Raw genomic sequence first — 60,948 nt, forward strand, 5'->3', positions numbered from 1 at the left:
TAAATGAAGAGGAGCTCTCAATTTATAGGTTTCTAAGCTCGGGAGACAAAAACAGCAGAAAAGTAGTCTCGACCGAACGAGCAAAGGGTCGACCGGATCACTAGCCGTTGGTGCATTTAATGCATGGCAGGTTACCGTTGCCTCGACCGGACAAGGGTGAAGCTCGACCGGGAAGAGAAAGCTACTGGGAGAGAGAGAAAATTTTGTGTCTCCCTCGACCGGACCTCGACCGGACAAGGGCAACCGGTCGATCGGTTCCCCAACCGGTTGAGCCTTTTGGCCCCGAAAAACTATCATTTTTTATTTCTTTCTTTTCCAATACTTAGGCAAAGTCTTTAGGTGAGTTAATATGCCAATTTTGAATCAATTTGCCTAAGGTATATTTGATAAAACTCGGGTTTTAAAGAAAAATAAGTTTTTAGAGAATAAACCGAGTTTTCTAAGATGCATGAAAAGGTATGAACATCCTAAGTGCACTCATGCTATCATCTTACATTCATTTCCTATGATTACAAGTCTTCCAAATGATCTCGATCCCGTATTCGTTTGGTCCTTGATGAATTTTTGAGATTAAGCCTGAGATTCTTAATAGTTTAAAACAATTAGTCACTTAACCATGGTTTGTTATCATCAAAACCTGATTAGGAGAACCCTTGGGCTAACATAGGCTAGATTTCTCCATTTGTTCATAGAAATCAAAAGATGAAAACATTTTTCCACACCATTCAATGTCAACAAATGGGTCCCCATAAATTCAAATTCTACCTCTTTGAAATTGTCTTTGCTTCCACAATCAAGACAAGAAGAAATTTGCATCCATACATTCTTTATTAATATTTGGTAACAACATTGTTTAATTTTTCTAATTGCTCATACTTAAAAATAATAATTAAATATAAGCTTGTTATTTCAAAAATTATATTCATGTGCCAAAAATTTTATGACACATTTTGATGAAATTAATAATGATGAGGAAAACAAAAATACTATCCTACAATACTAGTTATGAATCAATAATGATAGATTTGTCACTTCATGAGTTCTTGAAAAGAATAAAAAATATATTTTTAGCATAATTTTTTGTATTAATATTTATGAGATATGAATTGTTGGAAGATGTGCCCATAAACAAATGAGATGTTTTTATTTTTGCCAATTATTAATACCTTTTGTGAAAAAAAATTCAATATTATTTTTGCATGTTTTAGATGCTTTATAAATATCGAAATTATTTAAATATGACTTTAAATATTGTATATAAGTATTATATACAAGAGGACAATATTTAAAGTAAAATAATCTAAATATGTTCGTAATTAAAAATTAAAGTTGGGATCTTTAATTTAAAATTACTTGCACAATTCATTACATTCCGAATGAAACAATCTTATCCAGATTGTTAATAATGAGATTATTGGAATGAAAACACTTTATATAATTAGATTATATAGGACTGAAACATTATTAATTATTAATTTATTATAAATTCTATTATTATATAGAACATTCAATATTAATCAATTATGGTCATATATGGTTCCATCTCAATTCTGAGTAATTAATAGACTCCTATTTGTTGTATTGTATTTTTTGACATATTGGGTAATGACACAAATATATAGTGCTAATTTATTGTTATATTGAAATTATAATAAAATAAATGACCGAGAATATCAATATACAAGATGAAATCCATTCCTTCGTTAAGAAGTCAGATGGACATTTCCCATAAGTATTGATTCGGGACTTGAATAATAAGAGTGCTCAATTTATGATTAGATCATAAATATATTATTCATTAGAGAATCAATGACACTTAAAGGAGAAAGATATAATTAAAGAGGTTAATGGAAAAACCTAACTTTAATTGTGAACTGTTTATAAAAAATTGATTTGTATGTAGTGATTATCAATGGACAATTCAAATAATTTGAATATAATTATTTTTATAATTTTAAGAGTGCAATTCCAAATTTTTAGTTGAGAAATTTATGAGTTAATAATTTTGATTTTTTAATTAAGTTGTTAATTAATTGTCAAAATTATTGGAGCTTAAGATTATAATATCCATAGTTCCTCTCACCGACTCCATTAAATTATGTGAATAATATTTTATGTTGGATTAAATTTTATTAATTCCATTAAGTTATGTGAACAACATTTTATGTTGGGTTAAATTTTATTAATTTGGAATTAAGAATTCTAAATTAATTTCACACAATCTTTTATTTATTTATTGATAATAATACGGTGATGAAGACCACACACTTTACACGTGTTCCCTATATATAATAAGAAAAATAAAAATAACAACAATTAATAATTGAAATCATGGAAGAGATTTTCTCTGCTCTTTTCAAATTCAAATTAAAAAAATGTTTGTCAATTAATTTTTCTTTAGAGAGAGAAAATAAGATATTGAATTTTTTTTTTTTGTCTTTGAGAGAGTTTTTGATCTTCCTCACTTTGTCTCATGTGTTGAAAAAACAAAGTGATTTGAAATTAAATGGTGTGATTCAAAATCCCAAATAAAGACGTACACTTGTTTGTGTTTATTATAATTTGGAGAACGATTGAGAAAGATTTGTGGTACTTTAAATTAAGAACTTATAGTTCTAAGGTGTTTTCGGTGGAGTTCAAAATTGTTGTCTTATTTGCACAATGGTATAATCTAAATCTCACACTTTAATTATTTCATTAATTTAATATGAGTATTGACTGTTGAGAACTTTTTTTTTTTTTTTGAGAAAATTTTCAAAATATATGATTTGATCCATACCAGACTTCCGATTTTTTATTTTATTTTTTAAATCTGGTTACAGAACCAACATGAGTTTCTCTTAGAGAACAATTATTTCCTATTACATTTGAAATATGTAAAATATGTCGACCATAATCTCTTGAAAAATATTTAAGAGACTTCAAAAAGTATATGTGATAATCTCACCGTAATTAAAAGTGAACTTTAGATCAAGACCAAGTTTATCAATTTAACACATGGTTTATGATGAAGGTATGAATTTTTTTTTCCACTTTTTATGCTTTCTAAACAATCTTATCATTCCTTTAACCAATGTATAGTTGCTCTTCAAGAATATAAGCAATTACCCACTATCAAAAAGAGGAGAGAAAATGATCTTAGAGCACGTATAAGTTTTTATTTGAACAACATAGACTTGGTTGAAATGATTAAGAAGGTATAAATTTTTAATTTGAGGAAAAAAGGCTTTACCATTCCCATATAAGGGAAACATGCGTGGATTCTACTCAAATCAAAACAGAGCATGTTTAGCCTAAAAATCATGACAAATATTCGGTCATCAATTCCACACTTGTAGCTGATTCTATTTTTGTATTATATAGCTGTCTGCTGTAAACTTTAGCATAATTCTAGCATTACCATATATGTATTTCCTAAATTAGGTTCTCTTCATTCTTGTATATAACAATACAGATTTCTATCAATAAGAGTGTGGGAATATATTCATTGAAACCTCTGCAGTACTTATTCTCTATATGGTATCAGAGCAGCCGATCTCCACCGAGCCACCGATCCAAGTACCTATAATGTCTTCCTCCTCCGATCAAACTCCCAATTTTATCCTTCACACCCAACCCCCTTCCGCATCCGAAAAAGCTCTCGTCGCTCTCAACATCACTGCCCAAATCAATGAAAATTAACTCCCTCCACCTTTCCTCAATGGCGTGCTCAATTTGAAGCACTTCTTATTGGTTATGACCTCCTCGACTATGTTGAAGGCACCTTTCGGTGTCCCTCTTCAGATGGCACCCCGGTTGAAGCACTACGCAAGACCCACTGGGTCCGACAGGACAAGCTTATCCTGAGTGCGATTTTAGCCTCTACCTCTCCTTCCATCACACCCCTCATTGCTACAGCTAAATCCTCTCATGAAGCTTGGAAAAAGCCTACTCACCTTTATGCTAGCCGATCTCGAACTCGTGCAATGCAGTTAAAGGAAGAACTTACCTTAATCCAGCGTGGAAACAGGACCATCACCGAATATCTCCATGCTGTGAAGGCTTTAGCCGATGAACTAGCCATCATCGATCATCCAATTTCGGATGATGATCTAACCCTTTATGTGTTGAATGGTTTAGGTCCAGATTTTCGGGAGATTGCAGCGCCGATTCGTGCCCGAGAGTCATCTCTCACCTTTGAGGAGTTGCACGACCTGCTGGTTGGCCACGAGGCCTATCTGAGGCGCCTGGAAACTGCAACGCAAAACTTAGTTGCGTTTGCCAATTTTACGAAGACGAAGCCGTCTGCAAATGGGGGAAGTCATCAACGTTTCTTTAAACAACATGATCATTCCCGTGGGCATCAAGCCTCCAGTCCAGGCCGGTACTCGAATGGAGCCCAACGTGATGGACGACGCCCCAATTCAAGTACTGGTAAGCCCAACCACTCTACTCGGCGCTATCAGCCCAAGTGCCAACTGTGTGACCAGTTGGGCCACATTGCCAAGGCCTGTCCTCAGTTTCATTCACAGAATGTCTCTATAAATTGTGCCACCACTTCTACGGGCAAAGATAAAAATTGGCTGCTTGATTCAGCCGCTTCTCATAATATTACGGGTGATCTTTCAAATTTATCTATTCATTCCGAATATGATGGAACTAACGAAGTAATTCTCGGTGATGGTTCAGGTTTGGCCGTCTCACACATTGGTTCTTTGGCTTTACACACTCCGCACCGCACATTTACCTTACGTGATACTCTTTATGTTCCCAATCTTTGCAAAAATTTAATTTCTGTGCATCATCTCACCAAACAAAATGATGTCTTTATTGAATTTCATCCCTTTCATTTTTTTGTGAAGGACAAGATCACGGGGGCGATCCTACTAAAAGGAGCATGTAACAATGGCATCTACACCTTCCCGGAATCATTGGCGGTATCCAAAAAGGTTGCTAATGTGCATGAAAGGACCTCCATTGATGGATGGCACAAACGTCTTGGGCATCCTTCTCTTAAAATTGTCCATCATCTTGTTAAGAATTTTTCTCTTCCTATTTCCTCGCATAAAAGTTTGTCTTCATTATGTCATTCATGCTCTATTAATAAAGCACATCAACAACCTTTTCGTATCACCAGTCTCCAAAGTCATGAGGCCCTTGAACTTATTTACACGGATGTGTGGGGACCCGCTAGTTATACTGGGATTGATGGATCACGATATTACCTTATTTTTGTTGATCATTATACAAAATATATATGGTTTTATCCCATGACCACTAAATCTGGTGTTTCTACAATTTTTCCGCACTTCAAAAAATTTGTTGAAACCCGCTTTCAAAAATCCATCAAAACATTATACTCCGATAATGGAGGTGAGTTTATTGCTTTAAAATCCTATCTCTTACTTCATGGCATAACTCACCTCACCACTGCCCCTCACACTCCACAACAAAATGGTGTTTCTGAACGTCGTCACCGTCATCTCGTTGAAACGGGTCTCACGCTCCTGTCTGATGCAAATCTTGATTTTTCATATTGGCCCCACGCTTTTCAAACAGCCTCTTATCTCATAAACCGTCAACCCACGCCTCTCCTAAAAAACAAATCACCTTTTGAAGCCCTTTTTGGTCACTCACCAAATTATTTAAAATTTAAAAAATTTGGGTGTATTTGTTATCCTCTCACAAGGGCCTATAACTCAAACAAAATGCAACCCAAATCCAAAGCCTGTATTTTTCTCGGCTATTCACAAACTCAAAATGGCTACAAGTGTTTTGAGCCCCAAACAAAAAAATTCTTCATATCGCGCCACGTGTTGTTTGATGAAACCCAAAATCACATCAGCCCATCCTCACCCATGCCTTCCGAGCTCACTCTGCCCTTCGAGACCTTCATCAACTGCTTCCTCTTCACTTCGGTGCCCAGCCGACTGCAGTGCCATCCTCAACGGTTTCCGATGCACCGACACCCTCGCTGCCTTCGGAAGGTTCACCTGCCATTGCTGCGTCCTCCCCAGGTAATTTCGCACCCTCTGTTCCTTTATTTTCGGATTCATTGCAAGCTGTAGATCCCAACCCCGCCCATCCGAATCCTCATCCAGGTGACAATCGGACTGGGTCTTTCTTAGATTTACCGCTGTCTCTTTCACATGATACAACTTCCCGTACAGCTAATCCTCTTCCCAATCCGAATCTCACAAACCCAACCCAACAAATCCTCAACCTCAACGCACTCACACCATGACCACAAGATCAATGAACCAAATCTTTAAACCTAAACAAATCCACACCGTGTCCAAACATCCTCTCCCTCTTACCATTGAACCAACAAGTGTGAGTCAAGCCATCTCTCAACCTCACTGGCGTGAGGCCATGTCCACAGAGATTACTGCTTTGATGAAACATGGGACTTGGGATCTCGTTTTACCCACTGCTGGTTGTAAACCCGTAGGGTGTAAGTGGATATTTCGGGTAAAACGGAAAGCTGATGGTTCTGTTGATAAATTCAAAGCCAGACTCGTGGCTAAGGGCTACAATCAACGTCCTGGTGTTGATTACACCGAGACCTTTAGCCCTGTAGTTAAACCAGCTACTATTAGAGCTGTACTGTCTATTGCAGTGATGAATGGATGGAATTTGAGGCAGATGGACGTTAATAATGCTTTCCTAAATGGTGACTTAACTGAAACTGTTTTTATGGCACAACCTCCAGGATTCAAAGATCTGTCCAAACCCCACCATGTGTGCAGACTCAAAAAGGCTATCTATGGGCTTAAACAAGCCCCACGGGCTTGGTACACTGCCCTCAAAACGGCCATTCTTCAATTGGGTTTTCGAAACTCCAAGGCAGACTCTTCTCTCTTCATCTACAGCCACGGCTCCACTCTTTGCTATCTCTTGGTGTATGTTGATGATCTCATCATCACAGGAAATAATCCATCTCTTGTGACTTCCATCATTAAACAGTTGGGTGATAAATTTTCTCTCAAGGATATGGGTTCCCTTCATTTTTTCTTGGGGATTGAAGTTATTCCTACCAGAGCAGGGTTATTTCTCTCACAACATAAATACATCCGTGAGCTGTTAGACACTACAAGTATGAGTGGTGCGAAAGATGTCTCAACCCCTCTCTCCACTACTCAACCTCTTCAACTGATTGATGGCACGGCTGCTGTGGACAGCTCTGTTTTTCGTCGAATCATTGGCAGTCTTCAATATCTGTCCTTGACACGTCCAGATATCTCCTTTGCAGTCAACAAACTATCTCAATTTATGCATAAGCCAACTGCAAATCACTGGACAGCAACCAAACGGCTCCTCCGCTACTTAAAACAAACCATTTTTTATGGTATTCAGATCCAAAAAGCTGGACCTTCTGTCCTAAGGACATACACTGATGCCGATTGGGCTGGCAATATGGATGACCGCACGTCAACTTCTGCTTACATCAGTTTCTTGGGTCCTAATCCAATTTCTTGGAGCTCCAAGAAACAACGTGCAGTTGCAAGATCCTCAACCGGGGCTGAATACCGGGCACTAGCTAATGCGGCTTCCGAGACAATGTGGTTGTCTACACTTTTCCAAGAACTTGAACTTCCATTCAAAGACTCTCCTCATCTGTTATGTGACAATATTGGAGCCACACACTTAAGTTTCAACCCAGTCAATCATTCGCGCATGAAACACATTCAAATCGATCTTCACTTTGTGCGTGACTTAGTCCAAAAAGGAAGCCTTCAAGTCAGACATGTACACACTCAAGACCAGTTAGCTGATCTCCTCACCAAGCCACTGTCCAAACAGCGTACAGAATTGCTGCGTTCCAAGATTGGTCTTGCCGATGGAAGCCCAATCTTGCGGGGGCGTATAAGGGAAACATGCGTGGATTCTACTCAAATCAAAACAGAGCATGTTTAGCCTAAAAATCATGACAAATATTCGGTCATCAATTCCATACTTGTAGCTGATTCTATTTTTGTATTATATAGCTGTCTGCTGTAAACTTTAGCATAATTCTAGCATTACCATATATGTATTTCCTAAATTAGGTTCTCTTCATTCTTGTATATAACAATACAGATTTCTATCAATAAGAGTGTGGGAATATATTCATTGAAACCTCTGCAGTACTTATTCTCTATATCCCATGTGTTACAATTCTAATATATATATATATATATATATATATATATATATATAAAATAATAATTTAATATTTTTACCAAGTCTTTGTAAGGTCTTCACCGTATTTTTTTTAAAGCTAGGAAAGAAAAAAAAATTAAAATTAAAAATAGATTTAAAGTTAATAACTTATTTTTACACATTCTTTTAAACTAATTCCATTTATTTTTATATTTTTATATAAAAATTCAATAATTTTAAAATACATAATTTTCTAATTATATATATATATATATTCATAATAAAAGAAAGCACGAGAAAGTCATTTTCCCTATTTTTTACTTTCTTTAATACTCTTCGAACTAAACATAATCTTAATCTATGTCATTGATGTGTGCAATTAAATTTATAATATTGAATCAAGATACAAAGAATTACAAACAACAAGACTTAAGCACAAAGAAATGGGACTGAGTGGCCACGTGGTCACATTTGATTGGTTGTCACCTTTTAATATAATATCTAAAAATAGAAAAATTATTCCCATGCACAATCATTTTTAAAATAATAATATTAAAAACCTTTATAATAAAATAATTCATTAATTTGGTTGCTCGGAATTGTACTGAGGAATTCAAGTAGTCATTTGACATGGGCCCGAGTTCAAAAGTAAGCACAACTCTTATTGGTCCTGGGCCGAGTTCAGCCTGACCCAGGTTCAGCCCAACCCCAATTTGAGCCTAAAAGAATATATATATATATAACATGGGCCTAGTGTTCTTTGCAAGGCCCAGATCTAACCCTAATTACTATTTTAGCTGAAAACCCAATTTTCCTTCTTTTTTGTTTTTTTTTTTTTTTTTCGTGTATATTATAAGATAAACCTCCAAGCCCAGCCCAAAAGCTTGGCGATGCCATCAAATTGCAGTCTTCCGGGCCCAGTTGGTTAGTCCAAATGATCGGGCCTAGTTGTTGGACGTGGTCCACAGCGACCAATGGAGAGTGGGGAAGGGAAAATCCCATACCCATAAGTTATACTTACATTATTTTTAAAGATATTGATTATTTGACTATAAAAATATACCAAAATTACCCTTTTTTTTTTTTTCTAACAATTCAAATTTGTTTTTATAATTTTTTTTCTCAGTTTTTCTTATACTTAATTAATTAATTATTGTTATCATTCACTTTAGTTGTTGTAATTTTAATATTATAATGGAAATATCAATATTATTTGTATTGTTTTTAATAGCAAGTAATTATTTGCAATAATACATCAAATAAAAATTTTGGTTTTGAAACCTTATAAATACCCTTTTAGGGTTAGGGTTTTTAACCCTTTTGGTGTGAGAGTTGTCTTTCACCTCTAGAAAGTGAGAGAGCATAAATGACTATTTGGTTCCTGTTTTTGAAAACTATTTTTTGTTCTTGTGAACAAAAAAAAAAAAAAACACATTTGGGAAGTTAGTACACTCATTGTTCTCCCTGTTTTCAAAGGGCTTTTTAGAGAATTCTCCTTTTATTTTTTTTATCCTATTTAAAGAACAAAGAAAACCATTTTGCTCTATGTGTTTTCAAACCTTGTTCAAATGTTTTCCTTATTCTCACATCTCCAACAGACCAAGGTGAGAGATTTCCCTTTTTTTTTCTTCCTTTTTCTGGTTTTCTTTTGAAAAAAAAAACCTTAGATTTGGTTTTCTTCAACTACCGATTGAAATTCATGTTACTATGGCGAGTTTGTAGAGATGTGTAGTGGAGAAAAGGGGGTTTAGGGGAGAGAAGGAGAATAAATGAAAGAGAAGAAAAGACAAAACGTAGGAAGAAGAAGCCATTAATTGTGATGACAAAGATTATGAAGAAAACAATGCTATATATATATATATATATATATATATATACATGTATGTATGTATATATGACTTTATATAGAAAGAGAAAGTATTGAGCTTGAGGCAGGAGTTTGTTTCCTAAGAATAAATCGAGAGGAGTTATGTGGAAAACACTGAATTAAAAAAAAAAAACAACTTCCAAACATATTTTTTGTTTTACTTGTTTTAATTTTTTTATTAACTCAACCAAACATTTTTTTTCTTCAAAATTTAGTTCACAAACACAATTTTATTTCTCAAAACACCAAAAATTGTTCTTAAAAATTATTTTCCATAACATTTTTAAAAAACAGCAACCAAACATGCCCTAATATTTCCCTCCCTTCCAAAGTCCACACTTTGAAGTGTCAAGATCGTGGTTAAAGTTATCAGGTGAAAGATTTTGAGTACGTGAAACCACCAGACTATTTAGGCATGTGCTTCACTATGCACAATTGATTTGGAAACATTCACATCACATGTAAAGTTTTCTAATGCTTTTTCTTTGGATCTTAGAATATTAAAAATGTAATTTTTGTTTCTATGGCATAGGATTTAAAAACCCAAGGCACCTATATGATTTAGGGCTTTGGAATGAAGCGATCCAGAGTTCCTAGCATCTTTTCCATTAGTCATGCTCATGCAGAGAAAATAAGAACTACAACATTTCAAACACTAAAGAAGCCTTTGAGATCTTAAGAAGGTGAGACATGAAATTGAATCCTACAAAGTGTGCATATAAGGTAAAATCAAGAAAGTTCTGAGGCATCCTTGTGACCTAATAAGGAATTGAAACTAATCCTTAAAAAATCAAAGCCATGTCGAGTCTAGACTTGCTTTGATCTTGGTTAAACCAACAGAAGAAGAAAAACTATATTTTTTTTCTATTGATCTCAAAGGTAGTTGTTAGTATGGTCCTAGTTCAAGAAGAAGAAGTAAGGGATTGGCATGTGAGTTACTATGTCAACCATTAATTTCTTGATATTGAAAGCCACCATAGCATCTTGAGAAAGTAACCTTAACCCTACATGTAATTGCCAAAAAAGTAAAACCATATTTTCAAACTCACATTGTTAATGTCCTCAAATGAGTACTTAATGATTAAATGGGTGATTTATCTTTGGAAACTCAACATATAGCATAAGCCTAGAGGACCCATTAAGGCACATACACTAATAGATTTCATGGTTGAACAAATGCTAACAGATAATTCTCTTTAATGAACAATTGTGAAACATGATGCCTTAATGTAGATGTGATATGATCCACTCCACGAAATTGAGAAACTTGTGGATCAAGAATGACTCAAAGATTGTCTAGAAACATATTTGTATGAAACCGCGACTTGTTGCTTATATGGAAGCAAGAACCTTGGTATAATGAAGATGCCACAATCAATCATGAAAGGATTGATTGATAAGTCGAAGGAGAACGCTATAAAAATCTTTCCTATAAGTTCAAAGAGTTTTAAAAGAACCAAAAAGAATTTTCTCTCAAAAAATTATGAATGAAATCTGTATTATTTTTCAATAAGTTGATGACTATTTAAATACAAATAAGTCCACGAATTTGGCAATTAGAAAATCCCCAAATATTTTGTCTAGGATTCGCATATAGTTAGAAAAGGGAAACTAAAATATCCTAAGTTGGATTCTGAAAATTAAATCCATTATTTCCTAAAATCATGTCTACTCCAAAGTAAAAAAGGAAACAAAGGAATTTCTAATTATTACTTCCCCATAAAATTCGAAAATTAAAATATAATAATGAATAAGAAATGTAATTTAGTAATCTTAAAATATTTCTTTAGATTTAGCCAGCCAGTAAAAAATTGGGTAATCACCAATTTAGGAAACTCCATTCAATCCACACAATTTGTGACATGTTCTTTTTGATGGATTCTTATAGATTATTCCAAAGCTTGAATCATGAAGATCCAACTTTATGGAACATGTAAAACATCTTCCTTAGGCCTTTACGAATTCACCTCAGCCCAAATATTGTGAATTAGTCCATTGAGAGTTTCCTTGAACTTTGTTGCTCGAGCCCTTATAACCGGACCAACTGGAACTTGAATAGAATATGCATTCCATTTGTTAGTCATGCCCTCATCAAGATGGATCATATTGTAAAATTGGATCTTAGGTAGGCAAACATGATGTGTTCTTAGGCGTATTGACCCATTCGACAGACCTAAGAGGTTTTTTTTTTTTTGGCAAGGCCAACCAAGGGCTCTTCATCTGTCGATGGTCCCTAGGTAGTTGCGTTGAGTTAGGTTACCAGTATGTCGTTCTGCTTCCTTGGCTGGTCAACAGTTCTCCTTAGCTCATTCAACTATCTCTGATACTCTGCTAGTTAAGGCTCGAGTACTTGTTATTGGTCCTCAATCGATGGGTGGCATACCTATCGTCGGTGTGGCTAGTGGCCCATGTAATCACCATGGTTGGCTTTTTGTAATCTTCCCACAAACGATGCCAATTGTTGATGCACAACCTTGTTGGTGCACAACCTTTCCATATATGAGGATCCGATGACTATTCAGGACACTAGACTACCTCCAAGTGTGACCTTCTCTTCATACATGTCTCTTTCCCTTCTTTAGACAAAATATGCCTTTTCACTTATTTCGTGCCTCTTTCCTTTCTTTAGACAAAATATGCTTTTTCACTTATTCTTCTTTTTCTTTTACAAGGCTTCCAAGCTATCACATAACTAGTAGAGTACATTAGCTTTCTTCTAAGGGAGTGGTGCATTAGGGGTTAGACGTCAAAGGTTGCGTGGCATCTACGGTTGGGTGGACAAACCTTGTGTTAGGCGGCGCGTGGCTGACCTCTCTAGCACTTGCTGCTAACAAGACTGGTTAGAGCTTCACTTCATGACCTGCTCCTTGTATCACTTTCTTTTGCAGCCCTTTGCTCCCCATACCAGTCTTATTGTTGCCCTTCGTTCCTCATACTAGTCTTGTCGTCACCCCTCGTTTCTTGTATCAATCTTGTTGCAACCCTTGGCATCTATGCCACAAAAGCTAGAGTGTAGGCCTAGACATTACTCCCAAGAGCACAAATGTTCAACTTTCTTGGGTTGACTAGTACAGGTGATCTAAGCTCTGATTTTTCGGGTGTTTAACTCGGGCGGGCGACCCATGGGTGGCATCTCCCAGGTGAACTCTATTAACGCCCAAGAAGATTTGATTGGGATGAGTTGTATCATTATATTTTGACAAGAGGCTTATCAATTTGTTTTTGGGAATCATTGCGTCAAAGGGATTCATCTGAACCACACGATTCCGATTATTCTTTCAATGAAGGCTTTTGGTTCTATAGAGGGTACCAACCACTTGAACGGGTAAGCAAACCCGTGGGTTGGACACTTCTCAAGCTTGGTACCAACAATAGGCATAGTGCTCAAAGAACCAGGATACGGTCCAATTAGGATGCGAGTTATGGTTTCATGAATTTGTGTTGAGTTCTTAGATCAAAGAAGGTTTCAAGTGCAACATCCCACATTTCTTTAGCGGTTGGTGATCGATTTATAGTTCCATTAAATTTACCAACCAAGACATTACCATTGAGTTTTTCGTCTCCCATGTATGACATGTAGTATCATATTTTTATTTAGGTGGTTTTGTTTGAACCAGTAATATATATGACCTTTCCTCTTATGTGATCTTCACTAATTGAGACCATTGTAGGAAATTCTACTCATTTAGTTCTTGAGTTGTAATATGGAGTGAAGGAATGTGATGGATTGGCTATTGCTTTATTACATGTCTTGGTTGCTCATGATTATTTTGGGACGCCTTTTCACTACCCCTAAAATGATGAAGCAAAAATCTTTCAAGGAGTGGTTTAGAAAAGTAAAGAAGCATGCGACAAACAAGTTAAGAGTAGGGTTTTAGATCAGAGAGTGATTTTGATATCATGTAAACAAATATGAGAAAATTGTAACTATGTTAACCAAATTGTGGAATTACAAGGGTACATAAATAGGCTTCATGCCTAAAAAATAAAGATTTGTACAAAGATGTCTTTATACATTTAGAGACTAATTAAAAAAATTCTATCTACATTGATGTTTTCTACTAGAAAAGCTTAAATAGTTGATTTTTTTTAACAACTTATAAGAATGATTATTTTATTATGTCATTTCTTAAATAAATTATCTAAATATAAAAAAGGAATATGAATGATTATTTTTTTGTAATTCTATATATTTTTTTTTTATAAATTGATAAAGAGAAATAATTTCAATTATTTATATATTTCCTTTAGTCAATTTATATTGTTATTAATGATAAATTTAATGAAATTATATTTTAAATAATTAAAGATGAATTTTAAATTTATTTTAGCAATCAATTTCATTTTTTGTTTCCTACTAATTATTTAACACTTTATTTGACATTTTAACAAATTTTTTTTAATCAAATAAATATGTAGTTTTAAGTCGATGTCTAATTTTATGCATGTTACAATTTAACAACTAAACAAATAAAAAAACATTGGAACTAAGGAGGTTGTGGTAAAATTTAATATTTATTATTTAATGACTTAAGCTAACTTTAAGTTAAATTATACTTAAGTTGTTGACTTAAAATTTATTACTTAATTTTTACTTTAAGTATTAAGATTGTTTGATAAAATTAACTTAAAATTTATTATAAATTATTAAATTGACATATTTATTCTCATAAATTATAGTTATGACAAAAGAGTCGAGTAACAATGAAGATCATAAACCAACAAAAGAGATTGTAGAATAGCAAAAAAGATCGTACAGATAATTAGAATAAATAAGAATAAAAAAGTAAAATAAATATATAAATTTAATAATAAGTTAATTATTTTTATTTATTACTTAAAATTATTTTTAACTTTAAGTCATATCCTTAAGTTGTTTTACTGAATATACTTAATTTATTTAATGGTTTAAATTAAGTTATTAAGTCACTATAAGTTATTAAGTTGATTGATCGAACACCCATCGGATTTGGATAATAAGTTAAAAAAAGATTCAAGTACAATTTTTAATCATTTTTTATTATGTAAAATTATTCTTAAATTTATATTACCAAGTTTTTTTTTTTTTTTTTGAAAAAATATTTTATCAAAAGAGAATTCATGGTTCTTTTAGTTTTTCTTCAAAACAAATAATCTCTATTTATTTTTTCCAAGCAAGGGACTCTCACTATGATTCCAAGCCCCTTTTGAATATAACTATTTTATTTGTATTTTTATACTAAAAAATTATAAAAAAAACAAATATTTCCTCTAACTTTCTTACGTCATTATATTTGTTTTGAAAAAAAAGTTTTAGAATGTCCGATGTAGTACTTATATATATATATATATATATATATATATATATATATATATATTTTAATATAAGATAATAGAAAAATAGCCAATTTAAAAAGCATATAAAACCCGATAGGACGTATGTGATCATCTAATTTATTGACAATATAAATTTATGATAATTATATATTTAAATAATTTAATTATGGACCAATCATAAAAAAAATACAAATATATGTAAAAATAGTATTTAATAGCCACATAGACATTCAATAATTTTTAATTTATAAATTTTATTAAAACTAAAATTCAAATGTGCTTGAATTTAGTTTTTAATAAAGCGTGGAAGTTGGGAAATATAATTAAAGAAAATTTAAAATATTAAAAACTACTTAAAATAAGATATATTATTATTATTATTAATTTTCCCGGCCCAACTGCTACGGACCGGTTCACTTTCCGGTTCGGTTCTTTTGTCTGCTGCCTTTTTGGCAACCTCGTCTGGATTTTTGTTCACTGCTGTTCGCTGATCCAATCGCTCTCTCTCTCTCTCTCAACCAAAACCCTAAATCCACGGCTTCTCCCCGGAATTCATTGCTACTAAAATCTCAAATTCAAATTTTGAAGCGTTCGATTCGACGAAGAATGAATTCCTCCGTGCGCTGAGAATGACTTTCAATCCCGAGGTTTGATCCTTCCCCACCAAACCCTAATTCACAAGGTTCTCTGCGGAACTCATTCTTATCAAAAGATAATAACGCGACACAGAAAATCGGTTTCGGAGTTCCAAGGGGGAGGAATTCTGGTGTTTTTCGTGAGAATGACTTTTGATTAGAAGCAGGTCTTTTCGTTTGAAAGAATAATGAGTTCTAGCGTGAACTGAGAATGAGAATTGAATTGGAGAAGGTTTGATCGCCAATCATGTGGTTTTCGTTCTGGAGATCGAGAGATCGGTTCTCCTTGGACGAACTCAGGTGCTCCGCTTTTCCCACTTCAATTTTGTGCATTTCGTGTGCATATGTGTGTTGGTTAGTGTCAATTGATGTGAATTTTACGAATTTTGACTGAGACTTGCATGTGAATGGGCTGTGGAGTCAATCTGGGTTGAAAATTTGAGAATAGTCAATTGGTTTTAATTTCTTTTTTTTTTTTTTATCTCGTATTATTATTATTATTAGTATTTTGTTTTCTCTGTGCATTGGGAAAAAAAGGGAATTGTAAATTAAAGATTCGAATTGGGTTTCGATTGGGTTTTTTTTTGTTTCTGCAACCAAGTAAAGGGTATGCACATCTGTTGCATAGGAAATCCATTTGTGACTATCAAATAATATTTGGCAGTCATAACTTGTGGATAAAAGTAGTTTAATTGGCCGTTGTGTCTTTTATGAGTGTGTAGGGAACCTTTAATTTTAAAGTTTGTAAAACTGAGACATGATTGTTGGAGTCTGATAGAAAGATGAGCTTCACTTGTATGTTTCTCAAGAACTTTAGGTCACCAGAGTATCAACGTTTTATCTATTTGAAGATCTTCAACATGTGGTGGAGGCATTATTATTGCATTATGTATGGATGAGCTGTTTGGGCCTTTACAGGATGATGTCCTATGCGTGTGTTGTTTTGTTCGGAGCATGGCTTAATTCTCTGTTAGGAACTACAGAGAAACTTTGTACTTATGGCTTTAAGATAAGTAGGACTAAACTGGGAATGTGAACATAACTTGGAAATGGAAAATACTTAAAAATTGATGCTAAACTGTTTTTTTTTTGGTCACATGGGGTTTATCATTTATCACAAAGGGGATATTGCATATAGAATTAGAACAGCGTGTTTAAAGTGAGTGCTTTTGGAGTGTTATGTGGTACTGATTTGAAGGGACACGTTTACTGGACAAGTTTAGGTCCTATTGTGCTTATGGGTAGAATGTGAAGTAGTTAAGAGATGACATGATGTGATTATCAATTTAGTAGTGGAAAGGGTGCTAAGATGAGTGGCTGAATAGGTGAGTACAGAACAAGAAATGAATGCATTCACTACAGGCTAGATGCACCAATTGATGCAGGATGAAGGAGACTGGTCTAATTTGGTCTGGACATGTTCCATAATGAATGATGAATGCTCAAAGGACTAAAGCAAGAAAAAGAAAAAAAAGAATTTGGCTCAAGCTAGTGGAAAAACATATGATAGTCTTTAAATTAACTGAGGAAATGACCCTGTTGTGATGCAAAGATTGGATAAGCAGATGAGAAAGGTTTGGCTAATGGCTCCCCTATGCTTATTTTGATGCATTTGGAGAGGGCATAATGAATGAACTTTTGATGAGTAAGATCATTCAGATCAAAAGATGCAGGGTACCCTCATTAAGTCGCATTTGGAGTGGTCTAAGGTCCCCCTTGGGTTGGCTGATTGTACATTTTTATACTTCATAGATTCATAGATAGTTTAAATTGTGGATAAAAGGTTATAGTTTTGCTATTTTTTCTAGTGTTGGATATTTTCTTATTTCTTTGATGCCTTGTGCTTATTTCCTGTGTATGTAGGATGTGCTCCCTTTTACTAAGTTCCTTTTATATGACTTTCCTTTTGCCTATAAAAAAAAAATTTGAAAACTAAGGAAATGGCCCAGGATAGAGCTGAATGGTAGTTTTCATTTGGCCTTGCCCTAAATAGTTGGGGGTTAAGCATTGGTTGTTGCTGCTGTTGTTTTGGTAGAAATGAGGATTGCTAGGCATCAACCTTACTTAACCATGCTTAAGGGATCCAAGGTTATCATTGGTTGGATTGTTATTATTATTTTTTGATTGGAAACAACAATGAAATATATTGAATTAGAAAATAAGAAATACAAAAGAAGGATGAAGAATCCTCTCACAAATGAAAACTAAACAAATGAATACCAAGAGCAAAAAGGTATATTGTAATTACAAAAAGCAACCTCTCCTTACTAACCCACATCCTTGGAGCTAGACACCGCTAACCAATTTAGTTGAACCAAATTAAGGGGAATGCCTTTGAAAGTTGAGGTATAAGAAGCCCAAAAAGAAGCAAGGAAATGAATAGTGTCCCATAGAGCCTCTGAATTCCTTGACTTGTCTTAAAAAATCCTAACATTTCTTTCTCTCCACACAACCCAAATTATAGCTATACAAGCGGATTGCCACAATACTAGTCCTCTCTTGGATCTTCCCAATCCCTTAAAATTAATGGTCATCATGTCAAAAATGCTCCTCGGGGGGACCCAATCCATCTTGGCTATACGGAATAACCTGTACCTTAGCCTCATTGTCAAAGGACAATGTAAGAAGAGATGATTCGCTGATTCTCCATGCTCCATGCACAACTTATAGATATCAGGATTGAGAGCTTTGTAAAGCCTTCTCAACTATATCAAATCATTAGTTTTTACCTTCTTGTGTGCATCATTGGTTGAATTATTTGTAGAAACTGAGAATCTCTTAAAAATTCATTCAAAATTGTATTTTTTACATAAACAGATCCCTTATTTAACAAATACCCAGAGAGCAAACAAAAAAGGAAAAATTAAAATCACACAAATTATCCACAATTGGGGCCTCAATCTTTCCCTAATATCCTACAAATCACCATTCAAATTATACCGGATTTCCACACTCCCCCTCAAGTTGGATCATAGATATTAATCATGTCCAACTTGCAAATAAAATCTTCGAAGCTTGATTTCTGTAACCCCTTGGTGAAAATATCGGCCAATTGTTTCCTTGTAGGGATATAAGTCATGCAAATAATCCCTTTCTCAATTTTTTCCTTTACAAAGTGTCTGTCCATTTCTATATGTTTGGTCTTGTGGTGCTAAATAGGATTATGAGAAATACTAATGGCAGCTTTGTCGTCACAATAGAGTTTATTGGGGAGCTTTATTGTAATGCGTAGTTCTTCCAACAGTTTCTGCAACCATAGTCCTTCACACATACCTTGTGCAATTGCTCTGAATTCAGCTTCGACACTGCTTTTGGCTACTACACTCTGCTTCTTACTTCTTCATGTTACTAAATTCCCTTAGACATAGGTACAGTAGCCTATAGTAAACGTTCTGTCATCTGCTAATCCCGCCCAATTTGCATTTGTATATATCTCTACCTTTTTACTATCACTCTTCTTAAAGAATAGTCCTCTCCCTGGAGAACCCTTTAGGTATCTGAGGATCTTATACACTGCTTCTAGATGACTTTCCTTTGGTGAATGCATGTACTGGCTAACCACGCTTACGACGAAAGCAATGTCAGGTCTAGTGTGAGAAAGGTAGATCAGTCTACCTACTAGTCGTTGATATTTCTCTCTATCCACGGGTTTTCCGTCCTATTTCTTGCTTTGATAGGGGTATTGCTTGATTTGCATCCTAGCATGCCAGTCTGAGTCAACAAGTCAAGTACATACTTTATTTGGGAAATACTAATTCCCTTTCTTGATCTGGCGACCTCCATTCCTAGGAAATACCGCATCTGACCCAGATCTTTTACCTCAAATTTTGTGGCTAAGACCTTCTTCAACCTTTCCACTTCTCCTGTGTCATCTCCAGTGAGAATGATGTCATCGACATACATGATTAGAATGGTCATCCTTCCATCGTTGGACTGTCTGAAGAACATAGTATGATCCGACTGTCCCTGTTGGTATCCTTGGTTCTTAATCACCTTTGCAAATCTATCAAACCATGCTCTGGGTGATTGCTTGAGACCATAAAGAGATTTCTTCAATTTGCATACCTTGGTTTCTTCTTCTTCTTCCTTACAGAACCCTGGTGGTAGCATCAGAAACACTTCTTCTTCCAGTTCACCATTCAGAAAGGCATTCTTGATATCAAACTGATGGAGTGGCCAGGTGAGGTTTGCTGCCAAGGATAAAAGAACTCGTATAGTGTTCAACTTTGCTACTGGTGCAAATGTCTCGGTATAGTCGATGCCATAGGTCTGAGTGAACCCCTTTGCAACTAGGCGGTCTTTGTATCGTTCTACTGTGCCATCCGCCTTATATTTCACTGTGAATACCCATTTACAACCCATTGGTTTCTTCCCTCTTGGAAAATCCATCACTTCCCAAGTCCCATTTTTTTCCAACGCCCTTATTTATTCCATCACTACCTCTTTCCATTCTGGAATCTTCAAGGCTTCTTGAATGTTTTTAGGAATTTGGATTCTATCAAGGTTAGTTGTAAAAGCACGATACTTTGTAGAAAGAGTATTATTAGACACAAATTTCGAGATAGGATGGAGAGTACATGAACGAGGTTGTTTCCTAAGAGCAATGGGTAAGTCATCTGTTACCTGATCAGAATTGGAGCCAGACTCCCGAGGGGTTGGAACTATCTCCGATTCTGACTTTTTTAGTGCTTCGGAGATGAGTGTCTCATTGAACTTCGATTTTGGCTTCCTTGAGTAGACAAGTGTTTCCCTATTTGTTTGTAATTCCTATCTCCCCCTGAGTTTAAGTGTCCTTCTGTATTAGGCGAAGGGGTAGATATAAGGCGCAGAGTGGATTCGCACACAACAACATTGAGATGGTCAAAGATTAAGGGTGGTCTAGTTTCACTCATGGACTCCCCTTGAAGCGAGTAGTAGGGAGTATGCTAAAAAAATGTGACATCTAGGCTAACATATAGCTTCTGTGAAATTGGGTTATAGCATTTGTAGCCATTTTGTGTGGAAGAGTAGCCAAGAAAGACACATTTAAGCGCTCTGGGATCAAATTTGTTCCGCTTAGGTCCGTGAGTGTGGACAAACACAATGGACCCAAAGACACGAAGTGGAAGATGTGCATCAAGTCTAGAATGAGGAAAAAACTCTTGGAATTTCTGGAGGGGTGTGACAAAAGATAGGACCTGACTAGGCATTCGGTTAATAAGGTATGTGGCTGTCAAAATGGAGTCACCTTAATTGCGAGGGCATGTGAGATGTAAACAACAAAGCACGAGCAACTTCTAGAATATGTCTATTTTTCCGTTCTGCAACCCCGTTTTGCTGAGAGGTGTCAATGCAAGAACTTTGATGTATAATACCATTTTCTTGTAGATAAGTGTTCAAGGAGTGATTGAAATACTCAGTACCATTATCAGGACGAAAAATTTGAATTTTGGTGTGAAACTGAGTTTGTATCATAGAGTGAAAGTTCATGAAGATTGATCAAACCTCAGTTTTATTAGTCAACAAATATACCCAACATAGGTGAGTATGATCATCAATAAAAGTAATAAGCCATTTTTTATGGGTCCTATTAGGGGTATGTGAGGGTCCCCATAGATCACTATGAATTAGAGTAAATGGTATGGATGGTTTATACTTAGATTTAGGAAAAGACGCCCGATGATGTTTGGTAAGTTCACACACTTTACACTGAAAATCCAATGAAGTTTTATTTGAATATAGTGAAGGAAATAAATGTTTTAAGTACTGAAAACTAGAATGACCCATCCTTTTGTGCCATAACAAAAGTTCATTGTCCTTAGGATGAGATGCAGAATTACAAACAGTAGGAGGACACTGTCCAAGCACATTAGTTTCGTCGAAGTAACATAGACCCTCACATTCCTTAGTACTGCCAATTGTCTTCCTTGATGATAGGTCCTGAAAAACACAATGAGATGGTAGGAATTTAACTGAGCAATTAGACTTTTTAGTTAACTGGCTAATAGACAGCAAATGCAAGATAACCTAGGTACATGTAGGACCGGGTTGAGAGTAATAAGCTTAGAAATACGAATACTCCATCCTACAATTTTTACTTTTAAATTACCGACACAGGGAGAGTATGTAGAAAATAAATGATGAGCATCAATCATATGATCAGATGCACCAGAGTCAATAATCCAGGAAGTCATCTGAGACATGGTGCTAAGTGTTGTCAGAAAGGTACCTTTTTGGGCCAAAGAACCAGAGGAAAAAGTGGTAGAAGACTGACCAGAGACTTGGAAATTAGAAAAAAGCTTGTATAATTTTGCAAGCTGGTCGGAATTAAACCCCACACTAAAAGTTGACTGACAAATTTCTGTGGGTGTTTTGTCTGCCTAGGTTTCGGTAGAGGCCTGATGACTATGGGCTTTATTGGGCTGTCTGGGCTTCCAATTTACGGGCTTACCATGTAAAGTCCAGCAAGTGTCTTTAGTGTGGCCCAACTTCTTACAATGCTCACAATCATATAGAGAAGGCGTATGATAAAGTGGACTGGAATTTTATTCTCACAATCATGAAGAAAATGGGCTTTGGGGAGAAATGGATTAAGTGGATTCGGTGGTGCATATCCACTGCAAGCTTCTCAGTGATGATCAATGGAACCCCTACGGGCTATTTTCAAAGCTCCAGGGGTTTGAGGCAGGGCGATCCCCTTTCCCCCTACCTCTTTGTCATTGCTATGGAGGTCTTTAGTGTTTTCATTAAAAGGGCAGTAGAGGGAGATTTTTTATCTGGTTGTAGGGTAAAAGGTCGGAGCGAAGAAGGGGTTCTAATTTCCCACTTGTTGTTTGCTGATGATACACTGGTGTTTTGTAAACCTTCACAAGATCAATTGACTTACCTCAGTTGGCTTCTCATATGGTTTGAGGTTGCTTCAGGATTGAGGATAAACTTGGAAAAAAGTGAATTAATTCCAGTAGGGAGGGTGGAGAGTATGGATGATCTTGCTGAGGAGTTTGGTTATAGTCTGGGTAGTCTTCCAACCACCTATTTGGGGATGCCCCTGGGTGTTCCTTTTAAGTCGGTCACAGTTTGGGATGGAGTGGAAGAGCGCTTCCGAAGAAGGTTAACTATGTGGAAGAGGCAATACTTGTCCAAGGGAGGAAGGGCGACTCTCATTCGTAGTACTTTATCGAATTTACCCATCTATTTAATATCATTGTTGTGCTTACCAAGCTCAGTTAGACGAAGATTAGAGAAAATCCAAAGGGATTTCCTATGGGGTGGGGGCAATCTGGAACATAAGCCCCACTTAGTAAGATGGGAGTTGGTGTGTTTAAGCAAGGCGAAAGGAGGCTTGGAGGTCAAAAGCCTTTCCCTCCTTAACAAGACTCTTCTTGCTAAGTGGAATTGGCGTTTCGCAAATGAGAGAGAGGCTTTGTGGAATCAAGTGATTAGAGGGAAGTATGGAGAAGCTAGAGGGGGATGGTGCTCGCGGGAAGTGAGAGAGGCTCATGGGTTGGGTTTGTGGAAAGGAATTAGGGCGGATTGGAAGTTGGTGTGTGATAGGATGGCTTTCATAGTTGGTAATGGGAGAAGTGTGAGCTTCTGGAGGGATAGATGGTGTGGGGAGTCTCCTCTGTGTATGACCTTCCCCTCTCTTTTTGCTTTGACGGTTGAGAAGGAAGCGTGGGTGGCAGATATATTGGATCCCTTGGCTGAGGGGGGTTGGGGGGGTTGGAACCCCTGTTTTTTAAGAGCGTTCAATGACTGGGAGGTTGAGGAGGCGGAAAGATTTATGGAGAGGATTTAGAGTAAAAGAGTTATTGAGGATGTGGAGGATACGGTATCTTGGACTGAAACCAAGAGCGGTAAATTCTCGGTCAAGTCTCTTTACATAGCTCTTGAAGCGGGTGGTTCATCTTTGTTTCCTTCAAGCTTTATTTGGAATGTGAATGTGCAGCCCAAGATTAGTTTCTTCGCATGGGAGGCCACGTGGGGCAAAGCTTTAATATTGGATCTAGTCCAGAAAAGAGGATGGGCCTTGGCGAATAGATGTTTTATGTGTCTTGAGAAAGAGGAGACCATAAACCACCTCCTTCTTCATTGTTCCAGGACGAGGGCGTTATGGGATCTTCTCTTTGCCTTATTTGGGGTGTCTTGGGTTTTGCCCTTTTCAGTTAGAGAGACCCTTCTGAGTTGGAATGGTTTTTTCATGGGCAAAAATCGCAAGAAGGTGTGGAGAGCTGCTCCTCTTCATATTTTTTGGACGGTTTGGAAGGAGAGGAATCGATTGGCTTTCAAGGATGAATCGGTGTCAATTCAGAGATTGAAACAATCTTTTATTCTTACTTTATGGGCTGAGGCTAAGTTGTTCATAGACGATTGCCCTCTAACTATAGCTAACTTTATTGATTGGTTGGGTTCTAAGTAGGCTTGTGGCAATAGGCTTTTTGTCTTTTGGCCTTTGATGGCGGGTGTATAGGTTTTGTATACTTAGAGTCGCTATTTTAGCGTCTCTCCCCCCCTTTTTTTTAATGAAATTCATTTACTTATAAAAAAAAAAAAAAAAAAAAAAAAAAAAAAAACTTCTTACAATGTTCACAATAAGTCCTCTTGGACTGTCTTGGGCTTCGTCCACCAGATCCAGTAGCATGAGGTCCACTAGATCCAGCATAAGGCCCACGTCTAGCAGCAACATGAGGCCCATGAGGCCCAAGGGTTAAAAGGGCTGAAGCCTCAGGCCCAAATGAGAGATCTAACATCACTCTCATTCTGCTTTCCTCTTGCCGCACCTTAGAGAAGACCTCTCGGATGGAGGGCAACGGTCGACAACTGAGAACCCTGCTCCTGACGTCGTCAAGCTCGCGGTTTAGCCTTGCTAGGAACTCGAAGACCCTCTCGTTCTCCATTTTCTTCTTGAAGTACACATTGTCACCCGTGCACTCCCACTCCTCTTCGCAGTTGAGATTGAGATCTTGCCACAAACCTAGCATCTCGGTGTAGTATTCCGTGACTTCCCGATCTCCTTGCTTCATTTGCCAGAGTCGTGTCTTGATTTCAAAGATTTGGGAAGCATTCTCGGCATCGGAATACGTTTCCCGTATCACATCCCACACATCCTTTGCCGTTGGGAGGAACATGTAAGTCTTGCCAATGGCTGGCTTCATGGAGTTAATCAAGCATGAGGTGATAAAGGAGTTTTCGGACCGCCATTTCTGGGATGCTGCTACATCGGTCGGAGGTGGTTGACGAGTCTCGCCAGTAAGAAGCCCTAACTTTCCCTTTTTGGCAATAACGAGCTTGATTGCTTGCGCCCACTCTCTGTAATTCTTATCGTTCAATTTTTCAATGGTAAGATGGAGTGGGGAGTTGTTGAATGCACCGACGGGACCCATTGAGGAGTGTATCTCCGACACTCTTTCTTGGGTTGCCGACTGACTGAACTCATGGTTGTTTCCTCTTTGGGCAGCCATGGACTAATTAAGGTTTTAGAGCAAACCTTGCTCTGATACCATGTAGAAACTGAGAATCTCTTTAAAATTCATTCAAAATTGTATTTTTTACACAAACAAATCCCTATTTAACAAATACATAGAGAGCAAACAAAAAAGGAAAAAATACAAATATGAAAAAATTAAAATCACACAAATTACCCACAATTGGGCCCTCAATCTTTCCCTAATATCCTACAAATCACCATTCAAATTATACCGGATTTCCACATTATTAGACAAACAAAAAAATAAAAGCCTCGCCTATTGATATCTAATTTAAGTTGAGGATAATAATTGACAACATTTATGCATTCTCTATTTCTTTTGCAATCATCTTGTAATTTTCTTTGCCTTGTCCTTGAACACTCAACACTATGGTTTCATAACTCAACTTTTGTGAACCTTTTGTTTTATGATAGTTCTTAAGTTTTTTTTTTTCTTTAAAGGAATCAAGTGTTTAAAATCTATCCTTGTGTTGTGATCCATTGCAAACTCTAAAGCAAGGAAAGAGGTTTATTATCATTATATGCTATGTGCATATAGCATAATAGTGACATGTTAATATGTCAATTCTTTTGAAAAAATGGATTTGATATTATGCGGAATGATAACTGAAAATTATATAGATGCATGATATATTTTTGGAGTCCCACTTAATGCTCTACATGGACTAATGAACAATCCCCACATGTATAGACATGACACATAATGATGCAAGGCTCAAATGCTAGTCTTGAGTACATGTATCTTTTAGGTGTCTGATCCTTTAGGCCTACAAATTTTGGGATTTATGGATTTGGCTAAAAAGGATCTCAATTATGGTATAGACACTTAAATGCAACATAATAAAAGGAAAAAAAATCAATTAAATATCAATAAGAAAAAAAGAAGAAGATATTTTTGACAAGAAATATTCTTTTCTATGCTATCACCTATATAAAAAAAAAAAGAAGATATTTTTGATAAGAACTATTCTTTTCCATTCTATCACTATCTTTTCTTTCTTATAAATGTTCACTTCCAGCAAACACTCATTTTTCAATATAATTGTTTGTTCAGAAAAAAAAAATCAATCAAAATCAAATAACCAAATCCAAAGTAAAGTATGAGTATTTGATACGGATCTAATTGATACCCATATGCATGTCATGTCAACATGGGTAAGTCAGAAGATTTGGGTATCGTAGGTTCAAACTATTATTTTAAAAATAAGGCCTTTTAGGTTTATTTATGGTGTCGAATATCTTAGCTCTATTTATAATGCCTTGGAAATATTATTGTTATTCAATGTTATGGGAGTCCAACAATGAGTGTTGGATGTCCAATGTTTTTTGTTTTATTTATCAGAAACACACTAATGTTTTTTTGATAGGCCAATATATACGTATGTATGTAAGAAAAGTGCCATTGGTGAATACAATACACTGGAAGCATACATGTGAGAACATAAAAGATGCAAATTATAGCAATTACAACCCCACACTAGAACTTGGACCATAACCACTCTATAAAATCTATCAATGATAGTGGGCTTGTTTGACCATCAACTAAAGATACCCACGAGACCACATGTATATTAGAAACGCATTTATATTTTCTATTAGTTAAAAAGATCAAGAAGGATGAGATATATCTCCACAAGATACAGTTCTAATCAAGACAAAGGAAGGAACTCCTTAATGAGGAGCCTTACAAATTCAAATTGAGCTACCAAAAATAATTACCAAAAATTGAAAGCAAAACAAGAACAAACAATATTTACAACTCAAAGGAGGCAAAAAGTCTCCAACAAAAGACACCAAATGCTTTGTTTCTCTTTTATCTAGAAAGTTCATTACTTGATCGGTTAAGCGAGAAGCCTAATGTCCTAACTCTGTGACCATATCAAATACTTGGTGTAGATACCTATCAAGCATTTATGAACCTCCTTCCTTCTTAGCCGCCCATGAAATGACAACAATAGAATCTCCCTCCACCACAAGATTGGACAAGACCAAAGCTTATGCTTGCATGAGACCCTCTAGCAAAGTAAGAATCTTAGCTTCAATATCAAAATGCTCACCTATAGGTTTAGAGCAAGCTTTTATTACTAAGCCTCAAGTATCTCTAATTGCTCTACCAATCCAAGTTGCCTTTGGGTACCCAAAGAGCATCTATCAAAGTTCAACTTACTACTACCTTAGTTGGTGGTGACCATACCTCAGAGGTCTTCACAGCCAATTGTCTGCACACATCAACTTGATTAGGGCATAGCTAGCTACCATTCATGGAGGTATAAGATTTCCTACAAAAGAAATGAAATGTCTAGGTCCAAGCTTTTCTAATGCATACACTGCATGATTGCCTCAGCAAGTGAGGAGCCCAAGAGAGGAGACATCCCTACTCTAAAGAAATATCAATCATTTGGCTCAACCACCCATCAAACTTTCATAGTCCTCTTTCTTTCCTAGTCTCCCATAATATTGATAATATCGGAATCTCCTTCCACTAACAGTTTAGAGAGGCCCAAAATGTTGGCCTGCAACAATCCTTCCAAGAATGCTCTATTGGGGCAAATTCTTGTTTTTTGGTTTGTATTTTCCACATCTTTCTTGAAAGATAGTTCATCCTTCCTTCTATCACTTTCTCTTTCTCTCTTTTGGCAATGAAGTGCTTTTTCCTATTAAAAAAAGACACTGCGAGCTTTGACCTTGAGGTTTGTATTGAACCTAGGATCAAGAAAATGCCTTAAGACTGGACAAGTAAAATCAGAGATGAATCACAATTGTATGATTCTTCAGTGCTTCACATCAGTAGTTTATTGTTTTATTTCTTAAACTTAGCTTGTTCATGAAAGATTTGAAGAAGCAGGACTTATTGAAATTGAATACCTAGGCTTGTGTTTAAATTTAATGACGCAATTTTTCCTTAAAATTTTTTAATGATTTTTATCTAACCATATTTCTTTGATTGTTGTTTTCCTAAGTTTTATTATTTTGGTTTTTTGATATCTCAAATAAATCATGTTGCATATGGCTTACATTGTGACACTTAGGCTTTGCTTCATTGGGTTATGACAAACTTTGGCTCTGCCTTCTACCTTTTAAAATTATGGTTATGTTAGAGTTGGAAAATAAGCTTGAATTCTTCTCAGAAGGTGGGAAGTTTTCTCTCTTTCTCTTTTCTTCATTTTGTGTTATTTTGTATCCGTTGGAAGGAACCCTAATCCTTCTTTATATTTACTCTTCCAATGCAATGAAATGGTTGTTTTTGATTAAAAAAGGGAAAAACTTACAACATATTTAAGTTATTTTCCTCTTGATAAATGTGAATCCTGGAGTTTATTTATTTATTTTTTTTGATAGGAGAATCCTGGAGTTTATTGGCATCTCATTTTTTTCTTCATGAGCTTTGTCCCTCAGTATGCTTCTCATGTAGTCATGTGATGGTGTTCCATCTCCATATTAGGACATCTTAGCCTGGTGTTTTTTGAAGCTCAATTATTTCATTATATTTGTATTTTCCTTTTTCTTTTCATTAGATTATATCATTTATTATTTTTCTGGGTGCAGACACTTGACTTATCAGCTGATGAAAATTCAAATTGTTAATGAGGTCAACAAGGTATTCACTTTGCCACAGCAAAATGCTTTCAGTGCCTTTGCCTTTCAGGTATATGATTTACTCACTTTGTCCTCCATCATGAAGGATTTTGTTGTTGAGGCGCTGAGGTCAATTGCGGAGTTGATAACATATGGTGACCAGCATGACCCAGCCTTTTTTGAGTGAGGCTTTTTGATTCTTGGTGTTTCTGAATATCACTGTTTTGGTTTCAAACTTGCAGCAATTTTTTTCATTCTGACTCCTCTGCAGGTTTTTCATGGAGAAGCAGGTCATGGGGGAGTTTGTACGTATATTAAAAATAAGTAGAAGTGTGACTGTTTCACTTCAGTTGCTGCAGACGATGAGTATTATGATCCAGAACTTAAAAAGTGAACATGCTATATGTAAGATGTTGTCAATAGAAGTGAACTTGTTTAATCCTTTTTTTTTTATTTATTTTAATTTCTTTTAGTCTTTTGTTTTTTTGGTTTCTCCATTTCATCCTAACACTATTGGATGGTTCTGGTGGAAAATTTTTGCAGACTACATGTTCAGCAATGAGCATATTAACTACCTTATAACTTATACCTTTGACTTCCGCAATGAAGAGCTGTTATCTTACTACATATCCTTCTTAAGGTTTGTTGTTTTGATTTCCTTGTATTTGTATTGTTCAATTTATTCTTATCTGCCACTGTTATTATTATTTTTTCTTTGATCAGAAACAAAAGATGTATATATTTATATTAATGAAAATGAGGGAAGAATAAGGAATCCTCCCTACGATTACAAAAAACCTTATAATAATATGGTTGACCTCCTCTACAAAAAACCTAATGTATATATTTATATCTGCCACTGTTATATTTCTTGATTTCAGAAACTCAAGAATTTTTTTGTTTGTAATTTATGGAGTTGGGCTAGATTGTATATTGGAGAGGAGTCTCTTTCCCTCATAGGCTTCTTGTAGTGGTTAGCCTCCACTTAAGGGTTGGTGAGGTTTTTTTGGCTTTCTTTTTTCTTGCTTACGAGGTCTTAGCTACCTTGTATACCCCTGTGTGCTGTGTGGCTTTTTTGCCTCTTGTTATTAAATTCCTGGCTTGCTTATCAAAAAAAAATAAATTTCCTGATATATATATATATATATATATATATATATTGCTGATATATTGCACTAATTGCATGTATTTTGGCATTTGAAGAGCAATAAGTGGAAAGCTGAACAAGAATACAATTTCTTTGCTTGTGAAGACTCAAAATGTAAGTTCATTCCGGTTTTTGTAATTGTTCTATCACACCACTTTAATATTTTTTTATAATTATATAAGTGTTATTTGATATCTATGGCTTAATAGCTGTATGTGACTGGAACTCAGTTGCATCTAATACTTAGGACATAGACGCACACCCACACCCACACCCGCACCCACGTGGGTGTGTATGTTTATATGAATGCCTATCAAGTGGGACTGCCTAAGTACTCAGGATTTATATAAAGGGCACTGCAAAGATTGGGAAATTCTATTGATTAGGTAGTCTAAAATCTAAATAATCTAAGAAAGTTGTTTGGTTTCCGCAATGCACTTGGAAAGGATCATGTAATTGTGGGTTTGTACTGTGGCATTAATACTTTTCTATTTTCAAAAGTAATTAAGCATCCATTGGCAAATAATAACTCCATCTGATCATGAAGAGGTAAATTATTATGTTGGCATTATTATTAACTGGTTGTATGGGGCAACCACTGCAAGCCTTCAAGGTCCTTGAAAATTGGACACTTGGTTGCTAAAAAATCCGTGGTACTGCTGGAGGTTTGGGTTGTTCTTCTTATTGTATGCCTAGTTTGGCTAAATACACAGTGGATCAGTTGGCTAAATGAGGGGTTTCACAGTCTGTGCTCTTCACGGGGATTTCATGCCACCTTGTGTTGGTTCTTCTTCTTTGTTTTTGTGTCTATGCTGGATCTTTTGCTTTGCCTTTATATTCCTAGCTTGAAGGCTCATCCTTCGTTTACTTTTTGATTCATTTTTAACGGATTGATGGTTTGTTTCCTATCTCAAGAAAGGGGGGAAAACAGAAACCTCTGCAAGCTTAGGGCATTAGGCAGATGGTGGGTGGTTTGACTGGTGACACAATGCCTAGATGACTGCATAGCAGTTGTTGTCTGGCTACTCTGGAGAAGAGTTATATCTTATATCAATTTTGCAAGCATTAAATAGTTGGCCAAGGTTGCTTAGAGCCTTAGACTATTTTCTCCCTGTGTTTCTTATTGTTGTTTCCTACCTTCCTTTTTGGGCATGTAGGATGAAGTAGTTTCTTTCCCACTGTATGTTGAGGCAATACGGTATGCCTTCCAAGAAGAGAACATGGTCCGCACTGCAATACGTGCTTTGACACTAAATGTTTATCATGGTGAGTTATTATCTTTTCATCTCTGCTGTTTCGCTTTTTTTTTTGTTTATGATATATTTCTGTTTGAAACCCAATTATTTTATTGAATAACAACGTTTTAATTCCACAATGTCCTTCTATTGGTTCTCAGTTGGAGATGAATCTGTAAATAGATATGTTACTACCACACCTCATGCGGCTTATTTTTCGAACCTGGTTACATTTTTCCGGAAGCAGTGCATCAATTTAAATGGATTGGTCTCTGATGCTTCAAAGTAAGAATTAGCAGTCTATTGTGATGACTGAAAAATATATTATTTTTTACTAAGTAAAATTTGGTTACTGAAACAGGAATCCAGGTCCAGAATCGACCTCTAGTATACTTGTTGCTGTAGATGAAATTGAGGACAATCTTTACTATTTTAGTGATGTTATTTCTGCTGGGATTCCTGATATTGGGAGGTTAATAACAGACAACATTTTGCAGCATTTGATATTTCCATTGCTTCTTCCTTCTCTAAGGATGGAAGCTGTAAATGTATGGATCTTCATCTGTTCTTTTCTTTACTTTTCCTCTCTTTTTCCTTTTAAGAAAATTTATTTTATGGTTGTGGGATGAGGAAGAAAAGAGGTTTTGGGGCGGGTGGGGTCTTGGGGCACTGGGGGGTTGGTTTGGTTTCAACTATTTGTTGTAGTTCGCTCTCTTCAGTATACTTTTTGTTTTTACCTAACCTTTTGTGATTTGTGAATCCAGGAGACGCAGATCAGTGCTGTCACTTCTCTGTATTTACTTTGTTGCATCTTGCGCATAGTTAAAATCAAAGATCTGGCAAATACTGTTGCTGCTTCTCTTTTTTGTCCATTAGAGGCTTTTATAAAAATTTCTGAGACTAAACTCAATGGCTATATATCTGGTCATGGTTTTACTCACGAAAGAGAACAGTCAGACAGTGATAATCTTGATACAAAGGTGGAGTCTGGAAGTTTAAGAGTTACCACATCAAACTTGCCTGGTTCTTCACAAAGTCATCAAGAAGATGTTGCCTTTCAGCTTAGTTGTAGTGGTTCAAGTTTGGCTTTAAGGTAAGATGATCTCATTAGTTTCAGTTAACTTCAAAATTTCCATATACATATATTCTCTATAAAAAGTATAAATGTATAAAATCACTATATAAATCTTTCTATCATTCTAGCTATCCATTTAAAGGGTGCAAACCCTAGCATACAGGAGGTATGCACAGATCAGCCAAAAATAAAAGATAAAAAGTGAAGGGCCTAAACCAACAATCCCAGCCTGTCAACAAAATCAAGAAAAGATAAATAACCAACAGCCCAAGCCTACCAACAGATTTGTTAGACCAAAAGAACAAGGACTTGAGAATCTGATCTTTCAAAGCTAACTGTGACAGCTCCATTCTCTAAAAAATTCTCCTGTTCCTTTCCTTCCAAATGCACCAGAATAAGCGCAGTAGAGCTCTTTTCCAGACTTCTTGATTTCTGCACAAAGCTGCCTCGCTAGTGAATGGAAGGACTCCTTAACTGAGTATCAACAAACAATACTAAAGATAAAAAAATAGTAAGGCCCACAGGCTTTAGGCGACAGGGCAATGAATATGAAGACAAGTAGTTGTCTCCTTATTTCCTTCATAAGAGGTACTAGTTAAGAAGGATTCTACCCCTTCTCATATATATTCTAAACTCAACTGCAGGTTAAACCTCTTTCTAATGTTATTATCAGTTATTGTAAGTTCAAATTATGCTTGAATACTACTTTCTGCTGCTCCATAAATGTGGAACTGGAAACATATAACTGGTTTTTTTTTTTTCACTTGATTTCTATCCTAACTGTTATGCCTTGCTTATGAGCTTCAGATGGTCTTACGACTGGGAATTTGTTGGACAACAACAATAATAGCAATGAAGCATTAAATCTAAAGTATTTGGAGTTGACTTCATGAATTCTTTTTCCTTCTTTTAGCTCACTCTAGGGTCATGTCCTCATTGAATTAAAAACCTAACATGTCATTTCTAGCTCCCTTGAGCCAAATAATTTTGGTCGTCCTGTTGTACTTGGAGAACCTTCAATTTGAATCAAATTGCTCCGTACCAACACATTTTTAATCTTTGTTGCACATGTCTGAACCATCTTAAACATTTCTCTCAAACCTCTAAAACCTTAAAAATTGCATTTACCTCTCATTCTAGCTTTCTTGTTTTGTCACTCTTTAACCTTAATTTTTGATTTTGGCTTTGCTCTTTTTCCTGACACACTGAGCTTGTTTGGTGGCTGCAAATGATTTTTTTTTTTTTTCTCCAGAAATGATTTCATCTTGGCATATGAAAATAATGGGCATGTTTGATTCTCTGTTTTCAATTGTTTAAGAACTTGCTTTTTCTAAAGCATGACAAATAATATTTTAACATTTCCCAAATATAATTTATTGTTAAAAAATGTTTCCATAAACAGTTTTTCAAAATGTCTTGCTCAACATGCTTTTTGTGTCATATTTCTTTGTTTTCAGAAACATAAAACTGTTTACATTTTCACTATCATCCAGGTCCATTGTTCTTGACTAACTCAATATTCCAACTCATAAAGCATGCTAGGAATTCCTGTTTCTATAGATTGGAAGTTCCCCTGAAAGTTGAGTCCTGGACTTATATGCAGATTTCTTAATTTTCTGTTCATAAATCAAGCAAGAAAGCCTTTTTTTTCAGTAACCTTAAACTTCTGACACCTAATTCCTCTTCTATTCCAGGAGTGCATAACAAATCATCTTTTAACAGATTCTGCCTCTTCCATCTCATTATTCTTTTCCCCATTCTTTCTCTGATTCCATTGCAAAGTACCTACTGAGCACCTCCATAACAGTGATAAACAAGAAGAAAAGTGGCTCCCTTACCTCAACCCCCTAGTACTCTTAAAAAGATGTGCTGTGGTCCATTCAAAAGAACCGAGAATCTAACAGTTAAAATGCACCATATGATTCAGCTCACCCACTTTTGCCCAAGCCCAGTTGACTGGCATATGCAAAAGAAAGTCCCAGTTAAGATGGTGGCATCCCAAAAAAACCTGCAACTGTTTGCAAAATGAAATGTAGTTGTTAAAAACGTATGTTCCACAATGTAATACTATTATATAATACATTTTTTGTAAAAGTGAATGTGTATCATGTGTCCGAAACTTATTTTAACTGTACCTTACATCATATTAAAGGAAAAAAAAAGAAAAAAACACATGAGACAGTTATGGGTTAAAAATATGCTCTGAAATACAAAGTACATGACCTTCTATCACTTTCTTCGTTGTAAGAGTTCTTGGGAACAAATTATGTACTTCAGGATGATTAATGCACATTCCAGATATCTTGATGAAATAGAGATGCCTCACAAAAATCAGAATATGGTTCTATTGTTGCTTGCAGATTTCTTATCTTTTTATTAGATACTTTGCCTGGTAGATGATTCTCTGAGTTGTGACTATGCTGGAGAATTTTGATGTTCAATTTTTTTCCTTGACCATCACTCATTTGCGTTTTTTTGGGCCATGGCCAGGACTGCATTAATCAAGTAGCTTATTTGTTTCAGGGAGGTCTTGCTTTCTTATGTCAATAATGGGGATGATATGCTAGTTTTGGGTTCTTTGAGTGTGATAGCAACTTTATTGCAAACAAAAGGTTATACTACTAAAATTATTCAGTTATACTACTAAAGTTATTCAGTTAAGTCTCAGTCTCACTACTGGTTCTATTACTGTTTACTCATCCAATTTCTATGTTTGTAGAACTGGATGAATCGATGCTAGATGCACTTGGAATTCTTCCACAGCGCAAACAACATAAGAAACTGCTGCTGGTAAGTGTTGTAATGATGGCAATTTCCATTAATTTTTGAAAACAGTGCTTTGGTTTAGTACTTGGTGTTACAGGTTTGTTTGATGCCCTTCATAATTCATGAACTTTTGTTATTGAAAGTTAGTTTTTTGGTATGGAGTTTCTAGCAGATCGTCAGTCAAAATGCATGTACTAATTCAATTTTGTTAATTCCTGTTGCATCTTGCAAGAAGCTTTGTAAAAGTAGATTTTTCACTACTAATAGGAAAATTCTCTATGATTAAAGGAATGCAGAGTTGTGTCAATAAGTTGGGGAGCAGATCTTTGGATGGGATGGAGTAAAATTGCTCCTCTCCATTTCTTTTGGTGAGTGGGGTGAGGGTTTGGTTGGAATGAGGTGTTTGAAAATTTTTTAAGGCTATGTAATAGATGTTCATATTCTGTTTGGGAATATATTGTTAGTGGACACTGCCAGAGTTTTGAAACCTTCCTATACTGGTGAAGATGTTAGAAACTTTTCCTGCTTGAGTTTTTATGGTGAGGCATGGTGTCAGGTGCTTATAGGGATTCGAGTACTAGTAAGAGGTATGATATTATTTTCTTTATATTTTTATGGATGGGGAAGAATTTATACCAGGAAAAAAAGAGAGGTTGAAAACTAGGATGTATATGTTGATAGAGATTTTCTGATTTTTTTGCAGTTATGAAAATTGTTCCGAATCTTTTCTCTTTTCAATCTGGAGGAGCTGGGAGTATCATTTTCCCTCTCATGGTAGTGCTGTGAGAATGCCTTGTATGGTGATAACCATTCATTTTGGCTTAACTGGGCCTTTTTTATTTTATTTTATTTTTATTTTTAATCTTTCTGATATGGCAATGACATGCTTTTACTTCTGGACCCAAGAAAAGATAACATGGAAGTTACTTCTTTCTTCCTTATTCTGCCTGGGAAGGGAGAAGAACTACTGGACTTTTGCAGGAAGCATAACTCTCCTGCTACAATCGCTTGGAAAATTGAAAGCATTGTTATTCATACTGGTTCTGTCTTTAGTTATGCAGCTATTGGGTTTGTTGCCACACACTACCCTTGTCTTTTCCTATTTATGAAGGTGTATATTTTCTGCCCCTCAAAGTTCTTGAGTTCATATTTGTAACCACTTTTAGATGTGCACCTCTAACAAAATCTAGAGTACATAGTTCTTTCCTGCTTTTGACCAGAGCTATGTAGTTGTTGTGTTCGGGGGAAAGATTTGTCATCCTTCTTTGTACTTAAGCCATGATAAAAATGTTTGCTCGTGATAAAAAAAAATGCAGTTCTACATACACATACAGACATAACCGAAGATGAAATTTTGGTCATGCAAGTCAGGTCCTGATGTCCATAACGATGTGGCATTTAGATAATTTCCCCCAAGCACCAACCTCAACCTCGGCAATACACCCAAACTACCACAAGAAAAGCCAAGTAAAAAAAATCCTATTCTCCTAAGCTACTCTACATCCCAATAGAAGATGATTAGTTCTCACCACATCCCTCTCACACATGATAGTGGTCAGAAAATATTCTATTTTCTTTAAAAGCTGATTAACTGCCAGTATTTTTTCCTTAATTAAAAGGCGTGCTTAAAGCATGCCTAGGCCCAAGGCACAACCACTACCTAGTTGTAGCACCTTGCTTGTCAATACATGTGCCTTGTTGAAGAGGCGCACTTTGTGTACTTTACTTTTTTCTTTTTTAAACACTTTTATTCTTGAAATTTCTAATTGTATATTGAAATTTATATAATTTTGTTACTTTTTTTGTTGAAGGCTTCCTTTAAATGTTTGGAATTTTAAATTTTTTATTGATTGGATTAGATTTTGAATCATATTTTATAAAATTATTATGCATCTTAGGCCATGTTTTACTTCGCTTAGGTGTGCACCTTATGTTTCATTTTGTGCTTAAGCTGTAGGATGCTTTTGTGCCTTAGGTGTGCCTTGCACCTTTTAAAACTATGGAAACAGTTCAAGCAAGGACTGCCACCTTTGAAGGTCCCAAGTTGTACCAAATCTTCCTTCTTGTGTACTTCTCCCTAGTCCTTCCCTCTGACAATTTGTAGGGTCCATTCACTGAGAAGCTTTAATATCCAATTTTCATCAAATCACTGTATCCAGGAATTTAGCTGATTGACTAGGGAGGAAAAGAATGGGGAATGAATGTTGGTTAAATGGTGTCAGAAACCTGTGATTTATTTGATATCATTCTTAAAACTTGGACAGTATAATGGACTGAGAAATATTAAAAATCATTCTTGTTAATTCCCAGTTCTGTGTTTGTGGCAATCCCATATTTGTGTTGTTGCTTTGGTACCTTTTGCAATCAGTGTGGTAGTTTTAATTTCTCAAATTCAACTCTTTGTTAATTATCATTGGATAATCAGCAAATCCAATTCCAATTGTAAATATTTTTTATTTGAATTCATACTCAGAATATATATATTTTTGAAATTAAGTAGCCCAAGATGTTATGTTAATGAGCTGAGATATAGTGCTTTCTTTGCTTTCTGGCCTGCAGCAATCTTTGGTTGGTGAGGGCTCAGATGAAGAGCAACTTTTTTCTCCAGAAAGTAGCTTGATAAGAGATGGTTTCAATAGTGAGCTTGATAGCTATCTACAAAAGCTCAAGGTATTCCCATTACTTTTTTCTCTCTTCTTAGCTTTCTCTCTGCACAACATCACTGCTAGCAAAAGTTATCCACTAAGTCACTTACATTTGAGTAGGGTTTATCTTTCTTTCTTTCCTTCTTTATTATTTATTTATCTTTTGGTTGGGGGTGATTGTTCCTCCAACAAGGAATGTTATTGAGTTGGATTTTGAGCATAGAATGAAATTGGTTCATATATACCATAAAACCTTTAAGAAGTTGTCATTTTGTATTTAGTTGCAAAACTTGCAAACTTGGCTATAGAAGTTACCCTAGTAAGAGTTGCACTGTTAAAAAGATAATTAGTACAAAAGTTGTATTAATGCTCTTATTATTATTATCATTGAAATGAATTGATAAGTAAGAACAAAATCATTGATAAGTGGGATGAATGATGGGAACTCTTTCCAAAATTTACAATACTTGATAAAAAACGAGAAGAGTGAAATGAATTGATAGGTGGGATGAATGATGAGAACTCTTTCCAAAATATACAAAACTTGATAAAAAAATGAGAAAAGTGTAACCTACTCCAAGAGATAAGTGCATATAATGCACAATTGACCTAGGAGACAAAACTAGGTATAATTCCAAAAAACTCTATTATTATCATTATTATTATTATTATTAGAACAAAATCATTGAAATGAATTGATAGAACAAAATCATTGAAATGAATTGATAATTGAAATGAATCCTCGTTGGACGTCCATGAGATAACGATGGTTGAATCCCCTTCCACTAAGAGATTAGAGAGGCTCGTGTCTTTAGCATGGAACAAGCCCTCCAAAGGGGCTAAGATCCTTTTTCACAAAAGCCAATTCCTATCCAACAGGCTAGGGAAAAGCCCCCTCAATGTAGTGCCACGATGTTCTTTGATCACTCCACCAATCCAAAGCTGCTACTTAAAGAACACTCAAAATTTAAAGTTCTTTTTTATTCTTCTTTTTCCTTTTTCTATTAAATATAAAGATAAGTTTCCTTTTCTCTACCCTTTCAAAAGAGTAATCAAGGGAAACTATTTCTACTAAGATTCAGTCAGGGAATTGAATTTACTGAAACTTTGCTGAACCAATTCTTTTTCTTCATCCAATGGCAGGAGACTAAATTATTACATTCTAGTGAGTTTCTACCATAGAGAACTGTAGTTGACATTGCCAAACAATCCAGAGGCAGCCAGGCTTGGTTGGTTTCTCTCCTATATTCAGAACTTTTCTATAATCAAACATGTGGAACCATTATTTTTCTAATCCTTTCTAGTGAGAAATGAAGGATTTAGATAGAATGAAGAACATACAAAGAAAGGGATCCTCAAAGGAAATGGTCAATGTGAAACAATACAAGTGTGGAACAGTAGTAAAGGGGAATTGTTCAATGAGAATTTCTTTGTATTTTTATATATCCTTGGATAAAAAATGTAATTATGCTTGCTTGATTTGATTGAAGTGGATGAGAGCTAAAGTAAAACATGTCTAACTTTTTAAAATAAATTAAGTTTGATTCTTCTTCTTCTTCTTCTACTTATTCTTCTCTCTTGATATTTTATATATATATATATTAAGATTTCAATGTAGTTTATAAAGTTTGTTTAAGATTCATGCTTATTTTGTTTTTTTTTTTATTTGTGTTTTTTACACAATCATTATTCTGATACATTTTTCATTATCTTAATATATTTGAAGTTTTTTGTTTTATCATAAAATTTAATATATGTTATTTGATTTTTGATAAAATTGTCTTATTTTATTGTTTATGTTTAGTTTTAATCATAAGAGATAATATGACTTAATAGGATACTTTGAATTATAAATAATAACTATCAAACTTTCATAAACTACTTATGATATTCTTTTTTAATTTTATTTTTATTTTTAATGAGAAACAACAAAATAAAATATTAAATAAGGATTAAAAGGTACAAAGGAAGGATGAGAAATCCTCCCAAAAACAAAGGACTAATCAAATGGCATCTCTAAAATGCTAAAAAAACCCATACTCCGTAAGGCAATTACATGAAACAACCTCTCCTCACTAGCCACACCTTTGGACCTACCCACCAACAACACCTAATCAAGTTGGATCACATTAAGGGGAATGCCCTTGAAAGTTGTGGTGCAAGATGCCCAAAAGGAAGCAAGAAAATGAATAGTATCCCAAAGAGCCTCTAAAGTCCTTGCCTTGTCTTAAAATTTTTTGGCATTTCTTTCATGCCCCACGACCCAAATCAAAGTCATATAAACATTTTGCCACAGTACTAATCCTCTACTAGAGTTTCCCAATGCAATGGTCATCATATCACAAATACTCTTAGGAGAAACCCAGTCTAGCTTAGCCAGTCCCAATAATTTGTGTCATAGCCCCATAGTCAAAGAGCAATGCAAAAAAAGATGATCGATTGATTCTCCATGCTCCATACACAACATACAAATATCAGGATTGAGGGCTTTGTAGGCTCTTCTTAGCTATAGCATGTCATTGGTGTTCACTTTCTTGTGTTCAACTAACCAAGTAAAGGACTTAAACTTAAGAGGGACTTGAGATTTTCAAACAAAATTAGTAGGGAAGAAAGGAACTTGGTTAGAATGAGTAGACAAGGCTATAAAGAAAGACTACTGTAAATAAATCTGAAGAAGATAAAGACCAAGCTTTCGCATCTAGAGTGGATGGAGATAAATGCAAACGGGATAGAGAGAGCATAAGTCTTTCTAGATCTTCTATCTTATATGAGTGATAATTATTAAACAAAAGGCTTCACCACTTTCGAGAGTCCATAGGAAGTTGTTGGATGTGGAATCTTTGTTTTTGTTGGATTTTATTGATCTTTTTTTTTTTTTTTTTTTTTGATTGGAAACGACAAAGGCATATATTGATAAAAAGGAAAGTACAAGAGAAGGATGAGGAATCCTCCCACCAAAGAAAAACAAAACTACAATGAAACAAATGCGAGAAAATACAAATTAGATACAAACAACTTCTATAAGTTAGGCCAACCCAATGGAGTTGCACGCCGCTAACCAATCAAGTTGTATCACATTAAGTGGAATCCCCTTAAAAACCTTAGAACAACAAGCCCAAAGAGAAGCAAGGAAATGAATCATGTCCCATAGGTTCTCTGAATTCCTTGCTTTATCCTCAAAAATCCTTACATTTCTTTCTCGCCACACCACCCATAATAAAGCAATGCACGCAGCTGGCCATAATACAATCCCTCTCTTAGAAGATCCAAACCCATTAAAATTGGTAGATAGCATGTCACAGATGCTCCTAGGAGGGACCCAATCTATATGTGATAACTGAAATAGTCTGTACCACAACCCCATCATCAGAGGGCAATGAAGAAAAAGATGATCTACTGTTTCTCCCTGCTTCATGCACAACATGCAAATGTCTGGACTAAGTGCTTTGTAAGGTCTTCTCAACTGTAGCATATCATTAGTATTTACCTTCTTGTGAGCCACTAACCAGACAAAGGACTTGATTTGCTCCATGGATTTTATTGATCTAAGTCCATGTTTTTGGTTTGGAGATTGTAATTTGTTCCCCTTTGGTCTCTTTATAGATTCCTGATGTACATGGGTTGTGGCCCCATTTTGTTAGGCACGTTAGGCACCTTTTTTGCCTATTAGAAATAAACTATTATTATTCCATCTAAAATTTTTGTATTATATGTTAGTATTGATGGTGTTCGGCTTACGGAGGAGAATGGAATCAAGAAAGGGATAGTCAATGCTTTTAGGTCTTCGTTGTTTAACCCGGGGGACTGACATCCTCCTGTTTCCGAGCTGCAGTGTGAGACTCTGGAGCAAATGGATGCTTGTGCTTTGGAGGTGCCATTCACGGAAGAGGAGGTGTTTGATGTGCTGTTGGGATGTAGTGGGGATAAAGCTTTAGGGCCTGATGGCTTCTCTATGGCTTTTTGGCAGTTTGCTTGGAACTTTGTGAAGGTTGATGTGATGAGTTTCTCTAGGGAATTCTATGAACACGACAAATTTGTTAAAAGTCTAAATGCAACTTTTATGGTCTTAATCCCAAAAAAAGCGGGGGCTGAAGATTTAGGGGATTTTAGGCCTATAAGTTTGTTGGGAAGTTTGTACAAGTGGCTGGCCAAGGTATTAGCCAATAGGCTAAAAAAGGTGGTTGGAAAGGTGGTCTCTAAGGCTCAAGGGGCTTTTGTGGAAGGTAGACAAATCCTAGATGCAGTGCTGATAGCTAATGAAGCCATTGATTCGGTCCTCAAGAATAATGAGAATGACATTTTGTGCAAACTTGATATAGAGAAGGCATACGACAATGTGGACTGGTCTTTTCTTCTCACAGTTATGCAAAAAATGGGTTTTGGGGAGAAATGGATTGGGTGGATCAAGTGGTGCATATCCACTGCAAGCTTCTCTGTGTTGGTTAATGGAACCTCTACGGGTTTCTTTCAAAGCTCAAGGGGATTGAGGCAGGGTGATCCTCTTTCGCCTTATCTATTTGTAATTGCCATGGAGGTTTTTAGCTCTTTTCTTAAAAGGGCTGTGGATGGAGGTTTTATGTCGGGTTGTAGGGTGAAGGGTAGGAGTGAAGAAGGGGTTCTAATATCCCATTTGTTGTTTGCTGATGATACCTTGGTGTTCTGCAAAGCTTCTCAAGACCATATGACTTACCTTAGTTGGTTACTTATGTGGTTTGAGGTCGTGTCGGGGTTGAGAATAAACTTGGAAAAAAGTGAACTCATTCCAGTAGGGAGGGTAGAGAATATTGATGATCTTGCTTTGGACTTTGGTTATAAAGTGGGTAGTCTCCCGTCCACTTATTTGGGCCTTCCCTTGGGTGCTCTGTTTAAGTCAGTGACAGTGTGGGATGGAGTGGAAGAGTGTTTCCGTAGAAGGTCATGTGGAAGAGACAATATTTATCCAAGGGAGGGAGGGCGACTCTAATCCGAAGCACTTTGTCGAATTTACCTATTTATCTTATGTCATTGTTGTGCTTACCAAGCTCAATTAGACGGAGACTAGAGCAAATTCAAAGGGATTTCCTTTGGGGTGGTGGTAATTTGGAGCGAGAGCCTCATTTAGTAAGATGAGAGTTGGTGTGCTTAAGTAAGAAGGGGTTTGGGGGTCAAATGTCTTTCCATTCTCAATAAGGCTCTTCTTTCTAAATGGAATTGACGTTTCGCAAATGAGAGAGAAGCCTTGTGGAATCAAGTGATTAGAGGTAAGTATGGGGAAGATAGAGGGGATTGGTGCTCTCGGGAAGTGAGAGAGGCGCATGGTGTGGGGTTGCGGAAAGGAATAAGGATGGACCGGAAGTTGGTGGGCGCCATGATTTTATTCATTGTAGGTAATGGGTGGAGGGTGAGATTTTGGAGGGATAGATGGTGTGGGGATTCCCCTTTGTGTGTGTCTTTTCCTTCCTTGTTTGCTTTGTCTGTTGATAAGGAAGAGTGGGTAGCGGATATTTGGGACTCCTTGGCTGAGGGGGGTTGGAACCCTTGTTTTTCAAGAGCCTTCAATGATTGGGAGGTAGAGGAGGCGGAAAGATTCTTGGAGTGGCTACATGGGAAGAGAGTACTTGGAGATGTGGATGATATGGTGTCTTAGATTGAAACAAAGAGTGGAAAGTTCTCAGTCAAGTCTCTCAACTTTGCCCTAGAAGCGGGCTGTCCTTCTTTGTTTCCTTCTAGTTGCATTTGGAATGTGTGTGTGCAGCCCAAGATTAGTTTCTTTGTGTGGGAGGCTACGTGGGACAAGCCTTAACCCTGGATATTGTTCAGAAAAGAGGATGGGCCTTGGCAAATAAATGTTTTATATGTCTTAAGAAAGAGGAGACCATAAACCATCTTCTTCTACATTGTTAAAAAACAAGAGCTTTATGGGATTTACTCTTTACTTTATTTGGGGTGTCTTGGGTGCTGCCTTCTTCAGTTAGAGAGACTCTCTTTAGCTAACATGGTTCTTTTGTGGGCAAAAAGCGTAAGAAGGTGTGGAGAGCTGCTCCTCTTTACATTTTTTGGACGGTTTGGAAGGCGAGAAATAGATTGACCTTCAAGGATGATGTGTTGTCAATCCAGAGACTGAAATACTCTTTTGTTCTTTCTATTTGGTTAGAGGCTAAGTTGTTTATAGTTGACAACCCTCTAACTATAGTTAATTTTATTGATTGGTTGGACTCTAATTAAGGTTGTTTTCTGGGCCATATGGGTTCTTTTTGGCCTTTTTGGCGGTGGGTGTATAGGTATTGTATACCTTGAGTCGCTTTTTTGACGTCTCTTTTTATATGAAAATTTTCTTTACCTATCAAAAAAAAAAAATTGACATAATTTAACTCTGTTTATCAATTTGTAACTCATCTTAGAGGGGTTTTACATGAAACCATCCATTCTACTCAAGGCGCTTTTGTTCAAGGGAGACAAATAATGGATGCGGTTCTCATAGCAAATGAGATAGTAGATGAGAGAAGACGATCAGGGGAGGAAGGTGTCGTCTTTAAAATTGACTTTGAAAAGGCTTACGATCACGTAAGGTGGGATTTTTTAGATCAAGTGTTGGAGAAGAAGGGGTTCAGTCCTAAATGGAGAAAATGGATGAGTGGATGTTTGTCATCGGTATCTTATGCAGTATTGGTGAATGGTAGCGCTAAAGGTTGGGTTAAGGCATCGAGAGGATTAAGACAAGGAGACCCTTTATCCCCCTTTTTGTTTACTTTAGTAGCAGATGCATTGAGTAGGATGCTTTTGAGAGCAGAGGAGAGAAATATGTTGGAGGGTTTCAGGGTGGGTAGAAACAGAACTAGGGTATCTCATTTGCAATTTGCAGATGACACCATCTTTTTTTCTAACACTAGGGAGAAAGACTTGCAGACTCTCAAGAGTCTTTTGTTAGCATTTGGGCATATTTCTGGGCTTAAGGTCAATCTAGACAAGAGCAATATTTATGGTATCAATTTGGATCAAGCTCATAATTCAAGATTGGCTGAGACACTTGAATGCAAGGCTTCAGGCTGGCCTATACTCTATCTGGGTCTTCCTTTGGGTGGGAACCCCAGGGCAGGGGGATTTTGGGATCCTGTGATTGAGAGAATTTCAAGAAGATTAGATGGTTGGCAAAAGGCATACCTATCATTCGGAGGGAGGATAACTCTCATCCAATCTTGCCTTACCCACATGCCCTGTTACTTTCTGTCTTTATTTAAGTTACCCGCTTCAGTCGCTGCAAAAATCGAGAGGTTGCAAAGGGATTTTTTATGGTTAGGGATTGGGGAAGGCAAAAGGGATCATTTAGTCAGGTGGGATGTCGTGTGTAAACCGAAGGAAATAGGTGGTTTGGGTTTTGGGAATATTTCTCTGAGGAATCTCGCTCTTTTAGGGAAATGGCTGTGGAGGTACCCTAGAGAGGGTTCAGCTCTATGACATCAGGTCATTCTAAGCATTTATGGTTCACACTCCAATGGTTGGGATGCTAACACATTAGTCAGATGGTCACATCGCTGTCCTTGGAAGGCTATTACTCAAGTCTTTTAGGAGTTTTCCTCGTTTACTCGGTTTGTGGTAGGAAATGGGGAAAAATTCGGTTTTGGGAAGATTTGTGGTGGGGGGACCAACCTTTGGGTTCTCAATATCCAAGTCTATTTAGAGTAGTCTTGGATAAAAACATACCTATTTCTTCAGTTCTCGGTCCTACTCGTCCTTTCTCTTGGAATTTAAATTTCCGTCGTAACCTGTCAGATTCTGAGATAGAGGACTTAGAAGGCCTCATGCGATCTCTCGATGGATTGCATTTATCTCCTTTGGTTCCAGATGCCAGACTTTGGCCCTTATCTTCTTCAGGGCTTTTTTCAGTTAAATCTTTCTTTCTAGCTTTATCCCAATTTTCTGGATCTCCTCAGGTTTTTCTTTCTAAGTTCGTTTGGAATTCTCAAGTTCCTTTCAAAGTGCAGTCCTTCATCTGGTTAGTGGCACACAAGAAGGTGAATACTAATGACATGCTACAAGTGAGAAGACCCTACAAAGCCCTTAGTCCGGATATTTGTATTCTGTGCATGAAGCATGGGGAATCAGCTGATCATATTTTTCTTCATTGCTCCTTGACGATTGGGTTGTGGCACAGGCTATTTCAGTTAGCTAAGATGGATTGGGTCCCCCCGAGGAGTATCCTTGACATGATGCACATCAAATTTAATGGATTTGGTTCGTCTAAGAGGGGGATAGCCTTGTGGCAAGCTGCAAACATCGCTCTTATTCGGATTGTGTGGTGGGAAAGGAATGCGAGGATTTTTGAGGATAAAGCAAGGAATTCAGAGTATCTTTGGGACTCTATTGTTTTCCTTGCTTCTCTTTGGGCTTATTGTTCCAAGGTTTTTAAGGGGACCCCCCTTAATGTGATACAACTTGATTGGATAGCAGTGTGTACTCCTTAGGGAGTGGTACTTTTAGAGTGGTTGCTTGTGTTTCAGTGTATTTTTCTTTAGTTAAGCTTTCTTTGGCAGGAGGATTCCTCATCCTTCTTTTGTACTTTTTTTAGCTATCAATAAATCTTTGTGTCGTTTCCAATCAAAAAAAAATTTGTAACTCATCTTTCTATTAGCATGCACAAGTTCCCACATTAGTTATGCCATGCCTATTCAAGTCCCATATTCTGAAAAATATTTGGACAGATTTATGGATGCAGTTCGTGTGATTCATCATTTTTGTTATTGTGAACTATTTTTTTTTAATTTTTTTTTTAACTGATTTTAATTTTCAAGTAATTTCTCTATACTCTTTTACATGTTTTGCCAAAATGATTCTGGCCTTTTTTGGTCATTAACCCAAGTTTCCACCAATAATTCCACTCATAGCTGCTACTTTAAGGCTCTCCTTTATACAGCCATTCTTGTTTTTCCTAGCTTTGTAACTCACCTGCCTTAGTGTCCTCATCTCATCTATGCTGCCTTGAGGCTTCATGGCTTGTCTTGATTGTGCAGCAATCAAATCCTACAGCTGATTTATTTCCAAATTTACCTTTTAAGTGGTTAGTATGCTCCACTTTTACAGAATTGTCGAATCAAACCTTGAGATGGACCACCCACATTTAATTTGGTAGACATATTTGATGGGGCAAAAGCTTCAAATCTGGTGGCAGCTTGTTGCAGTATGTGCAAACTTAAACCTGTCTGAGTTCTGGCCGAAAACAAGGGAAAGAAAACTGAATAGAGCAAAAGATAGCACTAAGACCATGATTGGAACTTATTATATTCTAGGGTTTTGAAGGTCCTTAGAATACCCTCCTGGAATCAGATTTATGAAAATAGAGTAAAAACTGATTACAACTCATTCGTAAGGTCAAAAGGTATTTATTTTAGGGCTCTAGCAGCTTAAGATCCTTGCCTTGTATTACAAAACTAAAATCATAGAAGTTGCATTATAGTCACATGTCTACTTTATTAACTAGAAGCTTGGTAATAGCTTACAAAACTAAAATCAGACTGAAAAAAACTGAACTAAAACAAGAGCAAAGAAGTCACAGGATTGAATTATGCTTGCTACTCTATGCCAGCTGGTGTCTCTTGGTCGGCTTGACATTTTCATGGCTCTTGCATTAACATTCCTAGGTTAGGAAGAACTTAGCTACAATGACAAATTCTTTTCAAAAATCAATGCATTTCTCTAGACCAATATTTTTTTCCTCCTCATTGGGAGTCCAAAAATTTCATTTGATCAATCAGCTCATCAAAATTGAATTAAGTTTATTTTAAATATTTTTTCTTCTATAAAATTCACTTAAAGTTTATTCTTAAAATTATATTTTTTCTTTTGCCACAGTTCTGTTTCTACTATTCTACATGTCCTGACATATTTGTTGCTTAACCTTTGCTCTTTTATTTTGTTGGCAACGTGGCTTTTTGACAAATATAACTGCATTTTCTTGGTGAAGTTGTGATGAATCTTATTTTGATATGGGCCTATATATCTTTTTTGGAGGATTTTAATGGTTTAATGAAATAAATTCTGGGTTCAAATATATTACCATGTCAGTTAGGAGAAGTTTTCTCCTCCTTTGCTTGCTATTTTGTTTTCTTCCTCTTCTTTTTCTTTTTTTCTTAGAGTGTGTTTGGCAGGGATTTTAGGAAGTGTTTCTAGCCTTTATAACACTTGAAAATTTTCATCCTTCAAGTATTAAAAATGTTAGAAACACTTCCTATAATCACTGCCAAACGCACTCTTAATCTTTGCATCATGAGCCCTTGTCTTGTGATTAAGCGGTGCCTTAACCCTCTTCTCTATGATTGTGAGGCTTAGAAGGCTCTTTCAATTTTCCCTCTTTTACCTTCTTTGTCTTTCTTCATTTCTTTCTTTATTTCTTACAATCCAAAGGAGAAAAAAAAGGAGATTTGAAGAGCTCTAGCACAAGTTACGTCAAGTTGTTTGGATCATATTATCAATTGGCTAAATCTTAATTTGTAACAGATGTTTTAATGTCTTCTCTTGATAGATGATAAGCTGGCCTCACCTTTAAGGCCCCCTAGTAATTTTGGGGCCAGTTTCACATTTGCAATCTAGAAACTTAGGCTTTATATTAGGGAAGCTTCTAAAAGTACTTTTTTTTTTTTTTTCACTTTTCTTTTTTGCATTGAGATTTGGAATTACTATAATTTCAATATATGTTCACTCTGGTTTTGCATGTCTTAATTTGTTCCAATCATTCTTAGATTACTTGTCTTCTCTGTATTCTTCCTTGAAAATTTGTTTCAACTTTGCCTTTGTCTTAATTTATAGCAGGAGCAGTATGGAGTGTTGTGTTCTTGTCCTGAAGTGGCAGCAAGTCCTCGTGTACATAGGTTTCAGGTATTCATTTTTTTTTCTCTAAGTCTAGTAGGTGTATCTGTAATTTTTTTCCCCAACTCCAGCCAGGTTTATTTATTTATTTTTTATTTTTCCCTCCTACTGCCCAAATGTTCAAAGCAGCATTGTTTATGCTGATATTTCCTGTTGCTAAGGTGCAACCACAAAATTAGTCACATGCCTGGCTCAAGTAAGACATGTGTATCCAAAATACACATGCAAAAAAGCCAAACAACAGAACATATGCAGAAATATGAACATATTAAAATAATGCTGATTTTGCCTTTCGCCTTTGAGGCTAGGTTCAATAAGGAAGGTATTTGAACAGAGATAGTGAAGGTTCTAGGTTTAATTCCATGTAACAGAAAAAAATTGGGATTTGCCTCTTGTATTCATGGAAAATGAAATATGTTATTAAATAGAGGAGGTTGTCAAATCCTCCAGATGTAAGATAAACAAAATACAAGAAACAAGGTGATTTCCTACTGCAAAGGTAGCACTTTGGTTGTTGTCCTAATATCACAGAGGTTGCAAGTTCACATGACTGAGAAGGGTTGCATAGGGCTTGTTTTGGAGTTGTTCTTGAAAACAATTTTCTGTTCTTTAAGAAAAAAAAAAAAAAAAGCTTTTTTATTTTTGTGTTGGAAGAATTGGGATTGGGTTGTTAACCGTGTGATATAGTTTCCATAGTTCAAGTGCTGTATAGTTGTACAATGTTATGTAGTGTTACGTAGATCCTAAAATTTTGCTAGGATTAATTTGTTTCCCTGTTAGATTCAATGTTTCCTTGTTTAGATTCTAGAGTGAAAAGTTTTGTTCAATATATACCCTTAAATCAAGACCTTTGAATGTGAAAAAAATATTCTTTCGTGTTTCTCTCTAACGTCAGCATGGTATTAGAGCCCATCTAGGTTTTATGGAAGTTTCTTTAATTGTTCTTCTGGTGGCTGCCCTCATTGCTATCGCATCTCACACCAACAGCCTTTATCGCTGTCACTTTTAGCACTATTTGTGAAGGGTTTCTTTAACCTTATTTCACACTATTATTTGATCCATCTTTGTCACCCATGTCTGAAACATCTAAGTGTGTTAATTCAATCAATATGTCATCCTCCAACCAGGCTTCCATCTGTAATAAAAAACCAATCCTTCACATCATCACTTCCAAGTTGAATGGATGAAACTTCATTGAGTGGTTACCATCATGGTTTGAAATGTTGGAATTTTTCGGCGAAATATCGCCGATATTTCGGTTATTGGAGCAAACCGACACGATATTCCACACTGATAATCAGTCGATCGATTTTTCACAGATTTTTTTTTGAAATTTCATCAAAATATCTGCATTTATCAGTATTTTTGCCATTTTTCGGGATATTTCCCAAATATTTCGGTGGTCAACCCAGTCAACCCTTCAATTACGTCACTGCTATTGCCCAATCACGTTGCTGCCAGCCTGCCGCCCCCTTTCAAATTTTGCCCGCCTTGTTTACGTTGATGCATGGATTCAAACCTAGACCAAAAGGCTTGGGTTCAAGCCTAGTTATCACTAGGCTAAACTTGCGCTTATTAATAGGTATTGGTAGTAAATTTGTTAAACTTCATTATTAAAAAATTAATTAATTAATTATAATTATATAACTTTAAATTTTATTTATTTAATTAATAAATGTATAAAAACCATCATTATAATTTTTTTAACAAACATTTTTTAATATCATTTATATGATAATTAAATATAAAAAATATAAATATTAAAAAATCATATATGCATCTTAATTTATTTTACATTATTGAATGCATTTGAATTAAATAAATTATAGTTTTAATATTAAATATATCATTATTTATCTCATTAATCCTATTTTAAAAAATTATTGTCACTTCACTCTGAAATTTTTTATATTTATCCTTTTAATTTTATTTAATTTTGAATGTTTTTATTTTAAAATATCAAAAATATAAATTGATTCAAAAAATACTAAAATAAAAAAATAATAATGAATTTATAATATTTTATAAATTAAAATTAATTTGATTAGATAAATAATAAATTATTAAGATCAATTTATCCTTACTTATTGATATTTTTCTCTTTGATCATATCTATGTCAATTATACTTAGAAAATAATTTTAACATGTATATTTTTATTTATTTTATCATTATTTGGGGTTATTTTAAACATTTTCATGAATTTTGAATAATTTTCGCTTTATCTATATTTTTGTCAAAATATCCACCGATATTTCTCCGATATTTCCGATATAACCATAAAATCCAGGTTCCAATATATCCTCATTTACCGATATTTCAAACCATGGTTGTAATCAGCAAAGGTATAAGGGAAAGATGAAGTATGTGATGGGGACTGCAAAACCACCAGCAGGGGATGACCTGAAATATGAAGTTTGGGATGCAAAGAATTCCATGGTGATGTCATGGTTGCTCCACTCAATGCAACTAGAAATGGGTAAGACCTAATTGTTAAAAACCTTCTCAAATATTTGAGTTGAAACAACAGATTGTTAACACCGAGCAAGGGTCTTCAACTGTTACAGAGTACTACGATATTCTCAAAGGATTTTTGTTGAAACTAGATTTATACCAAAACCTGGAGATGGAGACAGCCACTGATATAAAGAAATTGAAAGAAATAATGGAACAAGAGAGAGTATTCCAATTTTTGGTAGGTCTTAATCCAAAGTTTGATCAGGCCAGTGTTCAATTATTGGGCAAAGAACCATTTCTATCTATGGATGAAGCATTTGCCCTTGTTGAGTGGAAGAGAGTCATAAGGAATTGACCGTTGGAAATTCAAGAAATCCTTTACCTGAATATTTAGCTTTGGCAGTCTCTACACCCCCTTCGATTGCCAAATTATAAGGGAGAAGGTAAGAGGATGGTGGACAAGGATAAATTATGGTGTGATTTTTGCCATATTAGAAATTGCATGAGAAACCTTAAAATTTGAAGGGGGTCAGCAACGAAGGGGGACACCACACGACAAAATCTGGAAAAGGCCACCAAACAGCTGCTGTAGAGGATTCTCAAGAGGCTACAATAAGGGACTATCTTAGGGTTGCAAGGCTTGGTTTTTACTACTTATCAAGAGAGAAAAGATCAAGTTTAGCTATGGCTTTGAAGTTTAGGATATCCTCCATTTTCTTTGTTGAAAAAGTTGTTTCCTTCCTTGTTTGAAAACAATAATATAGAATTTTGCATGGTGAAATTTGTGAGCTTGCTGAACATCATCGTTTATTTTCTCCTTTGAAAACTCTAAAAATTTTATCACCATTTAGTTTGATATGTTCTGATATTTAAGGTCCCTCTTGTGTTACTAACACTCCTGGTTTTAGATGGTTTGTCAACTATATAGTATATTGTCCTTGAACTACTTAGGTATATCTAATGAAATCTTCCATTTTTCCTATCTTCCATAAATTCATTAGCACTTAGTTTAGGGCAAAAATACATATTCATTAGCACTTAGTTTAGGGCAAAAATACATACACTAAGATCCAACAATGACAAAGAATACTTCAATCAAGATCTCATCACCTATCTTCTAAAAGAGGGTAAAAAAGTGACATCTTGTTGTTGTAGGTCACTTCTTTTCTAAATGAAAGTCCTAAAAATTTATTGGATGTTCTTATAGTTGCATATTTGATAAACCAAATGCCATCTTGTGTTCTTGAATGCCATCCTCCCATTAGTAAACTCTCAACTTTGCTTCCTAATTTCCAAGGGGTTGGGTCTCTACCTTAAAAAATATTTAGTTGTGTTTGTTATGTGCACGTTCATAGTTACTTGTGGGGGAAATTTGATCCTAAAGGTATCGAGTGTTTGTTTTTGGGCTATTCATCCACTTAAAAGGGATACAAAAGGTTATCATCCTCCAACAAAAAGAAAATATGTTGAATGGATGTTACCTTTGTGGAAAATCAAGCATTCTTTGGGGACACCTATCTTCAAGGGGAGAGTCAACTAGGAGAAGATAAGTGGTGGGAGTCTAATCAGCCTTTATCTATGCCAAATGTGGTATATAGCTCCATGCTGAGGCCTACTTCTGATTCAAGTAGAAATATTGGTCCTGATTTAAATTCTCGTAAAAGTACAAATTTTGGTATTGGTCTTGGTTTCAATTCTGGTGTTAGTACTGGTACTGTTACACATTTTGGTATTGTTTCTGGTTCTAATTTTGGTAGAAGTACAAATTCTGGTCCTGATGAGTCTTTGAGTCATGATTCTCATAGTTAAAATCCATCCATTGAACCTACCGAGATCTCAAGTATTACAAAGTCTCCAAAGACCAAGAATAAGAGGCCCAAAACTCCTATCTCCAATGTATATTCCAGGCGGAAGAATTCTACAATCACTTCACATATTCCAATCTTTGACCTTGTGATAGGTAATGATGAGTTGAATTTCCCCATTTTCATTAGGAAAGGAGTTAGGTCCTGCTCTCATCACCCTACTTCTCCAAATTTGTTTCCTTTCAACATCTTTCACCTCAGTTTTAAGACTTTTTCGCTCATATTTCCTTTGACGAAGTTTCTTCTACTGTCTAAGAATCTATTAGAGGTTAAGGCCATGGATAAGGAAATGAGAGGCTTGAAAAAAAGAATTAGAGTTGGGAGCTACAAAAAGAGAAAAATTGTGGGGTGCAAGTGGATTTTCAACATTAAATACAAAGCTGATGGTACCTTGGAGAGACACAAAGCAAGATTGGTTGCTATGGGGTATACATGGATATAGGACATTGATTACTATGAGAATTTTGCTCTAGTAGCTAAGATGAACACTATTAAAATTCTACTTTCATTGGCAACAAATTTTGATTGTCCTCTGCAACAGTTTGATGTAAAAAATACTTTTCTCCATGGTGATCTAGAGGAGGAAGTATATATGGATATTCCTTAAAGATATAAAAAGGAGTCATGGGGAAATGAGGTATGTGAACTCAAAAAATCACTATATGGTCTCAAGTGATCTCCTCGGGTATGGTTTAAAAGATCTATGGAGCTATGGTGAAGAGAGGTTACCATCAATGTCAAGGTGATCACACACTATTTATCAAACACTCTCATCTAGGGAAAATTACAACATTAATTGTGTATGTTGCTGATATTGTTGTCATTAGAGATGAACAAGAAGAGATTATGAGATTGAAATCATACTTAGCTAAAGAATTCAAAATCAAGGACTTGGGCAAGCTTTGATATTTCCTTGGAATTGAGGTGACTAGATCACAACAAGATTACAAGAATTATTGATTTCTCAATGGAAGTATATACAAGATTTACTTTTAAGGAGATAGGTATGCTTGGGTGTAAACCAGCTCAGACACCTATTGAACAAAATCACAGACTAGGAGAGAAATCTAAAGGCTAACTGATTGATCGAGGCAACTACCAATGAATGGCGGGAGAACTAATTTACTTGTCACACACAAAACCAGACATTGCATATGTCGTGAGTGTGGAAAGTCAATTTATGCATACTCCACTTAAACTCCACTCAGAAGTTGTATACTGGAGTTTGAGATATCTGAAGATAGCTCCTAGCAAGGGTGCTTTGTTTAAGAATGGTAGGGAGTTCAAGTTGGAAGCCTACATAGATGCAAGTTGGGTTGGATCTATTATGGAGAGACGATCAACTACTAGATATTGTACTTTCTTAGGAGGTGATCTTATCACTTGGAGAAGTAAGAGACGATCAGTAGCAGCCCATTCAAGTGCGGAAGCAGAATTTAGAGCTAAGGCATAAGGTATTTGTGAACCTCTTTGGATTAAAATCATATTTAGGCATCTCAAGATCAAATTTCAAGAACCTATTATATTGTATTGTGACAATAAAACTGCCATCAACGTAGCTCACAACTCAGTCCATCACGATCGAATCAAGCATGTGGAGGTTGAGAAACATTTTATAAAGGAAAAGCTGGATAGTGGCCAACTGTACATATCATATATATGTACTACTAATTAGCTGACTAATGTTCTCACTAAAGGACTCCCAAGTTTCAACAAATGATTGACAAGCTGGGAATGCAAAACATCTTTGCACCAACTTGAGGGGAAGTGTTGGAAGAACTGGGATTGGGCTGTTGACCATGTAATATAGTTTCTGTAGTTAAGTGTTGTATAGTTGTACAATATAATTTAGATCCTAAAATTTTACAAGAATTATTTTCTCTTGTTTCTCTATAACTTCAGCATTTAGACACCATGTTTGACAAAATTTTGACAGAAAACATTTTTTTGAAAATTTATTCCGCGAACAGTTTATTTTTTAAAACAAATTTTAGTTGTTTTTTTGTAGAATGTTTTGATTAACAAATTGAAAATATGAAGGATGTTTTGATTAACAAATTGAAAATATGAAGGATATTTTGAGAACATTTACATTGTAGAGTACTTTCATAGAAAATAAGTCTAGAAAATTGTTTTTCATATTTGAGTTTCCATACAAAATTAATCCCTAAAAAGATTTGAGAACAGTTTTTAAGAACTGTTCTGAAAAATTGTTTTTTTGAGAACTCTTTTTGAAAATGTTTCTAAACAGGCCCATAATCTCCACATGACCCAAGTTGTATAGTATTTTCCAGACATGCAAGATTAAAAATTCAACTCCCTCTTTTTAATAATGGGATAAAGGTCCCACAGCTTTTGTTCATTTAGACTGTCATGGCACTTCAGTCTGCACAATTTAGCCTGAAAGTTGAAACTTGGTTGTCTTATAATTTTTTTTTCCATTCATGTAGAGGTGTCCATTGCATGGCACCGGACTAAAATCATTCTTGTGCTAGATATTTAATTCACTTTTAGGGAAAGTAGAGAAAATCCAAATGGCTTATCACTTCAAGTTGACAATTATTTTATCATAATGGATATCTTTGTCTTCCAGGTGCTCGACGCTTTGGTCAACCTTTTTTGCCGCTCAAATATTTCTGCGGAGACCTTGTGGGATGGTGGTTGGGCTCTGCGCCAATTATTTCCTTATAATGAGACTGAGTTTAACAGTCATCACCTTGAATTGCTCAAAGTAAGATATTTTCTGATGATACACAAGATCCTTAAAATGAGATAGTCTTTTCCTTTGTTCTATACATGAATTGACATGAATTGTCAAAAGGGTGACTTCTCTTGTTTAGTAATTTGATGTTCTCTTCATGGGATACAGAGACTTTTTTTTTCTCCTATTAATTCCTTTTTGTTGATATAAATTTTTAATATGGTTTTCTTTTCTTAATTATTCTAGTCCTATTGATGCTTCCATTGTTTAGAATTTGTGGGCTAATGTCTGCTAGGATTTTGTACTTTGGATGCCTTTTACTTGTTACATCTATTGGTTCAGAGCTACTTTGGGTGATTCTTTTGTACAATTGTACATCTGTTATATTCTGGTTATTAATCTTGTTTTAAAAATGCCATGTTAAGAACTAGTAACAGATGGAGTGTTGGTTGTGTCTAAGCTGAGGACCTAGAAGAATATAGTGGACGAATGGCATTACATGCTTGATCATGTTCATATTGAGATCACACCTTCCACAAAATAATGTGTTTAAGAGTTTCTTTCTTTTTCTTCTTCTTCTTTTGTTTTTTTTGGTTGATGGAAGAACTGATCGGATTCATTTTCCTCAAATTCTTTCCTTTTACTTGTTTAAAACTCTTTTAAGCCTTCATAGCAATGATCTTATTGCTAGATGAAATCTAAAGTTTACTTTTAATTTGTTTATCTGCTTGATTATGATCCATTGCTTCAAAGGTTTGTCCTAGTTAAAGTCTCCGTATGATTAGTAGGCCATACAAAGGTTAATACCAACTACATGACAAATAAGGCTTTGTGACCTTTGATGCTTGAAGAAAACATGACCTCAAACCATATTTTTTGTCCTGCATTTTACTATTAACACTTAATGTACCAAAATGTATTCAAATGTGACACTGAAATCAACCTTAAGGAGGGATGAAGTAAGGAGATCTCAATTTATATCATCAATGCAGCAGAAGTGTTCTGTGCTTAGGATGATATTTAATTTTAAGAAATGATGCCATAGGTGATATCGCTAACCCCAGAAGCACACTTGATGACATAAAAACCTTAGTATAAATTCTTTGCAGGTTGTGAACCATTCTTGCATATTGTTTAACTCTGAATGTAACTTTGTTATTTTCAATCTTTGTGGTTTATATTTTTACATTTGTTGACTCTATTCTGTTTGTGTCACTTGCAACTGGATTCATTTTTTCTGGTTTTTCTTGATGGACTAGTAGATTCTGTTATGCAATGATATTTATTCCCTTCATTTACAGGACTCATACAGGAACTGCATCGGCACTCTCTTGCGGGAGGTTAAAGGTTTCTGGCTAGATCTACTTATCACAGTTCTTTGTGATGAGTGGAGGAAGTGCAAAAGAGGTACTTAGTGTAATGTTGGTGGTTGCTAACGATGAGTGGTTATTTTGTGTTACAATGGTGTGTAACAATGAGATTTATTTGTGTAGCAATTGAGGCTTCATCCCCTCGGAGAGAGCCTAAATATGTGCTCTTGCCATTACAAAAGTCCTCTTTTGAAGGTAAGACATCTTTTGCTGAATTGCATGGCTAAGGACTCTTGAAATAAATTCTCCTTTTTCTTTCAGTATTTAGAGAATTTTCATTAACATTTCTTTGTTTCTACAGAGGTTATTCCAGTTGAATCATCAATTGTTGCTGGTGAAAGAATGTGTGAGTTGGTGAAGGTTGTGCTTGATCTCATATATTTTTTTTTAATTCCTTTTTTAGAAGCATGAGAAATGTCAGATACATGTGAACATGTATCTTATGACTGTAGTATGGATTAAGTTTAAAACTAAGAGGGTATTTGGTATACCAATTTAATGACTTAATAACTTAATTTAAGTCATTAAATAGATTAAGCATGCTTGGTAAAATAACTTAATATCATAAAAGTCAAAAATAATTTAAGTATTAAGTTAAAATGGTTAACTTTTTTTATATCTCAAATCTCTTTTACCTCATTTGCCCATGTTTAGTAAGAATATATTTTATAACCATGACTTTACTTTCACAACTCATCTTTTATATTTAATATTTTTTTAATTCTCTTAAGCATCTATCATACTTTAAGTATGGATGTTTAACAAACAAATTTGTTACTTAAGACTAGTGAAAGTATAAATATTTGTTAAAATTAATGAGGGTAAATACACCAATTTGATGATTTATAATAAATTTCAAGTTTATCAAACAACCATAATACTTAAAGTAAAAATTCAATAATAAGTTTTAAATCAACAACTTAAGGACAATTTATCTTAAAGTGAATTTAAGTCATTAGGTAAAAAGTATTAAGTTTTATTGAACACCCTATAAAACTATACAAGTTATTGGCTTTTCTTTTCATACTCTCTTTTTCTTCTCTCGATATTTTGCTACATCCATTATGAATATGTGAGCCATTGGAAATAAATGGATGTAAGGCCTTGAAATGTAATGAGCATAGTGTGTATTACCACACATTTATGCACATATGATATGCCTCTCTCTCTCTCTCTCACACACATACAGTATTCTGTACATTCATCATGGATATCTGATCCATTGGAAATAAGATGTAAGAGCCTTAAAATGTGATTGAGCATATTCTGTGTATTCCTGCACTTTTATGCATGTGATGTGGCTGTGTTACTGTTACACAATGTTCTTACACATTGTTTTTGTTTCTAATATTTGTCATTCTTACCATATTAGGTTTTTGTGCTTCTTCATCAACTTCAAATTTTCTCCCTTGGTAGAGCTTTGCCTGATCAACCGCCTATCCTTCCTCCAATTGATGTTCCCCAATCCTTCCGAGCAAAAGCTGCTGGCCTGGGTGTCTTAGGTCCAAAACCGGGAACCGAGTTAAGACTTGGTTAGTGATCTTTTTCAAATTTATATGCCTTTTTAAGTAATGGGTTCTCTCTCTTCCCCCAATAGATAGGAGCGGGAGAAATAATGGCTATGAGATGATTCCTATTTTCAAAATATTTCCCTTCAATTTTGTAGATGTTTGCTATGTTTTGGATCTCCCAAGAGATCTTCTTGTATTCTAAAGGCTGCACCATCAATTATTCCTTGTTTTCTCCCCAAATGAACTATATATATGAAGTATCTTGCATTTCAGTGACTCTGGTGGTTGCCATATGCAGTTGATGCAGTGCCCTGCAGAATTTCATTTGAGAGGGGTAAAGAGCGGCATTTTTAAGATATGCCTTTTTAAGTAATGGGTTCTCTCTCTTCCCCCAATAGATAGAGCGGGAGAAATAATGGCTATGAGATGATTCCTATTTTCAAAATATTTCCCTTCAATTTTGTAGATGTTTGCTATGTTTTGGATCTCCCAAGAGATCTTGTTGTATTCTAAGGGCTGCACCATCAATTATTCCTTGTTTTCTCCCCAAATGAACTATATATATGAAGTATCTTTCATTTCAGTGACTCTGGTGGTTGCCATATGCAGTTGATGCAGTGCCCTGCAGAATTTCATTTGAGAGGGGTAAAGAGCGGCATTTTCGCTTTCTAGCAGTTTCCATGGAAACATCTGGATGGGTTCTCCTTGCAGAAGAATTACCCCTAAAACAGCATTATGGAGTTGTTCGTGTTACTGCCCCTTTGGCTGGCTCAAATGTATGTATGCCTTGTGATTTTCTTATGCAATTGTGACATATTGTCTTTCACTTCAAAATATTTACATGCTTTCTTCTCCACGACATAGTAACTAACTGGCTGTTGGTTGAAAGTACTGGGGAATGAAAATTCCCTCACTTCCTTAACCTGTCTTTGTGATGACCTTAGATTGGAAAGCATAACTTTTCTTTCTTATCTCTTTGACTTCAGCCTAAAATTGATGATAAGCATGCTAGATGGTTACACCTGCGGATCCGTCCATCCACTCTGCCCTTTTTGGATTCGGATAAACGCACTACCTATGCCAAAGTGAACAAAAAAGCTTTGGTTGATGGCAGATGGACCCTGGCATTCAGTGATGAATACTCTTGCAAGTCTGCATTGTCTATGATTCTCGAGGAGATTAATCTACAAAGTAATGAAGTGGAGAGAAGAATAAGACCATTACTTGACCTTGAAAGAGAAGTAAATTTTTCAAGCCCTTCTCCATGCCCTCTTGAGGCTTCCTCTTCAAGTACAACACCTTCCAATTCTTTGTAAGCTCCTGATTGTTTTGAGTTCTCCAATAATATTGCTTTCATGTTAGGGTGACAATACAGCGTGTCTAGCACCCTTTTGTATATGTTCATAAGAAAACCTTAGATACACAGAAAAATATAGATTAGCACCCATGTTTCAGTGTCATTCTTTGTATACTAGCTCTCTTTTTCTTTGCCCTAATTTGTAAGTTTATCAACTTTTACAGGTCATTCTTTATAGATCTCTTAACCGAGGCTTTCCTTTTGCTTACCTAGTTTGTAACCTGTGTGACACATTGTAAATTGAGGCGATTCCAAAGAAAGTAAAGTTGCAAGGTTTTGTGTATTTCTTGTATGTCATTTTTGTGCTTTCCCCATGTGTGATTGTTTATGTAAACAAGTGAAAGCTATTATTCTTAATTGATGCAAATTCATTACCTACATCCTTTTTTTTTTTTTTTTCTTTTTTCTTTTTCTGTTTTCTTTATGCTATAAGCACAGCTCATTCTCAGAAATGCTGGAAGGAAAATTCTTTACTATTGCTGGTGTTCTCTTGGTTTGTTAGAAACAGAAAACCATTCAAGGAAATTTACATCTCTATCTTGATGAGATGGTCAATTTGTGCTCATTCTGATACCATTTTATTCATCTAGTGTATTTAGGTAGGATGCCAAAAGTTGTAACCCAAGATTCGTTATGAGAATATAGAGAGAAATAAAGCAATCAGAATATTGTTGTGAGAAATATTAACTAAGTCTTGATGTCTGGTTACCTTTTTTAGTCTCTCTTTTCCTTGTTCTTTTTCTGGAGCTTCACAGATCTCTGCTTCATAATCTCAATACTCTTTCTGGCCATTCCATGGGTCACCATTCCTCCCGTGAGGGGTTTTATTCTGAATGACCTTGATCTTTGCTGCGCTTGTATGTTCTTCTCTTCACTTTAATCACTTCAGAGTAGAAGCTAGTTTTTCTGTCCATGGAATGAGATGTATTTTTGTACTTTTTTCGTCTTACCTCAAACTAAAGTTCATCAATTGACTGCACTAACTCCATAATGCTTTAAA

General features: G+C 35.6%; 1 protein-coding gene across 9 annotated transcripts; it reads left to right on the plus strand.

Moving 5' to 3' along the window:
• Positions 1 to 15,795: 15,795 nt before the first annotated feature.
• LOC117924699 (protein TRANSPARENT TESTA 9) lies at positions 15,796 to 60,240 on the plus strand. 9 transcript variants are annotated; one of them, XM_034843407.1, is made up of 22 exons: positions 15,796 to 16,239; positions 28,952 to 29,003; positions 29,088 to 29,164; positions 29,253 to 29,386; positions 29,525 to 29,621; positions 30,185 to 30,242; positions 31,286 to 31,394; positions 31,525 to 31,648; positions 31,725 to 31,911; positions 32,128 to 32,456; positions 34,962 to 35,050; positions 35,158 to 35,228; positions 37,764 to 37,874; positions 48,629 to 48,697; positions 55,603 to 55,740; positions 57,012 to 57,117; positions 57,204 to 57,275; positions 57,382 to 57,440; positions 58,453 to 58,612; positions 58,890 to 58,925; positions 59,201 to 59,367; positions 59,578 to 60,240. In XM_034843407.1, exons 1-22 carry the CDS (start codon positions 16,187 to 16,189, stop codon positions 59,905 to 59,907), a joined length of 2,628 nt encoding a protein of 875 aa, XP_034699298.1. In that variant the 5' UTR covers positions 15,796 to 16,186; the 3' UTR covers positions 59,908 to 60,240. The 9 variants fall into 9 exon arrangements, with proteins under 9 accessions (XP_034699298.1, XP_034699299.1, XP_034699300.1 ...); XM_034843408.1 differs by having other exon boundaries at positions 48,632 to 48,697; XM_034843409.1 differs by lacking the exon at positions 58,890 to 58,925.
• The last annotated feature ends 708 nt before the right edge of the window (positions 60,241 to 60,948 follow it).

Source organism: Vitis riparia, chromosome 11 (assembly GCF_004353265.1).
Source record: "Vitis riparia cultivar Riparia Gloire de Montpellier isolate 1030 chromosome 11, EGFV_Vit.rip_1.0, whole genome shotgun sequence".
Lineage (NCBI taxonomy): Eukaryota > Viridiplantae > Streptophyta > Magnoliopsida > Vitales > Vitaceae > Vitis > Vitis riparia.

What these genes read in the sequence shown, in the direction of transcription:
- LOC117924699 (XM_034843407.1), top strand. Translation starts at nt 16,187, where the DNA reads ATGTGGTTTTCGTTCTGGAGATCGAGAGATCGGTTCTCCTTGGACGAA. An exon ending in GCTATCTACAAAAGCTCAAG is followed by an intron (nt 37,875 to 48,628) that starts GTATTCCCATTA and finishes CTTAATTTATAG; the next exon opens with CAGGAGCAGTATGGAGTGTT. An exon ending in GGGAACCGAGTTAAGACTTG is followed by an intron (nt 58,613 to 58,889) that starts GTTAGTGATCTT and finishes TGCCATATGCAG; the next exon opens with TTGATGCAGTGCCCTGCAGA.